The sequence below is a fragment of the Channa argus genome, chromosome 2 (genome assembly GCF_033026475.1).
Source record: "Channa argus isolate prfri chromosome 2, Channa argus male v1.0, whole genome shotgun sequence".
NCBI lineage: Eukaryota > Metazoa > Chordata > Actinopteri > Anabantiformes > Channidae > Channa > Channa argus.
The window spans coordinates 25,472,348-25,544,436 of record NC_090198.1 but is presented as its reverse complement, the minus strand read 5'-3'; the positions used below and the strand labels follow the sequence as shown (position 1 = coordinate 25,544,436).

Sequence of the window (72,089 nt, the reverse complement as noted above, 5' to 3'; positions counted from 1 at the left end):
CATGCTCCAAGGGCATTGATACAGTCTGAGGATCTGCGAGCAGCTAAAAGGGTTAAAATCTACTATGTAACTTCTTAAAATCTACTATCTATTATGTTTATTCATTTCTTTAGTGGTATTAATGCTTGACTCCATCTGTCTTATTTTACCAGTTTCTTGTGTGCGTTCGTCTCAAAATGTGTCAGGCTAACAAACCTCAACAAACCTCCCACCTGCTTCTACAGTACATAGAAACTACACACTGCTTGTGTTTCTGTGGCTTCAGCTCAAACCCCTCCTCTCTCACTGAACCCGCTGATGTCTCCGGTCTGTCTATCCAGATCGGTCTGGGTCACACGGAATCAGTGGGACACACAGAGAAACCCAGCATCACAATTCCATCTGTTTGCATCTCATATAGTTTTGGCTAAATACTTAATTTTGAGCATAACATCAGGTGATTAGGAGACAGGAGTAAAACACTGCTTTCTGAACAGATGCTACACTAGATATTTTTTTAAAATACTGGGTTTAATAGTTTTCACAACCTGGAAACTCACCCTTAGGATTTGGGCTTGTGTTTCTATGTCTGTTAGTTGGACAGCTGAAAACAGCAGTGTTGATAGTCATGGCTAAATAGGCTAATTGTCTCAGGTTAGAAACCCCAGATCCACAACACCACAACACCTGAATCAATTACTCATCACCTGAGGACTGTCTGCCCAACACATTTTATGGAAATATGTATGTGCAGTGTGCACAAATCAGATATTGTGCAGACTATGAGACATAGAAACATGACCTTCTCTGTAGAGTTAATTAATTTGTGGCTGCTTTGGATAGATATAAAAGGATTTTGAGAAATTATGAGGTTGACTGTAAGCTAATTTATTCTACTGATAATCCTTTGGCTGTTCGCACAGCATTCAGTGTTGCCAAGTTTCAGCAGAAGCTCTGAAACTTCAAAGTTAGGACAAAGCCCTGTTTCCTCACTTAAAGATGTTGGCACACGACAGACTGATGTGTTCACACTATTTTCATTTGTGTTATGCCTGTATTAGACTGTGGCAGCACAGCACCACAGTGGTTAGCGCTGCCACTGCACCGCTACAAGGTCTTCAGTTCATATCTACCTACCAGCTGTGCCCTTTCTGTCTGGAGTTTGTAAATTCATAGGTTCCTTCAGGTCTTTTGCTTTCATCCCATAGTCCAAAGTCATGCATGTTACAGTAATTGATGACTCTAAATTGCCCATAGGTGTGAATGGTTGTCTCTCTGTGTTGGCCCTGAGATAGACTGTCCAGGATGTACCCCTCCTCCTCCCCAATGACAGCTGGGACAGGCTCCAGCTCCCTACTGAACAGCATAAGTGGTTACAGATAACGAATAGATGGGTTAAACTTCTGCAACATGAGTCCATATTGCTAAAAAAAATGAATTAGACAGAATTGCATCACATTTCTGTTCTGGTGTTGGTGGCACATATATTTTAATGCTGCAGAAAAACAAGCAGCTCACCAAAGCAGAGCAGTATCCAATGAGACTTCAGGGAGGAGAATTGAGAAGCCAGGTTAGATGGCAGGAAGTGACCCTTTCAGATTAACTGTGGTTTTTAATTCTCTCTGACCAGTGCTGCTCTCTACACCAGCTACACAAAGTAATGGCTTGTGCTTTGCCTTTTTTATGCTGTAAACCAAATCATGTTCTAGATTTATTTAAAGTCTCTGTATTTTTTCATAGCACTTGATCTATAGTCTGAACAGAACGTTGCTGACAAAGAAGAAACACTTGTTATAAAGTAAATGTTCTGCACTTATATAGCACTTTTCTACCCATTGGCACTCAAAGCATTTTACACTGCTTCTTATTCACCCATTCGCACTCACAATCACAATCACACACACTCATACACTAGTGGGGGAGCTGCTATGTAGGTGGCCAACATTCACCAGGTGCAACTAAGTTGGGGTTCAGTGTCTTGCTCAAGGACACTTCGACATGTGACCGGAGGAGCCGGGGATTGAACCAACAACTGTGATAATGGTGGACAACCGCTCTACATTCCTGCACCACAGTTGCCCCATTAACAGAAAAAATGTTTTACAGTGATCTGTACAAAACTCTTCAACACCAATCTTTATGACACTTTATGACTGGGCTGGACATAGTAACTATGAACTTATTATCAACCTATTTCCTACTGTACATTTGTATCAAAACACATTTTAAGTGAGCAAACTATTGGACAGGTGACTGTTGTTTCCTATTACCCAGCTTTCTGTAAGATAAAAGCAAGTCATTTCAAATCAGAGAAAAGGGGGAAAAACAATAAAGGGCACTGTCATTGAAGAGCAGCTCATCCAAGGGAAACAACAGCAGCTGATGACAGACGTATTGTGGAAAAAAACCCTAAAACAACAATCTCCCCAGAGCGGAAGTGAAAGCAGCCCAATTCATCACTTAAAGAAAACTACAGTTCAAACACTGCACAGAGGCCACACCACAAGATGCAAACGCCTTATCATTGAGAATCAGAAAACCTTGTTGGAATTTACAAACAAGGCCAGAACTGAGCAACAGAACCTCTGGAACAAAGTTTTATAAACTGGTGAAATTTAAGATGAACCTCTACCTGCTCATGACCCAAACCATTCAAGCTCATTTGTGAAACATGATGGAGGTGCCTAAAGGATTCAGATACTCCTCTGTTTTGCTTGTGTTTTGGTGAAGAAATCTTAGATAAGATGGTTTAAAAGATTTAACCTGTATCACTAAAAACCCACACTAATGCCAAGTCTGCAGCTCCAAGAGCCCGGTTAAAAGAAAGACATCCTGTGACAGATCTCACAGGGCAGCCACATTTTTGGCAGCACCAATATTTACTGTGCTGTAGAGTCGGCCATCCTATGCTCAAGCGCCAACAGGAGGAGCAAAGGCAGATTATCTGCAAATCAATGAGTAGAGCTCTGTGGAGGAACGACCTGTTTATATAAGCTAATGGCTCCCGGAGCAGTGCCTGAGTACGTAATAGTTCCAACTAATGTTTTCTCACATTGCTCTTGTTTCTGCTTCTCTCTGTGACTGTCTCACCCGCTCCCTCCTCGTAGAATTACTTATCACAAGTGATATACTGTACAGTTACGCTTCCCTCCTCAAATCCGGTGTATTTCTCCTGAATTGGCTCCAATGCTATTCCACTTACCTAAAAAAAAGGCGTTTTTTTTGTTTCATGGTTTGGTCTTCAGGCATGGGAAGCTGGAAGCGTGTGTATATGTTTGTTTAGGCCTTATGCAGAATGAGCAGCCTCAAAGCCAAACAACTGGGAGCAGCTTCTGTAAATCTGGCTCTCACCCTTAAATATTCCATAAAGCGGAAGAACTGGATTGTTTAGATGATATTGTACATGAAGACCCACATGGATATGAGCTAATCTATCTTCATGAGAGCATTCTAGCTTTATATTTGATTTTTTTTTTGTCTGTGTGTGGGTGGTGTGGAAGGTTTTTTGGGGGGGATGTAAAAGAGAGTGTGCAGACCTGAATGAAGCATGAGAAGAACTTAACGAAATCTCGGACCACGCAGGAGGAATGTGTAACTATCTCAAACAACAGAGTCACTGCTCAATATTTTGTTTCTGATGAGAAGATCAAGTGTAATCTGTAGTCAATGGAGTCATTTGGAGGATTTGTGAAATACCACTGCAATAAACTGACAGAATTATCAATACATTATGTAATTAATAAAGCTCAGTGATGCTGACACGATCCCTCTGAAAAGTTGTGTTGTGGCAGCATTTTCGTTTCCTTTTCAAAGACACAGTTGTGCTGTTAGCCATGGTTATTTGCATCTTAACATCTTCACCGGTCTCGTGACACAGTTATCATATGATAACATTGTGCTTCACAGTCATACCCCAAACACATAATTTCTTAATTAGCTTACATCTGTGTTGCTAAGCAATTGTAGCTGCACCGGCAGATAGAAGAGCCAGAAAATAGTCATCTTTAAGCAGAGGACTCTCAGTCCCCTTGTCAGCCTCTCTAGAAGATCAACTTAGTGAAGCGGGCTGGAAATTTACATCTCAATGTGTATTGCAATATTGAGAGTGAAAATAGAAAGATAATGTATAACTTTGTAGTAATAATTGTCAAGAAGAGAGCAGTTAGCTGTATCCCTGAAGTCCAAATGGCCTATTTCCCTGTGGATTTCCACCCGGCGTAAAAACAGAACAAAACAATGGTTTCATCAGGTTTTTCCTTTCACATGGTTCATTGAGTAAAGAAAAGTGGTCAGTTTCAATTCTGGCCTTTCCCAGCAGTTCTACACCAGTGTCACCCTGATTCAACACTTAGTGAGCAGAGTAGTGATCAATCCCGCCATCTGAGAATGGAAACAGACAACCATAACAAGAGACACAAGAGCTATAGAGGTACTTGCAGCACTGTTACCACGGCAACAGGCCGTGACAGCGAAAGGGGGTGGGGGAGGCTGGAGGGGGCTCATTGAGATTGGCTGTTTTCAGTCCACCTTGATCTGGTGGAAGCTGAGCAGATCCAGTATGGAAAGATGGGAAAGTATGTAGATCTGATGACAGGAAGCCTGAGATTATTGTGTATTAAGTATTACGTCATACCTTCCATTTTATTTTAATTGTAGATCCAATTAAATCGCACATACAGTTGTACGTTCCTTGATTGCATTGTTGTCACAATTGGAGCATTCAGTCTGTAAAGCTTGATGTGTACTGAACCCCAGGGACTGGTGTGTTATACCTCCAGCCTCATAGATTCCATCCCATAAATTATTACTCACACAGTAACACAGTCCCAAACATGAGATAGCCTACTCAGGACATAAGTCCAGAAAACATGCATTATATATTATATTTAAGTGCACACATTAACACAAACAGATGAGACACACACACACACACACACACACACACACACACACTGGCCTGTTCCCCTTGAGTCTACTTTCACTGCGCTCTCTCACTGGATGCAGTCAACCCGCTGATGCTCTGGGAACCGAGAGGATACGGCAGTTATTACATCATTCACACCGTTAACCGCCCTCACGCTGAGAATATCACTCAAACATCATCAATCAAAGGCTGCTACACACTAAACATTTCAACATTATTCTGTGTGGTACACAAGTGTCAATGCCCACTGATTACAAGGTGCAACAATCCTCCTAATGACTGTGACTCCTCCGTATTTTGTGCTTCAAATTGTATTTTTTTGTTTTGGTTTTATCAGACATTAACAACATGCTTTTCCTCCAAGAATAAGGTCACAAAGCTATTAGTCAACTGTTGATTGTTTCATCAAATTAATTCTGATAATGTCAGTGCCATTGTTTTCATTGTGTTGGTGCAAATTATTTCCCTTCTAATTGATACAGCAAAGCAAACATGTAGCTTCGTGGAGTGTGCTGCAGACTACCAGTACTACAAGCAATGTGGTTTTTCCTGAGTGATTCAAATTGCAATAATGATTAGCAAGGCAGTGACATTTCCCAGTGCCTCGTGGCTAAATGAAAACAGAGAGCAACTAAGCATTGCAAAATGGTCCAATCTCTTTCAAATGTAAATTCAATTTGTCTACAAATAAAGGAATTGTTTTTCACAGCTCCAGCACTGTGTAAAAGCACTATGGCAGTGAATTTAATTTCTTAAACTGTGTCCCACGTACATTAAAAGTGTCCGGATTTTATATAATGCAAGTTTAATTAATCTTTGCCCAGTGCAGTAAACATATCAACTGGAGGTGGAGAGGTGGAAATTGCGTGTGTGTGCACGTGCGTGCATCTGTTTATCGTTCTCTCTCCAAACTAAATCCCTTTTATAGAAGCGTCCTCCCACGAGCCTCAGCAGGTTTAGCAGGTGTTAACCCTCTTTCTGGGAGGCTCCCTTCTGAGGCAACACACAGTCAAGCAGAGCATCGCTTCTCATTTTCCAGGCAGCTTGCAGTCTGCCAATCACATGCAGGTGAGATGATGGACAGGCAGATGAGTATCCCTCAGTCCCTAAGTAATAATATTTTCATCCGCTCTTTTGGAAAAAAACACACCAACTTCCAAGTAAGTTCACAAAGAGGCTGCACAACTTCGTTTGACATTCTGTTGCTTGGTTTTACAGATACACTTTTTTAATCTATTTAATTGTTTAATTGAGTATCTAGTGCACAGGAAGCAAAACAGATCAGTGCAGTGAGACTGAAAAACCCTGATCTCATGCTATCAGACCACAAACTAACAATACTCAGAGAAACCACTGCTTCCATGTACATGTTGATGGGTCACCTACAGTAATGCAATAAAGAAAGCATTAGCATGGCTGTGTTAGATGTGAACTATAGAAAAAGAAGTTCAGAGCAGAGCCAATGAAAGTCTTCCTGTGTCTGGGATAAAGTTTTTAATTTGCTTTTCTTGCCTTATATCGTCTGTCTCGGTCCAGTCAGACATTTATAGGTTTTTAAAGGTCGACAAAACACTGGAGCAAGCTTTTGTTTTCTTACAGCTACAGAAACATATGCAGTCCTCTCACAGACACACACACACACAGTACATAGAATACATTGATTTTGTGCATCACTGGACGATAATGACGAAGCAAGATGGAGATCTAATATCGAATTCCATCTAATCCAATTCTCTGTAGATACAGAGACTGGCATGTGCCTTTGTGCCTATTTTTAGCATTGTTCACACATTATTTTGCATTTAGACACGCTGAGAGGATCAGGCAGAGAGGTTCATGGCCCTACTTACATTCACTTAACACTGGAATTTTCATAGTTTGTGCTTTCATTAGAGAAATTAATTGCCTCCTTTTTTAATTAGCAGTTGTTTAAATGTCCTTCCCTTGCCCTCCTTCCCCACTTATCTTCAAATCAGATGATTGGGTTTTTCTTTTTTAAATTCTAATGAGCAGTTTGTTGCACTCTTGGGAATACATAAGTCTGAACGTTGTACTCATAATGGCACAGAACAAAGTGATTCGGTGGCGCAGTCGGTGCTGCTTGGATAACCCTCGACAACTCTGATGTTCCACGTACCATTAGTGGACAATTGGCTGTACTACTACCAGAGCAGCGGGTGCCACAGTGTACTGGCGGCATCCATAATGAAAATCTATAAATGTTATCAAACACAAATCTCTAGAAGTAACTGGATGGATGCAGTCCACAGGTTGGACTCTGTCGTTAAGGTTATTTGTCCTTCATTGGAAACTATATAATGAAACTGAAATTCACTGATATACAAAGTACATGGTTCTGTACAATATAACAGTAGGAGTACACTACTCATAAATAAGCATCCATGACCCAGAACAAAGTTTGAAAATACTGCAGTACAATATCCTGATGTTCTACAGAAAGCAGTTACATCTTAAGTTCTCACGTTCAGAGTTTAGCCCAGTGTACTGTACGTATGATGCCTTTTGTTGGCCTGCACCCAATTCTCAATTAGAAATGTTTGTCTTTGTGTTTTTGCCTTTACTTTACTCAGTTTGATATACACCAATTAGTCACACCAGTAACACAACTTGGCAGTTTTAATACAAAAACATTGTTTTTTAAATAGAAATATTATTAACTAACAAAATGCTTATGTACAGTATCATAATGGTTTAACCACCTGCCAGCACATAAAGTGGTTAAATTCAGCTCTACCTTTACCAATAGTGACCTTTGACTCTTAGTATTACATGCTTTGCCATAATTAAGTGTTCTGCTTAATCCTGTTGATAAGGGCTCAGAATGAATGCTCTCCTGTTGTCGTATTTTGGAGTCTGCCTCCTTCCTAGCACCTGTGAGTATAATTGAGTGAAAGTAATGTTCCACATTTTGATTCATATACGAGTCTGCTGGCTGCTGGAGGTTACAAATGTTTTTTTAGCTGGGAATGTGACTTGGCTAATCCAGAGTTGTTTAATGAGACTTCAGTTTTTTGTAGTATTTTTGAGGTAGGTAAACTTGTTAAAGTGGAATATGTGGAATGTTTCACTTCAAAAATTAAATTTAATTTGAAGGGCAACTTCATCAATTTTCAACTTGCTTTTGTGGCTTTAGTTTAGTGTGTAAATGTACATGAATGCTTTTAAACTTCCCTCTGATTTCCCTATATTAAGATATGTCACCGCTTCCATGGATCCATGTCCTCCGTGACATTATTAAGACCACCTGTGTTAATGTTGTGGCTGATGGGTGTATACCAAGCAGCAGCAGTTTACAAGCTGGAAGACGCTGAGCTCAGACACTGCATTTCTTTCGTTCTCTCTCCGCAGGAAGCCACAAATCAAGGGAGCAACAAAGATTTTTTGTCTTAGCTCAGCAATAAGGCAAAACGGATTGTAAGCCGATACCCTGGGGCTGAGTGCAGGAGTGATCAGATCACATAAACGCCGATAGTGAACGCTTTTTTTGTACAGTATACGTGGCTGCACAGACACGATCTCAGAGATGCTAAAACTATTTAAACAAATATCTAAGCCAAATCTGATTGTTACATACTGATCAGTTTGACTTACAGTAAGCAAGATAATTAGGACACACAACAGTGGGAGTCTTCCTCACCATTTTTACTTATTGAACTTATTCCTATCAGCTTCTCAGAAAACCAGAGCTATGTCAGCATGGTTTACACTGGGTTATCCACATAATGCCCAATTTGTCCATGTTACACAGCACATTGTTTTAGTATATTGTACACTAATAAGATACACAAACAACATATTTACACAAATAGGATATGTACTGTTAATTACTGAGCTTCAGCAGTACTAGAATGAGGATTTTGATGTGCCTGGTTTGATACAGACAAGATTCTTTTACCACGATTAAAGAACTTTATCAGAGGCTGGTCAGTGATGGAAATAACCAGAACTGGAATTCACTGAAAAATGACAAACCCTCAGCACACTTTGGCGTCACAATTACAAAGTATTTGAGGATTCACCTGAGATCATTTCTGTTGTTCCTCATGTTGGGCCAGTGTCATTTACTTATCACATCAGAAAGTTTTCTTGTACTGTAAGTGTTTTTTTGTGTTCTTTTGGGCCCTTTTGGTAAGTCTCCTGCTACTTGTGCACTTGTCCCTCAATTGCTCGTTATGTTACCTGTAACTAAACAGAATGATCCAGAGGCGCTTGTCACAATATATGAACTGCCCAAGTATTAGAGCCATGCTAATTACGCTGCATGTTATCAGTTTGTGTGATTACACGTTGTCTATGGGCTACTTTCAGGACCTAATTTTGTCTGATACTGCCCACACCTCAGCTGGAAACCTGACTAACAGTCTGCTAAAGTGCTGCTTATCTGCCATGTCTCACAAATCCACTTTTGGTTTGAAGTTCTATCTTCTTTTATTATATAACCATATCATTCGTTAATGCACCAAATTGTGTACAATTGTTTGGCCTTTTAGCACCTAACAGCTCGAAGGCGAGTTTGGCTTACATTAAAAAATTGTATGATAACTCTGTCGTGTTCTGTCTAATGCTTTTGTAAAGTCATATTGCTCTACAGCATGGTGGTGAAATGGTTTGCACGGCTGCCATACAGCTAGAAGGTCCCTGGTTCAAATCTCGGTCAGCTACACCCTTTCTGTGTTGGCCCCGACACAGACTGGCAACCTGTCCAGGTTGGATGTAACGCCTCTTACACAATGACACCTGAGACAAACACAAATGGATTGCTTAGCAGAGCCCAGGAGCCCCCTGAACTCCTTTGTATGAAGCCTAATATTTCTTGTTGGAAGTTCATAGGGGACTCTTAAATGGTCATAAATACATATCCAAACAACTAAAACGAAGAAAACATGTGTCTCTGTCAGTCTAAAGAGAAGCACATACAGGAGTCACAGCATGATTAGAAATGATGCTGTGGGAAACGGTCTTTTCTTTACAGCATATAAAAAACCATGTTAAAGAAAGATGCTGTGGCAGTCGCTCTTTAGAATCTTTATCAACATGCACATTTTGTCACTTTAAATCCTCCCAACAATTCGACATAGAGCTGAGTTCTCCACGCATTGGTTCACACACATTATACTGACTCTGTAGTAAGGGGCTTGCAGGATACATTCCAGATAATCTCACCTCTGGATAAAGTCTGGAGAATTTCAGGATTCCAGTGAATGTGTGAAAGAGGCTATATAAACCTGTTAGGAATTGTAAGGTCATTGGCACTTAGTCACCTGGGTGTTGTTGTTGTTGCTGGAGTCAAATGTATTGGTGGAGTGTAAATTACTGTGGAGCCACCTCAAGAAGGATGAAGGCTGCATTTGGTGTTTATGAAGATTCGGCAAGACACGGCTTCCTCAGCCACCAAGATAGAGAAAATAGATAGATAGAGAGATACATTTTTAAAAGGAACCCCTTCCCCTAAACACAAAACATCCTCAGTTCATTTGAGAGCTGTGTGTGACATATTTATCACTTCTTTCTATCTGCAACATTTGCTTAGAGTAAAACAAATTATGTTTAGCAATTTCTGTGGATTTGTAATGAGACTGTAAATATACTGTGACAGCTCTCTGACTCTGCTATGGCCTTTAGGCTTGTGTAAAATAATAAAAAAATATTTAGTTTGGTCTTCCCAGTACAATTGTGTGTCTTTCCCATCACTTGCCACAAATTGTGAGAATAACAAGAAAATCCTGTATCTAAATGTAACATTATTTCACTTTTGGATTTTAGGTTCCTGAAGCAGGCAAATAAAATATGGCTTTATGATGCAAATCTGTATTTTCTTTTTATCCCCTCCCCCATGCACAAACACCCTACATTATGGTGTTCTTCATGTACGCAGCATGATCTCTCATACACATACCAAAATATCTTGAATTGGCTTTGCCTTATGTCTTTGTGTTTTGAGATCCATTGCTCAAGGCCGCTCTCTCAGCCACAGAGGAAAAAAGACGCAGAGAAAGCGCAATAGAGATGAGAAAGAATCCCATCCAATCCCCATCCTCTGCGCAGAGCTCCGCTACGAACCGCACTTTGTTTGATGCGAAGGAAGCTAAGAGGCTTGGGCAGCAGATGTGAGATTTTGTGGAAAATAACTAGTAATGAATCTCTTCAACACTCATCTTGTAAGCTGTTCTCCCCTGACTGTGGCTGATGGATCCATTTGTCAAAAGACTGTTTTCTATTCTCCCTCTCATGTCTTCACTTCATAAGAACATTTAGAAAAATACTTCTCTGCTTTTTACTATTGCTGTCCAGGGTCCCACACATTTACACTTAATTTGTATTCTAAAATTAATTCAGCACACAATATCCATAGAGCTGTTAGTCATAATGGAACTTGGAGATGTTTTGGTTTTAGCATGAGAATATTTCTCTATATGTTGAACCAATTTAAAACCAATCTCCCCCACAGCAATTTACTCAGTCTGAGACGCATGTTCAGGGGATCATTACCGCCAAGAAAATCAACAATCGAGTCAGAGGCAACCGATAGTTTTATTAAGCTAATCTGCTCAGCATTGCTAGAGGCAGAAACATCCAGCATTTGTTTAGCCACAGAAAAAATGGGATGGAAGAAATCCATAAAACAATAAATACCTCTCATTACAGACAGTCCTCACCCTAGAAGAAAAATCAATTAGAATTTATGTCAGAAACACAACAAAATATTTGTGGTTTTGCAGACCAGAATCTACAAATTATAATTTTTCGGTGATGTTAATCAACAAACTGCATGTTTTCTCCTATGTGTGCATCCACAGTTTTGAACATTGAGCCCAATCACAACTCCAGGACTCAGACAAAAGCTAACATCACACTCACAGACAATAGACAGTCACACAGGTACTTCACTCCACGACAACAACTGTCCCTGTTCTCCAGGCAAGATACTCATTGATCTCAAACACACGCACACACATATACACACACACACACACGCACACAGTGTGAATATACACCTGTATTCTTGTGTCTGTCCTCCTTTGATTTTCTGAGTGTGCTGATTTTGCTTACGACAAGTGAAAGAAAGACACCTTTAAGATTGGAGTCCTGCAGACGTCAGTCGTGGGACCAATACATTATTTGTGTTGGCTGCTGGGGGACTGGGGTGCCATCCCGTGAGGTATGTGCTCAGCTTGCTGTGCTGGTATACAAATGGGTCACCTGCATACGTTTGGTTAAAAAGTTGTTCAAATTGTTCAAATTTAATGGAGAAGGGCAAATGTGAGGCAGCACTCCTCTACTGAACTACTTTACCAGCAGTACGGACCTACAGGGATGACTCTGACAGGATCATGGCATAAAGTCAAAAAGCTAAAAGACTTATTGACAGAAAGGCAAAGGATCCTCAAAACATGGTGCACAAACACAAAAATGTCAACATGGTGTCTCATCAACTTCATATTCTCTATGCTCCTCATGTGCTCAATGTCCATTGACACTCAAACTGTCAGTTTCTCTTCAGAAACACAGGTGCAATCACATGTGTCTGCACAGCTGGCAGAAATTGTGAGCAGCCAATTTTCTTTTATCTCATTTGGATCATCATCATCTCACTGAGTCGGAGAAAGTTAGGGGTTGTGACAGTCCAGTGTGAAAGTGCAGAAAATGAGCGCACAGCCTGTGTCCAGATTGTCTGTAGAAGTATTCTTTATATTTATATCTCTCTCTCTGCCTCTGGCGTGTCAATGTGCTGAACCTTTAAATCACAACAAAATATATATTACTTGGAAAAAAGTATAACAAAAGAAAACTATTAAGTAACAGAGAATGGTATGCTGGGAAATATGAGGCAGTTTACACAAAAAAGGGAAAAGTTAAACAAAACAAAACAAACAAAAACAAAAAAGCTGAAGCGATAATGGATAGTGGGAAGGAGAGAGGCTGACAGAATGAGAGTGGATAGGAAGAAATGGGCGAAGAGTGCCGCTTCTGTCTTACAGTTGCCATGGACACCGTAAAAAGCTGACTTACTGCTGGATGAACGTTTTTTGAATGGAAACACACACACACACACACACACAAAGCTCCAACCTCTTTAACTGTTCAAAGAAGACACGTACTTTGCATACAGTGCTGTAAATCACCTGTAACCACTGTCTCCTGTGTGGAGATAAAGTCTTCCGGGCTGCCTGCTACAGTAGGCTCTCATTATTATAACATCTCATAAGGAGCGAAAGCACAACACACCATTTGTAAGGCAGCAAAGCGAAACACTAAACGCACACAGAGCAGAGCTCATTAGAAGTTGTGTTTATCTTTGATGGGAGATGAATGCTGAGCTCTTTGTGCATGAAAATCACCAGTACAGCAAACCCATTTATCTGTCCTTTTTCACCCCATTAATTCATTTCCCTCTGCACCTCTGTGTGTCCATTAGCCTATGTTGGTGGTTAGCGTATATGAGTGTGATGGTTAATTTTGAAGACATTGTGACCCGATGAAGTTCCAAGTTGGACTGAATCGTTGTCCTATGAAGACACTGTGCAGGTGATGCTTATGTCTTTTTTGCTCATTTGAAATTACCGGCAAATGTGGAGGATGCTGAAGGTGTGAGGGTCTGTTCTGGACTGCCTCACTAAGTAACCCCCCTCTTTTTTCTAATAACCTCACGTGAAGAAGCACTTATATCATGCAAGGGGTTATTTCTTAGTGAATGTATAGATGTGGTTGGTGTAAATCTTTGTATGATGCGTGCCACAGAGCGCATGCTTAGTCTTACTGGCTGACACACACACAGACTATTACTTTTCCCTCTCATCATTAATGGTTTGTATCCTGAACAAGACAGAGTTTATGCCAAGACTGCCGATCCGATCACTGAAATGAACTCGGAGAAGGTGAAATTGACTGTGCGCTCTAGGTAAAGACCCACTACTCTCCGGTTGAGCAGCAGAGCGACGCGCAATCTTTGAAATGACGACACTGATTGTCCCCTGAGAAATATATGAAGATGTTGATTATAATTTAGCCCCAAGCTCCAGAAACTATTATGAACGATAAATGAACAATGAAGACGGGGAAATGCGTAAACGCCCTCCATCCCTCTGCGTGCACCCGCTGTTTCTGATTGGAAATTAGTTCAGTAACTGGCAGTGCAAAACATGGGTGTCATGCAGAAGAGTCCATAGTGGTGTGATCGTGGTTCCTGACAGGACCACGGCGAGAGAAGCTCAGTTTTTTAAGCTGGGGAGCTGCATTCATGAGTGCAGTTAATTTAAAATAAACTGCAACACGATATGAATGGCTTTTGTATGACTCTGCGCATGCTGCATCTTAGAATAAGAAACTGATTTGGTACCAAAAAAAAAAAAAAAAAAAATCAATCATCCTCCGATTGGCCACGTGCGCGCACGTAAAACCACACCAGCGTTTGCTACAGGTTGTCCAGCTCTCAGATCCGGCTCTGCCTCTTTATAGGAAAATGCTGCTCAACTTCTCTCTAGCCTGTTGCCGCTTGAAGGCGCAAAGACTTTAGGAGGGAACGGACCTCCTGCTGCAAAGATTCACCGGAGCGCAAGTCCGGCTCTGCAGCGCGCACGCTCTTCAGCACCGCGGACAGCGCACGGCGCCGCATTGGCGACGCGCGGATTCAACCGGTGGCTTAAACCCAGAGTGGGAGAGGGGGACGTTGACTGGATGTTAGGCTAAAGAAAAACTCTCTGTGCTCCACATGTGGGAAACGCTACTCGCTTCCTGGATCACTTGGACGAGTAGTTTTTCGAGTCCGCCGTGCGGGTAGGCGTGCCGCTGGGTGAGTGCTTGACTCCAAAAAGCTCCGCTGAGCAGCGCGGAGTAGGTGACTGTCAGGCGGGCGGAGTGGTGGTGTGCTGCTGCCTAAGAGACCCTCCATTTATAAGGATGCTGGGGGGAAATGCCTGGAGACAGAGATGACGAGATTTGTCAAAAGGCACTTGAACTCCTGTCAGATCTTTGTTCGAAGGGGGAAGTGCAGAATGAAAACTGCCTGGATTTTATCTACTATTTCCGAGACCTTGCCAGGCCACGCTACACGGATTCAGGTGAGGCATCGTTTGTACGCTCGATTTAACGCTTGCATTGAACTGGAGTGGGAACCGTTCTCCGGCCACGAGGGGACGACACCACCGTGAAAAGATCTAAATGTGTGGTTTTAGCCCTGGCACGTGCACAGATGCCGGCAGTGACATCGTGCAGCCACAGATTGAAACATTATAAAGCTGATCTGCTGACTATCCGCCTTTCTCTTCCCCGCATGAGTTTCCTACCTGTGCCAAGTTTACCTCAGATTTAAGTTTTCATCTTAGCCGAAGCCAGCGGATGCTACCTAAAAGCCGTAACTAATAAACAGTTGAAGCCTTTACTGTATAAATACTGCAAAAATGACGTAGCTTTGAGTTTTTTCTGAAAACAGGAGTGGACGTGAAGTTACACGTGAAGCGTTAATGTGACCACAGAGTCACGTTTTATCACTGCCAACACCTACTGAAGGGAAACCATCTACATGTGGATGGCGTGGTTACGTGTGAGTGTGTGTGTGTGTGTGTGTGTGTGTGTGTGGAGAGAAAAGGCGAGGAGGATCATTATAACTGCAGTCCTCCACAAACAGTTCACTCTGCTCCCATAGTTTGCATTAATATGATCATTATTATAAATCCTCACGTGAATGCCCACTTGCTTCCCGTCTCTGCATCCCTTTCTTCACTATTTCCTCTATTCCCTGATCTCCCAGCTCCTCTCATCTCTCAGCCATTCATCACACAGGCCAATCCTGCCTCGCTCTTTCTATTGCAGTGATAGTTTCAAAAGTGTGGAAATCAAAATCAACATCTATTGTATTAACCAAGCATGCAGTCTTTATGAATGCAAGCCTCAGAATACAACAATGCAAAAATAGGCCCATGAATAAAATATGCAATGAAAAATACATGATGTGATTAAGATTTAATGAGTTAAAAGTGCTATTTACAGCAGGTAGCCTACTGTATGTGTCAATATGATGGCAGCATCACTAATACAATAGCAAGTATAAGTACTGTACAAAAAATGATGGAGCAGGTCCAATACCATGCATGGTATTCAGTGTTTTTTTTTTTTTTAGCCTAAACCTCACAATTATTTAATAATTCTCAGAAATATTATGGATAAAACATCTACATGCAAACTGTAAACAAGTTTTTTTATTGTGAAGGTAAGTAAATCTGAACCTGAGCGGCACAGTGTTAATGTGAATCAGCACATTCCTCTGGTCTTCATATGCTGATCAAACTTACAATTAAAGGAATACTTAGACATTTTGGGAATTATGGTTCTAAGCTGTCTTAATCGGAGTTCAACACCACTCTCTGCTGTATCTGTACATTACACATGAGTAATATCCTCTGAACAACCCGACTGGCAGCAGTCAGGGCGCTGAAGACAACCAATTTGAACCACTTGTGTGTTATATATCATGTAGTGTACTATATTTTAGAATTAACTTTAGGGTGAATTGGTTGAACTGTGTGCAATTACTGTAAAAAAAAAATAAATAAAAAATACAGTTTTCACTCATGAACAAATGTGTTTCAGGCAAATAACATGTCCGGAGGTAGAAGTTCCACATATTGCCTTTTCAGCACTTGCTCGCCTCCTACACTATTGCACCTTTGAAGGTCCTGTGCTCTAAATTTGGCCCAGCCTCTTTGTTGTGATGCAGTCTCTGAATCCTTCCAAATGTCTACAGATTCTTGTCGGCCAAGCGGCATTCGGACAGCCTGCCAAGCTGGCTGAGAGTCCCACAGTTTCTCCACATTATTCTCCTAAATCACACATGCTCTGGTATTCGCAGAATCTCGGAGCGCAGAAAGGACGGTTTGTCTGAGTTCCTGAGCGAGATCCTATGACAGTGCTCACACACACAGATTTAGACCAGTATCAGGCAGCTCCAGAAACTGTGGATTTAGAGGATGGGCTACTTTATTTATGATATGTAATGAAACATGTGAAACTGGTGTTGCCAAAGCCTTTTTAAATTTATAGTGTTATTAAATCTTGTGTCACATAAAGTCTCATTTACTTCCAACTAATATGCATATCAATGGCGACTTTTACAGCATTCCTTAGTCACTATTTTGCTTTTATGTGTTACCTCTGAAATAGATGCATAGTAGTAAAGCTTGTCAGACATGATCTAGTGGAAGATGATTCCTGGTTGCATAAGATGAAGCATCAACAACAACGGCACAGAAATTGTAGCAACATTGCTTCCATCTCTGCATAGTGTGTAAGAAAACGTGCTGATATTAAACTCAACAATTCCATCATCTTAACTGCTTGTCCTGTTGAAGATGGCACTGCATCATTATAAACAAGACACTACCAGTAGAACTATTCAGTAGAGCATTATACACTTACTGGCCACTTTATTAGGTACACCTGTAAAATTTCATGCAATCCAATTAAGCAGCTCTGCCGTGAATTCTACTTTTACATTGTTGTAATTTCTACAACTCTCAGAAAGGTGATAATTAAGTGTTTATGACTGAGGTCAAAGTGGGTAGTGGAGTCATACTCTATTATAAGTAGAGGTGACGTTAATGTTTTGGCCACGTCATTCATTTACAGTTTTATTTCGTTAGTGGAGCAAAGAAATATAAGAGCAATAAATATGTTTATTAAATATGTTTTCAGACACTACCTGTTACCAAATGAACCATGCTCATGTCTTACATGTTTGCCACTAATAATTACAATCCAAATATATTTTTGGTTTTTCAAGCTTGTTTCACCTGATTGTTTATGCTAATCATAAAGTTAGCTACTAATCAATAGATACATGGCAAGCTTGTCAGCTCATACAAAAACCCATTAGCATTATTATCTATGCACAGTTTCTATCATTTCTACTTGAAATGATGCTCAATATGATTATTATAAACATTATCTATCTATATGAGCATGCTTTACATTTGATTTTTTTCTTTTTTTTTCTTAGGTAATAAGCCAACACATTGTGCTAAATAATGATAAGATCAGGAAAAACAGTCATTACTGTCTCTAAAATCTGAAATGGGATAATTCTACTCATTACCCTGATTTAAGTAATTGCAATAATTATACATTTCTTTTCTTTATCTTTTTAAAATCATAAAAATGTTCACGAAAACTAACGCAGATGGACAAAAACAAACAAACTTGGCTTTATTGCTACGAACAGCTAACAGCCATATGCATTGTCAGCACATAAACTGGGCACAAGTCTGCATTACTGCCCTCGCACAGAACGAGGCATAGCCAAAAATACATAATAGTCAGGAGGATACAGCAGGCTGATGCTATTTTAACACTGTGCAGAAACCTGGGTTTTTCAAAAAAGTAGATTCACCTAAAAAAATGAAAGAAAACATGATGCCAGGTGGATGTTCATTAGCACAGCACAATCAGTTTCTTCCAAATCTGAAAACCTTCATTGTCTGGTCTCCGCTTATTAACATTATGGCAAATCCTCAGATATTCAGTTATCTAGACTAATTCTTAAATTTTATATTGATGCTCATAGGTGTGGAAATCTAAAATAAACAGTAAGACAAGTAACATCTTTACAAAAGTTCAATATAGTGATTACATAATATAAACAAGTCACCAAACTTGAACATGTGAAAACAGTAATGTCCTGCTCATTCATTTACACCTGTAACACCTGAGGTGATACAGGTGTTTATGGCATCTGGTCACCTGGTCATAAACGATCACCTCTAACATGAACTGAGACAGATGATATGAACTCATTCATTTAGCAACACACTAAATGTGACATGGTCTATCTTAATATGGGCACTCACAAGCCCAAGGTTGCATTCAAATTTACATTCACAATGGACATCACCCGTTTTTTCATGTAGTATTCAATGGGAGAATGGCTCACGGCAGAGAAGCAGCAACCACCGAGTCCACAGGTCACAAGACACATCACCTGCTCTGTTTAATGACACGTCCAGCACTGATTTAAGGCCTGGTTGTAAGAAACAGACTCTTTCCTCATGATGAATGAAATTCACTGGTCAGCTATTAAAGAACGTTCAGCATAATTTTTGTACATCTAGTTATTATTGTAACATCATTATTGTCCACTAACTACGAAGCAACTGTCTGTTGTATTCACCCTTCGATGGATGTATGTGAAAGGTGCTGCGTAAGATTTAATTACGATGCAGTGGCAAGACACCACATCACTCCTGTGCAGACTTTGTTTTAACAAAGATAACAGTTAGTCACGTTGTGAACTGCATCGAGTTCTGCTGGTATCTTGTAATTGAGTGCTTACAGTAGTCATCGCTTAATTTTTTTTTTTAAATTAATTTAAACGCAATCATACATAGGAGCACAAAGGGTGGATAGGGGGCACAGCCATGTCTTTAGAAGATGTATTCCTTTAATAATTACATAATTACATAGAGATTGTCCTTAAAAGCTGATCACAGAAATGTTCACTTTCCTATTGTGATGTGACCTACCTTACATTCTAACCTCTACTGAGGGACAGTTTATTAGCCAATGTGGTTCATAAAAAAGACTGATCAAGCCTACTCAAGTCTTTACCTTTAAATAAAAAAACAGGCTACAACAGCCACAACACCACCACAGCAAACAGTAGAAACAGGCTTTCAGGCTTTCAACTATGTAAAACAACTGTGCAAAACAAAGGTTAGTTGAAACCATGATACTGAGCAATAGGAAAGCCTGCAGCTTTAAACTTGTAACGAACTTATTTATTATTATATTCAACAAACAAGTTACTGTGCAAAATAGATAAAATGTATGACTACAAGGCTTTGTCTGCTTTGGATTTTTATGGCTTTAATTAACTCCATGAGAAGTGCTCATGAACTGATTTCAAACTGATGAAAGAGAAATCACAGAAAATGACAACAATTATTTCCTTTTGGGATTTCAAAAAAACGAACAAGAACGGTCTATATGTGATTATTTTTACACACGTGTCTGGTCTCGAATAAAAAAAAAAAAAGAGTAGTCATACCAATCAACTCAAGTACAAGTAGCATGAACTTGTTGTACAGGAGCAATTCTGGCAAAGGAAAAGGTTATGACTCGAATGCCTTCCTACATATACTAGTAGTGGGTGTTAATAAAGTCAGGAGAAAAAGAAAAAGAAATAAGTCAAGAGTGAACAAAAAATCCTTTACTGATGAAACTCTTCATAAAACTCCTGCTAATATTGCATAGTTACGTTTTGGACCTCAGCACTGTTGTGTTGCAAGTGGTTGCAATGATTCTTTTGCTTTTGCTTTGATTTGAGAAAATTACCCACTTCCTGAGAACAGGGAGAATTCGGAAAAAACTCTCACCTCCCATTCCACAGTGAGTACATCCTGTCCTACTGTAAACAAACGCACTGTACGAATAATCACTGTGATGCTTTTAGACCATGAAGTCGTCCTTCAGAGACTGGGACCTAGTGAGACGCTCCTGTAAAATAACATGATGCACATATCTGATTCGCAATTTCTTTAATTATTTAACCCCCCTCCTTCTAAAATTGTTGCAAGCATTTCAATTAGTTTAAATAAATAAACAACTCAACACACTTATCCTCCTCTGTGATTAGCAAAGACTTAACTTAAATACATGTAGTAAAATTTAAATAGTCTTCTTTTTTTAAATATACTTTGTAGTGATAAAGGGATAATTATTCCTCTATTACAATAAACCAATAAACAATCGTTTTTTGTTTGGGCAAAGAAGCCTTTTAGGTGTCAGCTTTAATGTACTTACCATGACCACATATATTTAAAGGCATCCATGCTTCTGTTGCTAATCTGTGTGATGGTAAAGGTATAGCTTTGTAACACAGCAGAAATCAAACTAAATGTGTCCTGCTTGTCTGTCTTGTCTCTTCAGACATATCGGTGAGCCTGCTGTCACTGGTAGTGACTGCCTGTGGCCTGGCCCTGTTTGGCGTCTCCCTCTTTGTCTCCTGGAAGCTCTGCTGGATACCATGGAGGGAGCGTGGACTCTCCCCCACCACCAAAGAGGCCCATGGGCACCTCAACCCAACCATGAGTCCTCTGCCCTCACAGCTGGCACCCAGGCAGCCAGTTTACACAGCCGTGGACCCCCCGCCGCACAACCGCCGTGAGTCCATACAGTGCTCCATCACCAGAGAGCCAACTCCCATGGCGTCCGTTGTATCTGTGGAGGCTCCGGTGACTCCAGTGTCACCACCACCTGTGGTCATTGCCACACCCGAGGCAGCTATGAAGATCAGTCACACATCTCCAGATATCCCACTGGATGCCCAGACCAAAAGCCGGGAAAATGGAGTTCACACAAACCCTCGGATACAGCGACAAACCACTGAACCCCGACCGTCCGGTCGCTCAATGTCTGAAATTGGGTCTGTAAAGTTTTGATCAAGCTGTTATATTGACTTGTGCTCACTGGTCTTTACGTGACCCTCGGCAAAACAAGAACTACAATATTACACGATTCCTTGTTCAATATAAAAACAATTTTTCTACAGTAAAAGAAACAGTACATGGCATCTGCAGTATGATTGAGGTGTTAATCACTCTGCTACTGATATTATTGCTACTATTTTCTGCACACAACTTTGGCACTGGACATAAATTGTGAGATCCAGAATCGTCCAGTACGGATGCCATTCCTAGATTACTGGCCTGCTGTTTGTACATGTTTTTGTTTTAGCTTATTAGTGTTGTAAAGTCATGTTTGCTTTTGATTTTCTCCACAGACAGGGGACCATCCGCAGGCATATGAACCTGTCAAATCCAGACTTTAATGTGGCCCAGTTCCAAAGGCAGGACTCCCTCACTGGAATGGGGTTAGGCCTTGGCCGCCTCAAACCTGAGCTCTACAAACAGCGCTCCCTCGAGGGAGATGAAGGCAGTCGTAGAGGAGGAGGTTGTGGACGCCTTCACTTCATCCTCAAGTTTGACTGTGACCTGGAACAGCTAATAGTTAAGATCCACAAAGCAGAGGATCTTCCTGCCAAGGACTTCTCTGGTACCTCAGACCCTTACGTTAAGATCTACCTTCTACCTGATCGTAAGACCAAGCACCAGACCAAGGTGCATCGCAAGACGCTGAATCCTGTGTTTGATGAGGTCTTCTTGTTTCCTGTGGCATACTCAGAGCTTCCCACACGCAAACTGCACTTCAGTGTCTACGACTTTGACCGCTTTTCACGTCATGACATAATTGGCCAAGTAGTTGTAGACAACTTCCTGGATCTTGCAGATTTCCCCAGGGAGACAAAACTCTGCCGCGACATCCAGTATGTCTCCTCGGTGAGTTAGCACTTTTATTCAAAATGATATAAGGTTTACATCCATGTAGCTTGTCGTATTTATCTTGGAATTGTTACTACAAAGCACAGGAAGCATTTGAAAGATTTGCTCTAGCTTGGCAGATGCACTAGTGCACATTTACATCTTTTATTTCATCTCATTCTGTCTGTGTGACAGTGTAAAGCACAAAATCAAATGACTGCTTTTCAAACTACACAGAGCTTTTCATGTCTTTATAAATAAGGAAAGTACTAGCTGGCTGGCAGAGATGAATAGGTCTGACTTTGAAATAGAGATTTCTCTGGATGACTTTGCTCTTTCTTTCCCTGATATTTGAGTAGCGCTGAGTGGTTTGTAGCCACATGTTAAGCTTTCACATTTGCGGTTTTTAGTTGGACCCAAATGCAGGAGGCACTTTGAACAAAAGGGACCAGTTTATTGACACAGGCCTAAAGGTTAGAGGAGCCTGTTTAATGCCCAGACTGGCAAGATACAAATCTGGGTGGATCAAGTTAAAAAAATAGCAGTCAATGGCCACAGGTCAGACTGTGGATAAACTGGGCAGCTTCTGTGTGTGTGTGTGTGTGTGTGTGTGTGTGTGTGAGTGAATGAGTGTTCCTGTGTGGATGTGATCAGGGTGTTCCTGAAAAAGGAGGTTGTTGTAATTCTTACTTGATAAATAAAAGGTTTAACCACACACACTCACACACAGAGCAAGCCGGCGGGAAAAGAAACAGAGACACAAACTATAAAACTTTAAAACAAAGAGAGAAAGCTAAACAGCTAAGACACAGATCATTAAACATTCCACACATACTGTAGTATTTTCTGCAGTTTACATGTTTAAGGGCAAATACAAACATCCGTCTGTACAAACAATTATTTTTCAACCTTTGCTTTATTTAATTTTTAGTAAAACAACTTGTGATGCTTTATTTAATGAGCAATTTGATTATAAAAATGAAACTTGTTCAACAGAATGTTTTCCTTTGGTAATAATCACTACGTGCATGTACAGTACACAGTAGCTACCTACAGTTTGGTTGCTGCAGGTGGAGAAAAAACAAATTTCATTCATGTACTTCTACCTAATCGACATTCACTGTCCTCTGCTGGGACCACCCATCTTTAAACATATGCTAATTAAGTATGTAAATCCAGAGTGAGACTGCCTAAGGTCAACAGGATTTAAAGCCGCGTGCGTACTTATTGACAAACTGTCTGTACTTTATGAGGACTAATCGGAGCTTTGCACATGGAGTAATCGAGGACATTGTTGCAAAATGAGGACGTTCTGGCTGGATGAGCCACATGAGTTTTATACTAACAAAGCTCGTCACAAGTACAAAGTGTCTGTGTGAGAAAGTATGAAACGTATATAGCATGAGGATTGTTCAATATGTGCTCATCAGTGCCACTGCTGTGCTTTACCTGTGTCTTGCTGTCACTGTCCACACAAGTCAGAGCTTTCATCCTTGTCATCTATTGTGCAGCTGACAGGTGTATTGTGTCATGGACAATGCTGTACATGAAAACATTTATGGGCATATGCATCAGATGATTGCTTTATTGACAGGCATCTCAGTGTGTGAGCCCAAACAGCCGTAATGTGCCATTGATCCTGTCTTTCATGGAACGCTTAAACAACATTAATAAGACGTGCTATTGATTCAAACCAACAGTAAGTTTTACTTAATACTCAGGTCAGTGAAGAAAGATCAATGAGGCAGAGATGTGTAATGGAAAACATGGCTTAAATTTTCATAGCTCCAAACATCAGTCACATTTGTCATGATGGCATCTTACCTTCCAGTAGAAATAACAATACTGTTCAAAATGAATTCAGTGAGTAAACAACCAGTCAGTCAGTCAGTCAGTTCACTGTTCTGGTTAGTTTGGATCATTATTTCTTTGGTTTGCTCTTCCAGATAAGTTCTGAAATCTTATCAAATCCTCATATGGCTACAGCATAATAAATAATAAATAAATCAACAATAGATCAAACTTTCCTTCAGAGCCATGAAAACAATCCCCAAGTTGTAATCATCTTTGACTAGTGCTGAACTATAATAACTACCTGCCACAATAAAGCATTAAATCAGCTTGATAGTATGGAGAGCAGCATGGTGGAGCAACTATATAGTGTTTGTATTTATCTTATGTGCATCTAATGAGCAAAGCTGTCCCTCTGTTGATGTCCAGGTTTGTCTGTTGCAACTCACTTGTCTGCTACAAAGCCCTTGTAGTTTAGCGGGTTTTGTACCTAAGCGATCTGAATTTCTGTTCCTTACTGAGCCGTACTAATGTGATGTATATAAATTAGCTGGGAAATGTGTAATAATCTCTCTCAGCAGCCGAAATACATCTGAAAGACATATGTCAAACATGTTCTGAGCACAGTCTGGGCACAGTGTGATCATCTAGGGCAGCATCCAGAGTTAAATCATGACACGATGATTCAACGGTTATTGAAGGTTACACCGTAGAAAACGTCAGCACCAAATCTAAAGCAGCAATCGATCATTTTGAGATTTTTGAACACCAATCTTCTGTGGATCTGTCAAGCAATCGTTGGCAATCTTTGTATTAATGCTTGACTACACACCTTAGTAATAACGGAGGCTATTCTGGCCTGTGTCAAACTCACAATGTGAAGGGAACACACATGTAAATTATTTGGCACCTGCAATTCAACCACAGATAAAGGTAAAAGCAAAGATTGGTCCAAACTAGGAATCGCACACTGTACTAATTATTAATAATGCTCATTTGTATTTTCTTTGATTTGCTTGTTTAGGATTGTTGTGCTACTGCATATGGTAAAAGAATAGCAATTGTTTCCTGTTTTTAATCGATTGAAAATGTATAATTGTTTTTTAAATAGACAGGACTTCAGCATTGAGCTTAAATTTGAGGCAACATCTGTAAGTGTCCATTCTGTAGGTTACTGACTGCGGCAGATATCAGCCAACCAGCCAGCAGTTTAATGCACTAAGTCTTACATATGGTGTGCTGGAGACCATTAACAGCTTCCTACTCATGGCCTATTAAAAAAAAAAAAAAACTAGCGGCCAGAAGCTTTCTGCTCCTCTCTCTCACTCACACACGCTCACACTCTCTCACACACACACACACAGTGGGTGTACCTCAGCTGCTGCTGTACATTTGTGAAACCTGTGAAGACCAAAAGCAGAGAAAAATTCCAAGGATCGCTCCCATAACTGTATCCATGACCGCAATTAAATCTACATGTAGTTTCTTGGACATTTAAGATTTCAGCAGCTGCGTCCCACTTTCATGACACACACTAATTCAATTTTCAGTGCAATAAAGCATATTCAAAGGTGTTTGTGTGTGGCATGTTTTCCATTGAAAAGGATACTGTACGATAGGGTTGTAATGTTTAACAATGTCCAACTACTAGAAATTACTCTTTTATACTGTACAGCTACGTCATTTTCTACAAAAACTCAACGTCAATTTGCCAAATGTAAAGATTTATAAAGCATCACAGTTGACTTCTCCAATACATTTGAAAGGCTTAGCAAAACCAACTAAGAACACTTTCCCCATGTGAGGAAGTTAATTCCCATGCTCCCTTGTGATTATGTCTGATTGCATGATCCTGTGCTGTGTGCAGCTGGTACCATGGGGGCCTGCCTGGAGATTGACCAGCCAAGTGCATGCATATTTTAGTGTGTTTCTCTGCGGTCACAGTGGCCATGCCAGTAGAGTTTCTCAGAAGGCAATGCTTGTGTACAACATCTGCATTATCTTAAAAGCTTAAACCTTCATTACAATATAAACAATTTAAAAATTATTTAAAAGCAATTTGTTTGTTATTGGCAATGCAACCTGTGCATATGCTGCAATGCAGCCCGTGCAAACGCTAACCTAATATATGTCTTTAAATGAGGGGACTACGTAGCTGTAGGGCTATAAAGTAGCTGAGTTTAAGTGTGCATTTCAGCAAATAAGAGAGATGGGCAGCTAGTGAGGGAAAGGGATTATAATTAAAACCACAGACTTGTACTTACAGTGCACCAGATATGGCAGCATAGTGCTATTGACAACAGATTTGATATTTTTGTGAAAACTCGCAACTTTTGCTTGTGCTGCGAGGCACCGCTGACGCTTAATTATTGATGGTTAACGAATGTTAACCAGTTAGTGTAAAACGTTTTGTGACAGGTGGCGATAGGGAACAGAGATTCACAGTATCCGGGGTGCTCCATTCTCACACTGTTCCATTTTTCACACAACTCAGCTCATGACTCTCACAGACTCTGCAGAAATGCTTGTTCTCAGACATTTGCTCACATGCCCCACGACAGCATGCACTTAGAACGGTTGTAACCACTGCAGTAGAGCCCATTTGTCATAATCACTGTACAAATTAATTGACTCATTTGAAAGGAACCAAACGATTATCATCAAGTCATGATTTCCAATGGGATTGGCAATATGGGCAGATTTGGCTTGTCTTTCTCTGCAGAAGCAGCATATTGTAGATTACTGGAAGAATGTGTCTTATTTGTTTGCTTTTGAGCATGACAAAGACAACACAAACAAAAGCAAATTAATATAGTAAGCAAAGCAAATATAGCTTATTTCCTTTTATTTATCATTTTGATGGATGATTTTGGCTTTTAATGTGCTAGGATGCTTTGGAAATGAAATACACTGATTATCATAGGCTTCTGGGGTGACAAAATGCAATTTGCTGCATATGAGGGTTTGTGGAGCACATGAGACACAGTGAGAATCTTCCACCTGTATCCATGTAAGAGCATGGATGATGGAACTGCATTAGATGTGGAATGTGTTTTGTGGAGGGGTTTGTGGAGGGGCCAGTAAATCCATCATGCAAATTAAAATGCCTCATACAGCATCACAGCCTCCTTAAAAACTACAAAAACAATATTTGCTGGAGTAAAAGTGTGTGACAAAGAACAATAACTGTAATTGTTTTTCTCCAGGCCCATTTAAATAATTACATTTCAATTCAACAACTTCAGACTCTAATCCACAACATGTACAGGTATATAACTGCACTACAGCATGCATGCAGTATATATGCACAAAGGGTTTTTATTTTTGCCTTTTTTAACAACATATATTTGCACAATAATGCTCATTTAAACAGGATCAATTTCCTTACCCTCTGGAAAACTAAAAATTAAATGCCATAAGCCATTGATCTCTCCTCCTAGTATATGGCCAAGAGACCTCTCCTTTTCTGGAACACAGTTTCTTACATTTCTCTTCATTCAAAAAATGTGTGTTACTTCAAAAAATAATAAAAAGACCATTTTATAACTGTGAAATCTTGCTTGTGATGAAGATTTCTAGTTATATTTTGGGATCTTCCTAACAAGACATAAATATACTTTAATCTCCTCATGTATTTGCAAAAATTGATCATAATCTCAGTCACAGCTAATGAAGCAGCGCTCTGAAATCAATCTGATACCATAGATTCTTTATAGAATTTTTTCCAAAGCGACTTGGAAAGTGAGAGACTTGGACACGTGGACTCGAGGAGCTGGGGATTAAATCTGCTGATCCCCAGCTGCCTCATTCTTCTGTCACTGTTTTGTTCAGCTTTTTTATTAAACTGTATGACCTTCCCCTCAATATTGTCACACAGAAATGTAATAGTACCTTACATTTTATTCAAAATTCCAACCCAATCATCCTGCTTACCCGGAGATCAGCAAGAGATTCTCCTGTAGGAGTTGTTGTCTTCACCCCACACGTTTGTATGCTTTCCAGGTTCTCACTTCTTCAGCAGAGTTATTTTAAGAGCAAGTGAGCTTCTGCCTTCCTGCAGCAGAACAGAAGTGTCCATGCTGGGTGAAATTTCTTTGGCTTTCATTAGAGCACTGTGATTGAGGAGAGAAGCCCTCAAAAGAAACATGTTTCAGCTTTGTTTCATGCTTCAAATGTCAGATGGCCAAAGCATTGTCCTTCGCCTTCAGACATCTTACAGTCATTTTTATTATTTCAAGAGCATTTTAAGCTGCTCTTGAAAAAATGATTTATGCATGACCAAAGTCAGTACATTACATCAAACTTTAAACATACCGTACAGTAAATTTGTTTTGTGCTGCCTTTTTTAGGACAACGTGGACCTCGGGGATCTGATGTTTTCACTCTGTTACCTGCCTACAGCGGGCAGACTGACCATTACCATGATAAAGGCTCGCAATCTCAAGGCCATGGATATCACGGGTGCATCTGGTAATTAAGAAACTGATACCAGACAGACAGAGTCTCATTGGTATCCCCCTGAATAAAAATTAATTTCTCTCTCTGTTCTGTTTTTCTCACTTTCACAGATCCATACGTGAAGGTTTCACTAATGTGCGATGGCCGCAGACTGAAGAAGAGGAAGACATCGACAAAGAGGAACACTCTGAACCCAGTCTATAATGAAGCCATTGTCTTTGATGTCCCTCCAGAAAACATAGAGCAGATCAGCCTTTTGATTGCTGTGATGGACTATGACCGGTTAGGGCTTCATTTAAGTCATGCAGTGGTTGTCATCTCTTGCACGAGTCATTTTTTATTTATTTTTGCTACGGAACAAAAAAGGATAGAATAGTCTTTGTTTGTGTAACACAAACAGTTTGACAGCTCCATTTTTTTCCCTTTCACCTTAAGTCATAATGCATTATTGTCTGTCGAATGCAGGGTTGGTTGTGATCACATTTTTTTTCTCCTTCCCCTCCTGCACCTACAGTGTGGGCCATAATGAGGTCATTGGTGTTTGTCGCGTTGGCAACGATGCAGACAGCCTCGGTCGAGACCACTGGAGTGAAATGCTCACATATCCTCGAAAACCTGTCGCCCACTGGCATCCTCTCGTTGAGGTGAGGTGACTTTACTGGTGTGACAAGTGAGAACGACAGGGATCCTCACGTGTATCACGATGAGTTTAAACATTTAAGTTTTTGCTCAATTTGACACTTGCTGGTTCTGTTGCTTTAGCATAGACAGACTGAATCTGCCTAACAGTGAAACGTGTGCTGGATGGTTATTGCTATCTGCTACTATCTCAAACCTCTGAATCCTAATGTAATTTTATTTTAGCTTTTATGATGGAAGTTACAAATACATGGAAAATGTGCTTTTCCAGTTTAACATAAACATAGCTTCGGTGGTGGATATAATCCCGTAAGTACTGCTAAGGCGATTCCGTAAAAGAAATGAAATATAATTTATACAATATGTAATATGCCACCAGCATTTTTCATTACAACCCTTGAAAGCGTTTGACAATAGAGTAAAATGAGGAATATTAGAAGCAAATAAACAGATTCCTGACATTTAATGAATAAAAAGTGGATAAAAAATATAAGCTTGCGAACACAATCATTTATAGCAAAAAGACTGCATTGTTTCATCAAGGTGGAGATGACTGCTAGAAGAAAAACTGAAAATGTAAATGAATAAGAGATTAGGCTCATCACTGTCATTAAGGCACAGTGGGCTCATTAGTATTCACTGATATATTAGTGTGTTGGTACAAAGAGGCTGTGAGAAAGATTTTTGGTCAGCAGTAATGGAAATACGGCTGCTTTCTATGGAACTCTGTTAAAGAAAAACAGAAAAAATAACGTGTCTTTGGATAGAAGCCTTTTTCTTAAGCGTATGCAAAAACAATAAGAAATATCATATATCTGCCTGAATAATCTAGTGGGTTAGTGGGTGAGTATCTGAATATGATTGTGAAAACATAACCTGCTATGAAATGGATCAGATCTTCTGCCAAAGTTACCATGGCGATGCATGGTACCTAGTGTAAAATTGTGCTTTTCTTAAGAGTAATAAAACAGCTCAAGCCTGCAGTTATCTTGGTAATTTACTAGCATGACAGTTCCCTACACAGGACCGGCCCCTTGTCTTTGAGTGTGCCAGTTCACTCATTCTTCGTCTTTATCTCCTGCCTTTTTTTAGATAGTGCAGTGAGAAACTAGCAGTGGAGACAAAGTAGACAAAGCTCTGAAGCAATTCAGCTTGAGGCATTTTAGCGTATGTGGTTCCAGATGAAAGCTACTCAGCTCTCGGTGGGAAGTTCAAGTTTTTAACATGTTGTAAATTGAATAATAGCAATTCCTACGCAAATGCCAAATATATATCCTCAGAAATACTTCGATTAGCAGGGAATTGCAGAAATGAAAGAGTGAATGAGGTGTAGGGACAACGTAGCTGTAGACAAAGAACACAAATGATATTCTGACAGCAGGGGATGGGAAGTCACGCTGAGAGGTTGAGAAATAGCATCTCTGACCTGTGCACTCAGCCTGGAAGAGGGGCTTTATTGACTGTATTTGTGTGCACATCAAGGGGGTGTGCCCACAAAATGCAAGGAGACCGTGAGAGTCATAGAAATCTGGAAATTGAGCTTATTGTATTCCTTCTGGGACTATCGCAGTATGTAGTACTTTGAAATCTTTGGAGCCTCAAGAAATCCCATTTATTATTTACATTCTCCCAAGTATTTTAAAGTTGTTCAGTCTTGACAAGCACTTCATCGTCTTGCTTCTCTCCAAAACTACAAAGTGCTGCAGTCCTGACATGTCGACAGGCTTCAAATGCAGGTGTATTAACATGTTTGGTGCCAAATAAGCACTTTCACAGTCTTTTAAAGCTTTTATGCTTTTGCTTGCAGTTGGCACACAACATAGTCCCAGAATGGTGCAGTTTATCCCAGTAAAATTAAGTGAATGCATAAATAAACTCAGACTCTGAATTATTCAAAAATCAAATGGGAAGCAATCACTGTTTGTTTTGCTGGCCAATTTATAACCGTAGGTGGTTCGTACATTTGTTTGAATGTTCCAGGATGAAAAACTGAGATTTCTGAAACAACAACAAGAAAAAAAAATGGCTCTGGTTTTATTTGATATGTGCATCTGCTTGTATGAATGTGTGAGGGAACGTTTTTTGTTCATGCATGATGCAACTTATTGTTTTGGTTTTGTTCTTTTACAGTACCAGGGGACCACTGGTAGTAGCCAGGGAGGATCCTGTAACTCTCTGAAGACACCTCCCTCTCCATAGACTTGAGCCACAATTCACAAAAGGGCAACTATTAATCTGACAGAGACAGGGGAGCTGAAAAGTGCTGCAGACAAATGGTCTTAACGTTCCAATGTTCACAAACTACTAAGTAAAACAGAGACACAAACTGTACTGAGCTCTGCTCATATGGATCAGTTGCATGTTGAATGACCACAAAGATGGATGTTTTCTTTCTATAACATAAATAAGAAAAACAACAGGTGTATGCAGACATTTTAAGTCTGCAATTCCTGGCTTTATACAGTAGTTACTGTTTTTTTTTTTTTACATAGTCTTGTTACTTATTTTGATGAGCTGATAAGAGTCTGTATTTACAAATCTTACAACCAGTTGAACTGCCATACTGTTTTTTTTATTTTCGTCTGATGGTGAATTGGTGCATGAGGTTGTGGTTTAGTGGGTATCTCTTCCACGTTTGTTTGTTTGTTTCTGTTTGGGGAAAATGATGTGTTGTTCTGTCAAATGATGTGAAGTGATGGCTAATTTCTAGACAGTATCTGTAAGTTAAATATGTTAAATGTTATTAATAAATATGATTCCATTCCAAAACACACTTACGTGTGCAATACAATTTAAATATGCAGCCTTTTCTTTCTTTTCTTTGCCTTGAAGAAAAAAACACTGACACACAGTGGACAACTAGAAAATCTGTAAAACTATAAATTGTGAGAATTATCATATTAAAGTTATATTGAAAGCTACATTTATTTCTGGGCATGTCAATTCCATTACTTTTGGAAATTAGTATTTCAGCTGTACGGTCCATAAAAAGTAGCCAAAAGTAGGATTTGAGAAACAAGTGAGAAAGGGCTGTGTATGTAAGCAGATTATGAATGGATCAGAAATGAAGCTTTGCCAAGTTAGAAACTACTTAAGAGCAGTTTAGTAAAAAGAACTAAACACAAAAACAAAAACACAAGAACATTGTTACGAAATCCATTTGCAATGTTTGCCCTTGCAGTGAGCTATTGATTTAATTTTAGACTATACTGGATTGGAAGCACAAATGTGTTGCTCATAATTTGGCAAGTTGTAAGTGAGCAGTAAACTGCAGAGTTCAAAATGATTTTAGATACTGAGGGGTGTGTGCGTCGTGTGCGGTGGCTCCGTTCTGCATATTTAAAGAAAGTGAATGTACTGTAAGTTTGATATAATGTATTTGTATCCAGACATTTGTCTGTCTAACTGGATAAACAGGAATGTATTCGGAAGGAACTTAGTCATTCTGTTTTATCATTTTCCCTTTTATTGTTGAACTTGGAACTGACAGCTCCCATCATGCTCCTCACCAATTAGATTTGCTTAAATAGCTCACAGGTCGAGCTTTCCTCTCCTCAGCCTACAGTGATGGTGCTGTGTTGTGTGTATGTGAAGGCCAGTCCTGGTGGTGAGTGGCAGTTGAATTTTTTGTTTTTACGTAAACAGGCTACGTCCCAACACAGAAGAGTGTATGATGTGTTGAATTTAATTGTTTTTTGTAATATGTGTAAGAGTGGCTGGAGGACATTAAAGCAGGGACTTACTGAGATTTGAATTACCCAGTGAAATCACAATGACTGGTGCTAAGATCATGGGTGTTTTGTTTTTACATTTAGGGATATAAAGTTGGGGCCAAAAGGAATTTAGAACATTTTGAAACATCAAAGAGGAAAACAATTGTGTTTTTTTCATCAACATATTTAATCCACATTGAGCTAGTACAATTGTCAAAAATTAAAGTTATTATTTAATTAATGTATCAATGAAGATGCTAACCTTTGCATCAACATAGTTTTCATTATTTTACCATAACTATTTTTAAAACAAACTTGTCTGGTGATGAAAGAACCTTTGTACTGTACAACGCATTTTTTAAAGTTAGCTTAAAAGAAACCAAAATAATCAGTCTGTCTCACGTTTTTTCAACTGTGATAAAAAGAAAGTATTTTTAGGTTGTACTTTATTAGTATTTGGTTAATGTGCGAGCCAATGTTATTACATCACATCCATTGGTCTACAACTTCATTGTTGTAACATTGTACATTAAAAAAAATCTGTAATTGCTTAAATTGTTTTCTACTGTGTTCCCAGTCAAGTCGAGTCTTACAAACATAATGCTTTGCTGTCCCAAGTACTAATACCTAATCTAATTACATTTTAGGTAATATTCATGCAGAAATATTGGTATAAACATGTTCAAATACCAATGTATGTGACATGGTAAAGAAACAAGACTATGAAACCTCTGGTTCCTTGATACATCCAGTTTCTACCTTATCACTGAACTGTAGCAGGTGTCCCTCCCAAAGACATATTTCACCCACATTTCCACAAAGTCTGATTTTTATGGATAGTTTGATATTGTGGGGCTTAAAATTAATGATGCCTGCCTCCTCAGTCTAAGTGTCAAGTTCCTCCTGGTGACTCGATGACAGATAGGCCTCAGTTGGTGCCATGTGGTAACAGCCATGACCTTGTCCACCTACTCTACCCTGGATTATAGCTCATCCTGTGTACCTATAATAATGGAATATCATCTAAGAGAGAGTAGAGAGGGTGGGTGTGGGTTGTCATTGCAGAGACAGAGGTGTGTGGGTCGCTTGTTAAGGCCCTGTTAGTGGGCACTGTCTATGACACATTTCTTGTAGGTTGTGCTACTGCAGTCCAGCCTGGCGGACGGTAACAAGGAAGGAGAGAGTGCTCGTTTCACAAATCCTCTCACTTGGTGATATATCTGTCTGGCATACCCAGACACATGTAAGACTGTGAAAATGTCTAAAATCCATCTGGTTTCTCATGTACAATAACCATTAGAAATTATGTATTCTGAATTAAATGTGTGTGGTTGTTGCTATTTTGATTGTAAATCTTTAAAACCCACTTTTTCACCAGGGAATTTCTCAAGCTGTACTGGAATGACTCATTTCGCTCCACCTAATCTCTGCATGTTCATGAACTAAATTTCCATGTGTGCGTTCAGCAAATTAGGACCAGCCCATTCAAGCCAGCGGGAAGCAGCAACGGCGATCTCAACACACAAATGTGCAGAGACAATTGGACTGGAAGAGTCAGTCGTTTCACAGTTGTGCCAGTGATCATTAATTACGTGCAACTTTTCAAAGATTGACTTTTTACAGGCCTGTTACATTTTAACTACTTTCTAAACAAGTCTTTATAATGTGTCCACCTTGATTCCACAAAGCAGGAGGTAGCAGTGTTGTTCCTTCTCACTCTGATATGGTTCTTCTGTTATTTGGAGGTTGACTAAAAAATAAAAAGTATAACAAAGGCAAAGACAAATGGGATGGAGGCGTATGAGACAGTAGCATCATTTAACATGATGAGCATTGTATGGAGGGAAATGCTCTTTACATTAACATTTACTGGATTTCCAGTAGACTGTGAATTACCTACATAAACATGGAGAAAGAATCCATCTCTCCTCAGTGGAACAAGGCAAGCGATGAACTAAAATATGCAAAGATCAACATGCAGTTGGCTGATCTTTGGAGAAAACATTCAGCAAGCAGAATGAAGTATTAAATAAATTATTCCAGTGGTGAATCATCACTATTAATCACAGGCAGCTGTTTCTTGCATTGCAAATGATTTATGAAGTGTTTTAACTGGAATCTAACATTTCTAAGGTTGTTGAGATGCATTTTTATCTACAAGAGGAACCGCTAATCATTAGTAAGTGGATTACTGTAAAACAAGGCTGTTGAAGATGTAAGAAGTGTTTTGTTACAGGTCTGGGTCCAGACAAGACTAGCTAGAAAACTAATACTGCTGCAGATGTGCTCACATGGTGCTTAGTCCAACAGTATATGCCTTTTTACACTTAGTTATGAATGGGAAATTAACACACCGTAAAACCTCCCTCCCTCTGTGTCATCACCTAAATTTAAAAAAATACAGTGTAAAACTTTGAAGAGCAGATTCTCATCCAAGCTGTATCCCACTGCTCTGCAAGCTGCCCCAGGGCACAAGTCTCCTATGGCATAGAGTGTAAATATTTGTGAGCCGCAAATGTAACGTATCTCTACTGTTTTTTGTAAAGTTAATGCAAATTATGTCTATACCTCATTTCTTATCAATACTGGAAATATAGACGCATTAAACATAAAAGAATCAACGATGTAATAATTTATTGACAGAAAACTACTTCTTAAATAAAGATGGTGGCTTAACCCAACTTAAGGAACATATTAAAGTGGCCTCTTGAGTGTCTGTTATAACAGTATTTCTATTCAGAAGGCTGTCTGGTTACTTTGATCGTGCACACATGCAATATTTACACTGACTCAGTAAGAATCCATATGTCGTGTAGCATTCTTTGTGCAGCTCAATGAGGATTTTCTCTAAAGTCTCAGGTGACAATCTAATATGCATGTATGGAAACCTGGAGGTGTGTGAAACCTTCAGAACTGCACTTTCAGCGTGATTCCACTGCAGCACTGACTGAGGTACATATGGTATTACATGGAAGTGTTGACTGTGTTTAGTGTCTGGATTGCTTTCTCTTGACACGTGTTCTACATGCCATTTCTGGTTTACTACTCGAGTACCTAAACTTCCACAAGACAGCTTGGTGAAATCACTGCTCTTCAAATCTTAAACCGTGCTTGCTTGATACTGGTTAAATCCTCCTAGATTATTAGAACACTCCCTGAGATGAATGAGCCATGAATTGTAGGATCATCTTGAAAAAAAGTAGTTCAAACACTGCAATGATTTTATTCACCAGTCAATGGTCCACGATAAACCCTTGCCACTCAACAGTCTTATTAAAGACACGTCAGTGTACTTCTGTGGGTCTATTCTATCTATTTTGTAGTTGTGTTTGCATGCAATGCTACTATATACTGTGGAGTAAACCTTGTGTTCATTTTCTTTCTTTTAACCATCTCATCAATACTTGAAAACTCTAAGTAGAAAAACATCTCTGTTTGATCTCAGCTTCTGACCATAATTCTGTTACAGAGCTTACACAACTGCAATGCTATTAAGTAATTCACTTGGAAAGCTGCACAAAAACTACAGGGAAGAGAGGATAGAGGCCAAAAGGATAGATGTTGGAGAGTGTGGAGACTGGTGCAGAATGTGTCTCTTTTATTGTTAAGAAAAGCTGTATCCTGCATTGATGTTAGGATTTGATTGAGTGGAACGGGTACCAAAAGAACCCAGTGTCATACTGTGAATTTCCTTTCATCACTGGTGCAATAATCACTCCCATCAGCAGGGACAGGGTCTGCTCAGAGCAACCCTCTTAAACTGAACATGGATACATAACCCATCACCTTTAAAATGGTCAATTTTGCTTTCTGAAGTCAGTGTCGCTCAGCATGTCCACAATTCACTGGGCACACAGAAGACTGTGTGTATGCTCCAATTTTCTTTTGTTACATCAGTCAGATGAGTAATAAGAATATACAGAATCTTTCTGTACAAACAAATCTTGATTACAGCATCACGGTGATGACAGGCTTTATACTTTACCAAATAATAGTTCTGGGCTGAAAAAAAATTACATCAGTGTGACACAACCTGTAGTTGTTGTAGCATAGAGTATGAAATCAAGCAGCACTTGTGTTGAGAACTGGAAATAAACATTTCGAACCTTTACTTTCATATTTTGCTGGCATTTACAAAATCTGAAATAAACACACCTGAATATGCTGCCTGGGGTAGCTCTCTCTCTCAGCCTCTCTCTGGCATTCACTGCTGCACACTGGTACACAGAGATGATTCACTTTTTTTTGCTTTATTGGCATAAATTGCATAAATGCCTTTTGATTTGCCAAAGCACACAGAAGAACAAATAGATTAAGGAGGAATGACTGTGTAAATACTCTGCATAGTGAACTGTAAATGTTGATCAAGGAATAAAATGTGTGTGTGTGTGTGTGTGTGTGTGTGTGTGTGTGTGTGTGTGTGTGTGTGTGAGTGTGAGAGAGAGAGAGAGAGAGAGAGAGAGAGAGAGAGAGAGAGAGAGAGAGAGAGAGAGAGAGAGAGAGAGAGAGAGAGAGAGAGAGAGAGAGAGAGAGAGAGCATTGGAATGGCATGGTAAACAGACATCTGTCTAGTGGAGAAAAGCAAGCTGGTTTGAATATGAGAAAAGAGGGAAAATTAAAGCAGAAATCTCTGGGGGTTCAGTGTCTCGTGGACTACAGCAGGGATCAAAACACTGAACCTTCAGTTAGTGGACAACCTGATCCATCTCCAGAGACCAAGCTCCTCTCCACAAAGGTTCTAAAACAAATAATAAGAATCAGTTACCTGGACTGATAAGATCAAGATTATTCTCTACCAAAGTGATGTAAAGGTCAGTGTTGGGAAGAAGAAAGGATCATGCTCATGATCCAAACCATCTATCATCTGTAACCACTTAAAGGGTCATGGGGGGCTGAAACCTATGCCAGGTGTCACAGGACGAGAGGCGGGGTACCCCCTGGAAAGGTAGCTAGTCTATCTCAGGGCCAACACATACAGGCAACCATTCGCACTCACTTTCACACCTGAACCGGAGTACCTGAAGGAAAACCATGCAAACATGCAAACTCCACACAGAAAGCAGCCCGCTAACCAGTCCACCACTGTGCTGCCCTGATCCAAACCAAAGAAGCCCCTCTGAAAAGCACGGTGGAGGCAGTGCCATGTCTTGGCTTGCTTCTAGAAAAAGGCTCACTAATCTTTACTGATGACATAACCAATAAGGGCAGCAGTGGAATTAAATTAGGCGATTGTACATAAATATTTTATCTGCAAATCTTAGAGAAATGCAGCAAAAGTAATTGGGGGGATGTTTATCACGCAGCAACACAACACTGCCAATTGAACAAAAGACTTCAGAGGGAAAAGTGTAAAGTTTTAGATTGACCAAGTTGATCACCAGCCCTTAGCCTATTTAAACATGCTGCTGAAGAAGAAATGAAGTGAAGTGGACCCCCACCGAAAACAACAATAATAATGATGATGCAGGCATGGCAAATCGCTAAAAAAAAACAAATAAGTATAATAGAAAAACAAAGATCTTTTATTTGATAGGATCAGATGTACTTCAAAGGTTACCAAGTTATACTTTTATCATCCGTCAATAGAAAACAAAGCTTTTCATTACAGTGGCAAGTTAATGAGGCTTTTTAAAAAGTATCTATTAATATATTCATAACAATAACTCTCATAACTTAGATGGAAGGAGACAGATACTTTGTGTTTAAAATGAGTTGGTAAGTTTGTGAGTATAAACTAGAAATACTGCACATTTGTACTTTTTATTTTGCCATTAGCTCTGTCAATACTTACTTTGATGGTTGAACTCCTTTTGAATTAAGGATTGTTCGGCTTTACACTCTAAAAGCCAAGAGTCTGCTCTGGGAATTCAAAGGCTAAATACTAGTCCAGTGTAAATTATTTAAAAAATGTATAATAAAGACTTAGTGTAGTATTTCACATTAGTTAAACATGACTGGACTGATTAATACTGTAGCTGGGCAGGTGAATAAATAATAAAGATCCATAAATTGAATATAACATATTTTAGATAAAGTGTGAGAAAAATATACTGACATAATATGGCAAATTTCCATACACGTGCATTAAATAAGTAATAACATTCAAATAACTTCCAATGCATTGCACATTTCTCAAATTATAATCCATATATTTAAATCTTCTTGGCAGCGCAGTTAGTATAATGTTGCATAAATGAAATTAAATGTTGTATTTTATAGTAAGCCTCTTGTATGGGCTGAGATTTTTGCAAGATTGTAAGTAATCTTGTCTTGATCAGTAACGCCCCTGTTGGTCAGACAGTATATAACATACGGTAGGGCAGTGTCTGACCCAGAGGAAAATATAAAAGATGTGGCAATAAATAGATAATTAAGAAGCTTAACCAATAAAAGCAATAACTAATAACTCTTAATAATAAATGGCTGAAGAGATTAATAATATTACTGATTAAATCGCGTTTTAAATTAGAAGAAAACCTTCAACTATCAAATATTTATCTATATTTTCATAAGTGAAAATTTGTAAATATATATATTACAGAATTATCTTCCTGGGATATTAACCTTTCGTTGAACTCACTGTGCATTTTTCCAGCTTACTTTAAATGCTGTCATATTCCGAACCAACAATACTATGTCTTTATATGAACTAATAATAATAACAAATAGCTCTGTCTCTGCGGATGAATGTTCTCATCAAGTGACAGAATAAAAAGCCTTTCTTTCATCACATAGACATGATTAAGCGCACACCTTTGTTTCACAGGCTTGTCCTGCTAATGCAGTATTGTTTAAACAGAGCAGCAGTAAAACATGGGAGTTTACTCCGTGTCAATCTATCCTAAGACTGCTTGTTCTTTCTTGTTTGTTATGCAAGTTATAACAATGAATTTAATATCAAGCCAGTGAATGAAATATCACCAACAGCCAAGCTGCTAAGTCCGCTGCTGCTTTTTCTAGCTTTATTGTGCATTGCTTCACATTATGAAGCGTGTTCTCTGTCATCAGCATCAATCAAAATCTACTTAGCGTGGTCCGGTGCCCTGATGTGACCTCTGGGGCTCCACTGAAACTATTGGTTTTAAGCTAAACATATAGTTTTGTCACTTTTTCCACTTTGATTTTCATACAAACTCATCAAATTTGATTCAGAAACGTCAGTGCTGTGGAGTAAAATATATACAAACAAACAGCCAGTGAAATTTAAGGAAACAAAGAGAAACTATTCTAAATATGGGGCTTGGCCTTGAGTGTATAGCAGCGCTGACAATGGGTAAGGCTCTGGCCACAAAATGAGAGGAGAGTTTAAACCCAAAAGCCACATACTGGAGGTTATTTACTTGGAAGTCCCTCAGATGTCAGGACAGCCGCTGTTGCTTTGCTGCACAAGGATCTCAGTGCGACATGGAAGGGGAGTAGTCTGTGACGCTGTGTCTGACATGTCTCACTCTCTATCCTTCCACAAGATACAGTAAGTCTCTGCCGTCTTCACATTAGTGAATGAGGATCTGCTGGTGCTGCTTTATTGTACAACACAGTGTGTTGCCATGGCGTCAGATGCCAGCCACATGTTGGAGGCTGCCTTGGAGCAAATGGACGACATTATTGCTGGTAAGAGTTTCTGTTTCTTTATCAGAGCTTCAACTGGCTGCCCAGTTTGTAATTGCAGGCTTCCATAAAACCAGACCTGCCCACACGATTTCTCCAGGGGATTCACATACATATACATATACAGTGTGATACAGTGATATTCACAGAGTTATCTAAATTGTGATGGATAAATGACCAAAAAGCTAGAAAGAGTTTGCAAAGTTGTTCTGCAGAGACTAGAGTAGTTTTGATTAGATGAGTTCTTGTCTTTCATTTTCTTACTCACTCATTTGTACACTTTTGTTGCCTTTTATACAGCTTACAGAACAAAACGCAAGCTTTCAAGTGTCTTCCCATCTGTACTTTCTAGCAGAGGTGATACATTTTAGAAAACACGGCTGTGGCTGTGACAAAGGGTCAGAAGATAAAGTTGTAATAACAGAGGAGGCAGTCCACCAATTTGGTACTTTACTGAGACACTGCACTACATATGTGATAACTGCTGCTAACTATTCATTGTCAGCGGTGTTAAGTAATTAAGTACATTTAATTAAATACACTTATTTAACGTATTTCCACTTTTATTGAATACTGTTATTTGCTAATTCAGCTTATTTTCAATATATAGTTATAAGTTACTTCTCTGAATCTAATTAATAAATTATTATTTACCTCTTTTCAAAAATTCTCAAGTTGAAATTATAATTAAAATATTTAACATATAGGATTATCAGAATACCATATCACATCACTGGAATACGCTCAGCTATTACATCTGCAACAATAAAGTTACAAACACATTCCCGATCCCCAGCTGCACAGTGCCGATCCCAAGCCTGGTAAAAATTGGGGAGGGTTGTGTCAGGAAGGGAATCGGGTGTAAAAACTGCTGCAAATTTAACATGCAGACAAATGACCCACTGTGGTGAATCTGAACTCACAGGATGAGGCGAAAGGCCAAAAAAAGAAATTAAAAATCAAAATGAGCACTTCTACTTTTGGTACAAGTATTTTTGAGGCAATACTTGTACTCGTACCATCAATTATACACTGTGTATTGCTATTTTATTTATTTATTTTATTTCTTCCACCTTTGCACACAGTCAGTGAAAGTTCACACAACTGACAGATGCTTTATGTTTACACATGTTCACCTAATGTCCTGGCTGCGTCACTGTATCCTATAGCGAACATGAAAGTAGTTTGGAACTTATTACATGATAATTACAGTAACCTACAAGATGGACCTCTAATTTGTGGATCTCAGAAACCACAGTACTATGCTTTTTGATTCTATTTACATCTAGTAAACCACACTGGAGCACAATATTGCCCCCTAGAGGTCATTTCAGTAACTTGCTATAATATCGCCTTCCTGTCTCCTTAAATCAACTGCAATAATTGAGAATCTGAATTCTAAAATAATCAAAATATCACAGTTGTTTTTCTCATGAGCAGTACTGAAAAATGTTTTTTCTCTCCTGAAGGCAAAATTGGTGATGGGCTGCTCAGTGCCCTTCTGCAGTTAGGTGGCCAAGGTCACCCATGCTCACAGTGCTCCCCAAAGTTGCTCCTTCCCCCACCCATGGACCCCGCCTTCAAGGCTCTTCAGCTGACTGAGGCCCTCAGGGCAGTTCTGGAAGACCAGGGGAGTGAGGAAGAACAGGCCTCTCTCAGGAAACAAGTCTCCACTGAGACAGCTCATGTTATATTGAAATGGCTGGAGAGAGAGGAGGTGAGTCCTGGGTCAGTTACATCTGAAGCCCTTTCTCACACAAAGATGGATTACCGATAATAACAGCTTTACACCACACCCAGAATGCAAATGGAAATGTGAAAATGTAAGAAAAAAATTGGCTGTCATTGTTACATATATAGTATATGGTATTTGTTACCATATATATATATATATATATATATATATATATATATATATATATATATATATATATATACTTTATACATTATACTTTAGAATCAGAGGGTTTTACTGGTTGCGTTGTATGCAGGTCTTTGATCCTGGTTATCAACATCTGGAGCTTTTTTACTGTCTGCTAAAAAGTTGAAGCTGCATCTACAGCAAACTGCACCGGTAATGAGATCCAGATCTCCTGTTTTGAAGTATAAGCAGTTGCACCCCATTTTCACTGACCTGTTACTCATTACTTGTTACTTCATTTTCAGACCCCTGCATTACTCCCGTCCTCCCTTTTGTTTATCTGATCCAGGTTAGGCACCACTTGTATCTGTCCTCCTTTAATATATTTCTACTTAAATTTAATATTGTCAACTTTACAATTACTTTCCCCCATTGCCTTCTCCCTCCCGTCTGCACCACATCTGACGAGCATGTGCTGCAGAAAGTTTCCTCTCCCCTGTGCCCCTTTAGGAAACCCTGCAAAATTAGCTTGACGGAGAGGTTACTCAGACAGAGTATAAGGACAGGGCTGGAGAGAGACAGAGAGGGGCACAGGAGAAAGGAAGGGAGGACAGAAAAAGACTGTGAGGGGCAGGCAGCAGACATGCAGAGATGTGGTAAATACTGAAGCAGTTAACAGTGTACTTAAGAGAGAAAACATGTGAAAATTAGGGAGTTAGAAAGAATTTTTTTAAAAAAGAGAAGGAAGAAAGGGAGTACGTCCAGCTGGCATAGTTTGAGTTATTCGTCTGAGCTCTAAAAGTCTAAGGCAGAGCAGACTCCAAACCACAAGCAACAAGGTCCTCTCTGCATGCTTTACATCTGCAATACGGAGGGTCTGTGAACGGAGGGGAATTTGATTTTAAGGAGACACATAGTACAGCACAGTTAAGAACCAGTTTTTGTCCTGCTGTGGATTTTGGTCTTTGCTCATTCTCCTTGATGCTTTGTAGCACTGGCTAAGTTGAGTTCGTATTTCACATTAAAAGTTAGACTTGCAGTACAATGGGCCTGCAGCATGGAGTATGATATTGATTTCTACAAACATTTTGCCTGGCTCAGAAAGGTAAGATCTTTTACTCTTCATATCACTCTTCATCACACTGCACCCCGATTGTACGACAGATCAGGTTTGTTTATTTTGCTCCTGGACAGGGTGTTGCTTTCCCTGCATGCACACAATTGCCATAGTATAACATGTATGGGGAAGACGTGCTTTGTTTGTGTGGCGAAGAGGTGTGCTGCACAATACGTAACACACATTCAAGCCCCTTGAAGACTGGGGATGTTGGTGTACGAAAAGAGTCAACTGAGGTATTTAAGCAATGTTGTTGTTATTCTGACCAGTGCACTCTGTCTTTAAATGGTTCACTGCTGGTGACACTTGTGTTAATGGTTAAGTCTACCAAACTGGTCATGAAGTGTTTGAGGAGAATGATAAATGGATGCACATGTTAGCTGAGATCATTTCCTACCTCTTAAACCTGTAGGGAGCACATAACATCTTACCCCTGGTGGGCGTCAATAGGTATTAATTCCTACTGAGCAAGTCTTTGTGAGCTTGGATTGTGTAAGAATGGTATACTCACTATGACTTAATAATCTGGAAAGGAACAAATGTTGACTCAGGAATTTTCCTCCACACTTGATTCTGTTTTTTTTTATACCTGATACTTTATACACGGTACATGGCTAATATTTAGTACAGTATATTGTTTGGCAATAGACTGTATTAAACCATAAAATATTAAGAAACCACTGTAAATAAACTAGTAACACTTAAAAAAAAACTAATGCAATTTCTTCTTCATCTCAGGTTAACAACACACATGCAGCCTCAGAAAAGTCTTTAAAGTTGAATGAATGCCTCTTTAGCAACACATTCAGAGTTTTCACAAACATCACTCAGTGCTGCTCATTAGACCTAAACCTCATCTGATTAATCACATTATTATAGCCTAGGTCTTGATGAAAGAAAGTATGGATTTACTGTACATCTGAGAAGTTAAGTGGTTTAGATTAGAAAAAAGATCATTTGAAATAATTAAGCACACAGGAAGATGTAAATGAAGTGTAACAAGAATACTGACCTAAGAAAAATAAGAAGGGCCTTGTGTATGAGAAAAAATGAAACAAATGCTATTGACTGCTGAAAGTTAAGTAGCACTTTAATTATGCCATTACTATTAAAACACTAGAGAGCAGGCTCAGCATGACGGACACTGGTTCCATGAATGCGATTGAAAACCTGCATTTCTGGGAAATTTGAGCCTATTATGTGACACGTTACTGACCTTTCACTGATGGCTCTGACCTATCCCCGACTTCACGTGCAGGTCTGTGCTTGGAAAACATTTTTCTCCCATTAATCAGTCAGAATGAAAAGTTGTGCACAACTTTTAATGGTGGATTAGAACCTTTAAACCTCTTACAGGCTTTTCGACATAAAATCCACCGATCCAAAAGAAGCTGAGAGCTGAGTACTGTATGTGTGCAATATTCTGCGTGCAAGTTTATGACTGTGGCTGCAATCTCATTCAAAAAACATATTTAACCCACTGAACAACTGTTCTGTATTAACAGTGTACTTACTGACCTTCATTTTGAAGGTAAACCTCCATTCAAACAGCAACAGTGAGTCCTACCAGGAGCGATTATCACGTCTGGAGGGAGACAAAGAGTCACTAATTCTGCAGGTGAGACCAGTCACTCCTCTTGATGTGTTTTCTTTGGTTGGGCTGCATCTTGTTAAACCGTAAACACTTTTATCTCTGGCTATCTTTCTTTGGAAAATATTTAACTGACCTTTAAAAAATACTTAAGCTAAAGCATTTATTCTATAAAGGTGAATCAAGAGCTTCGCTTAAAGAAAAGGACAAATTACAGCACCCTGTTAATGTGAACTGATTCTGCAATGGGCCCTTGCCACATGCTGTAACAGTGATAGAGGAGAGAGATAAGTAAAGGAAGGTGACAGGGCAAAGGTAGGTCACAGTATTGTATTGTATTGTAAATGTTGCGAAACAGGGAGTTTCTTATGCACTGGATGGTGAAGCAACGGTTATAAAGTGGGTTTGACCCTGTTACAACACTCGACTGTCTTGTTCCGTGTAATGTGTTTTTCTGTGCCTATATGTGTGTAGGAGTGTATAGCTCTCAGTACTGCTGAACAAGTGATTATCTCAGACAGGTTGAGGCTAGCACCAGCATTTACTGTATCACGTAGGTGTGTGTGACAGCAGGTGACCTGTTTGTTTCTTCAGGCCTCAGATGAAATCTGCTTCAGTTGGCTGCCTTTTAGCATGTGATTAGCTTTGATTTGCCCTTAATAGTTTCGCTACAGATTTGGATTTAAATGCTGACATTGCTGTGTTGCAAGCTCTTAGTGAGGCACAAAGAATGATTCATTTCATCTCAGAGGGAATGTTTGCACTGTTTAATCTGGCACAAATATACAAATTTCAACAAAACGAGCATGATGAATTATGTGACTTGCGCTGGCATTAAGAGCACTTTGCACTGTGAGAAACTGTGGTAGTGGAATTCAATCTGTGAATTATATGATACATTGTGAAACCAAAAGATGATTAAACTGTTTTATTGGCCAGGTTTTGTGTTGAAATTCTCATCTGTCCACTGTTTTTTTTTTTTTGGTCTACACACAGGTGAGTGTGCTGACAGACCAGGTGGAGGCTCAGGGGTTGAAGATCAGCGATCTAGAGAGTTCTCTGGTAGAGCATCAGCACAAACTTAACTCCACAGAGGAGATGTTACAGCAGGTACACCCCTCTGCTGACCTCACTTCACGCTGACTCGAGTCAAAATATCTTACACTGCACTTTCCAAACGTTTTATGTGTTACTGGATCAAAGTCAGGAAACTCTGACTTTCACCAAAAGATGTTCAGGGCTTTTAAATCAATTTTGTTTATTTAGTTAATGACATGTGACCGGGGGACCAAATGTCCATTTATCTTTTCAAAATGACCCTCCTGCAGATCCAGTTTTGTCTCATAAATTGTAAGGTTTAACTCGCTATGAGTTTTGCTTCCTAGGGAGAAATTCCTTCCTAGGATTCCAGTGTATTGAGCTGCAGATTACCTTGACAACCAAAATATTTAGGACGCTCAGACTCATTCCAGGACAGTGTCTGGCCCTACATAACCATGGTTTATGTAGGGCCAGACTGGTCGGTCTAGGCAGGTGATTACAACACCGTTGGCCACACCTCCAACCTGTAACCACAAGAACTGAGTCACTGCACACACATACGCACGCACACACACACACACACACACACACACACAGAAAGAAAGAGAGAGAGCGAGAGAGGACAACAGGGGGAAAGAGAGGGGGAAAATAAGGACAGAAAGACCAAATGAAAAAGGTGGAGAAATGGGAGGGAGAAAACATAGGGGTGGTGTTCCTTTAAGAACTAGAAGAGTATGTCTGAAAAACTTTCAGCTGCTTGCTTTTGACTTCAAATCCACATCGGAGACTTTGCTCATCAGTAGGAAGGACACTGAATCGAATGGATGTATGAGCCTCTAAGCCACTGAAGCTACAAATTGTTCTATCCGAGAGGAAAAATGCACTTAAGCTTCATTTGCTGCAGGCAGAATCTGGAGTAAGATGAATCAGGTATTACACAGAATAAATGTAACTCGTTCTTGTAATGTTGCTCTTGTGAATTCCCCCTTTGAAAGAAGACTTTCATGCCAGCAAAGTGTCTTTTAAATGTGTTGAGTTGTCAACTTAACACATACCGTCTATGTAAAATGCTGTACAGCGTGTGTGTGCAGTGTATCTAGGGGCAGCCTGGGCTGGATTCTTGGAGACATGGTCATTATGAGGCTTTGGACCTGAGCCGTAAATCTCTTCCAAGTGACAAAGTTCTAATATTTTCCGTGTGCACACTAAGAGAAGCCCAGATACTTTCCAAAGTCAGAGTTTTAGATGGATGTATCCATATGCACTGTTTTCTTTGCCTCAGATGCCTGATTTCTAGACGTTAAGTGATTTAGCACCTGCTTGACATCAACCAATTTAGTAACACATCTGTCTGCATTAACTCTCAAGGCTGACATCCACTGAGGACAGATAAGTCACCGAGTGGTGCTGCAAAACTGCCTTGTGGTCTCTCTCAGGACCAGGTTAGAGTGGCAGCAGTTCACACCAAAAGGAAAATGCACCTGTCATAGCTATATTAATGTTCTTTCTCTGGATTGTTTGCATGCTTCTGCTACCTCTCTCTCACTCTCTCTTCCCCCCTCTGCTGTGTACTTTGAGTACCGTACAGTGAGCAGTGAAATAGGCATTATAAATAGTGGCCATGGGTTGTGTATATTTAGCCACTCAAACAGCGTTTGAAACCAGTGGGTTTATCTGAGGGGACTGTCATTACAGAACTGGTCGCTTGCTGTGCCTCATACTTAATGCTGCCTTGGCTCAGTAAGTGAGCGCTGTGTATGATTGAAGGGCTAATGTATTTACATATGCTTAGATTGCCTTTGATGTCTTTTGTTTGTGTTACTCCACGCTTATGCTGTGTGTTCCTAATGACAGGAGCTTCTGCATAGGACGTCACTGGAGAGCCAGAAACTGAGTCTTATGGGGGAGGTTTCCTACCTGAAACTGAAGCTGGCAGACATGGAGGGAAGACAGGCCCATGGGGCTGAGAGGCAGCACAAAGCAGAGGTACTGTAAGGCTTTCTGAAAGTCTTTGTGGTCAGAAAGTGTTTTTATAGTACGTAGGTATGCCTGCAGTGTTTCTCAGAACTGATTTAAATATGTATCCATCAAAACAAGGTTGCCTTGTTGGGCAATTCCAGTTAGACTTGATTTACTTGTTGTTTTCCTAAATTTGAGGAAAATTAAACTCAGTATAATTTCTCATTTAAACTTCAGCATTCCTCTTTAACAAATATGTTTCACCAAGGACTGTTGGCAAGGAGCAATCTGTTTAGCTAAAATCCTCAGGAACACTTATGTTTTCCTTCAGTCTTTGGAAATTTAAACCTTCCCCTGCCAGCGTTGACGAGGGTACACAGACAAATCTACTGTGTTCTGATGGATCTAACCTTGAAGTCAAGCTGCTGATTTTATGGAAGACCATAAACACTTTCTGGACGGATGGAGGGGAACATTCACCCAAATCCTGGCTGAGTTGTTCTTGGTCAAAGTGTACAGGGAAAAGAAAAAAAAAAAAAAACCTCTCCACAGGTTTACATTTTTTGATTTTTTGTCCATTTAAATGGAATCATGTATTTGCTTAAGACTGATGTGTTACCAGCAGACATGCTGGGCATTCAATGACTGTATGCGTTAGTGAAACGGAAAGCAGAGAACGCAGCACTATTACTATACAGGATACTGTAATGTTACCGTCAAAACATTGCTGGTCAAAGAGCCTTTGTGTTAGGTGAGGTCAGGCATAGCAGAGCTTGCATGATGGATGTCAAATATGAGGGAGTGTGTGGAGTGTGTGCTTCAGTCCAGAGAATTTTGTTGGTGGTAGTAAACTTTGAGTGAGCCATTCGGAAAAAATTATAATAATAATAATAGAGTAGCTTGATTTGCATTACTGAGCAGAAAGAAATGGCATAGATGTGTCTTTGTGGATTATATCTTTCCAGTACTGCTCATGTGATCAAACCCAACAGCTGAACTTAAAGACAATTGGACAAACAATCTGCTTTCAAAACTTTACTAGCCTCCCACGTGCAACCTCTACTACAAAAACATGTCCACACATATGCATGTTTACGCGCACACACACACACACACAAACACACACACACACACACGCACAGTATGCAAACCTCTTTGCTGTGGAGTCAATAAGCTCATAGTTAAATTTAGCCATAGAGGCACAGCATATCATCTGTCACATCCGCTGCTCTGGACCCCAAGTGAGACTTCCTCTGTCCACAGTCCGAGCATAACTGGGCTGCTGTTTACAATCTTTTTGAAGGAACATGGGCACGGATCACATCTAAAAGATGGTGAACCTATTCACCCCTCTTTTCTTTTTTCAGTGCAAGCCATCCTTTAGCTAAACTGGATTTGGATGAATTCAGGTGTATGTGGCAGCATTAGGTTGACATAGTGGTGGTGAAAGCTAGAAATATGTTCACATTCATGAACAAACACAAAACATCGTGCTTATCTAGTCCAGATTAGACTGACAGGCCCAGTGTGTCTGTATATGGGACCAAACAAGAATGTGCATTTGGAATACAGGTTCACTATCAGTTTTTGTATTCAGACTCTCCAGCAACTCTATATTTTAACAAAATAGGATGACAATGTATCAGGTAGAAGGAAAACAATTGATTTGAAATGTCACTTGTGTAACAATGTACAGGCCTACAGTCTATTATTTCTCTACAGGGTTTCCTGTTCCCTTCCTAAATTATTCTCTAAATGTTCTCTTCCCCACTGAATCTGTCAGACTGTAGTGAATTTCATTAGTGAGCTGCAGGAGCAGATGTGTAGATTTCAGAAGGAGATCAATAGCAAGATCCAGGAGAAAAAGGCCTTGGAGAGTCCGGTTGACAGCACTTCTCCAGTGGCCTGCCCTGCAGATTCCTGTGAGGGCCAGGGTTCGAACCCTGGGCCACCCTGTGATGGAACCTCAGGGGTAATGTGCACACAAGAAGAGGCTCCAGATGGGCGTGATGGGAGCACACACATCATGGAAGAGGGAAGCTCAGAAGCAGAGCAGAACCTATGTGGAGGAGAAAGTGTAGGCACAGCCCTGCCTGCATGACTTGTAATGTCACAAATAGCATGGGTTGTCTCACTATGTGTGTGTACGTGTAATCCCGCAGTTCACAATCAAATAAAACATGCACCCTTAAAGTAATGCACCATGTCACTGTGCAAACGTTATTAATCCATTGGGAAGAACGGAAAAGTAAATCATACTTATATATTATGCATCAGTGTTTGACACAACTAATAGATGTATTTCCTTATAAGAACAATGTGCAGCTATATTAACACCACCACAGTGTTTACACCAATTACTGTTGTAAGTTTTTTTTTTCCACATATTCTGTTTTAGGGTTTACTTAAAGAGCTCAGGATCCTCAAAGACAAAGTGGAACACCTGGAAGATCAGAAGATACAATATGAGAAGAAACTCAAAGCAACGAAGGTAAAAATAAGTTTTCACTGTGTCTAGACTTTGCACTACACCATCAGTGCCCAGATTCCACTGCTAACTGTCCGCTCAAGTTTCCTAAATGATGTCCAATCTGATGTTCCAACCAGTTGAGTCATTCTGGTTCACATGTGTTCTCCCATTCACGGACACCTATGTTTTCTTAAGAAAAGAGAAGGTAAAAGATTTTTACCTTCTTTTTGAACTACTGTGGAAATACATTTAATAAAAGCTTAGTCTTCTTAACATACCACTTGTATACACTAGCCTGACCACATGGCATTCCTTGTTTCGTGAATTATTTTACTTAGAGAGAATAAGTACTCATTCCCCACCTGCCCCTTCTTTTTGGGCATTCTTATTCCTTCCTTCAAGATTGGGTCCCCTACCAGAGGCCTAAAAGCTTGAGGGTCCTGCGCAGTATCTTAAGGACTGCCCACTTCTGGACAGAGATCTCAAATGTTGTTCCTGGAATCTGCTGTAATAACTTTGGGCGTCACAGACCCCAGTGTTCCTATTACAACGGGTACCTGTTCTTTCAGCCCTTGGATTTATCATGCTTCTCGTGTTCCTTATTCCTGATGTTGCTATCGGTTGAGATTGCTACATCTACCACTCCCACCTTGTCCTTCTGTTTGTCCACAATTAGTACATCGGGTTGGTTTGCCATTACCAGTTACTCGGTCTGTATCTGGAAGTCCCACAGGATCTTAGCTCTGTCATTCAGGGGCATCTTTGCACAGCCTGCACCTGGAGTCCTGCCTGGTAGACCTCTGTTCATCTTGTACATTAAAGCGTGCTCCTGTGCTGCTAGGATTAGTGCCTCTGTGCTCTGCTTAAGTCCAGCTTTGTCCAGCCACTGGTAGGATTTTTCAATATCAGCCACTTCTTCTATCTGACGGTGGTGCATACCATGCATGGGTTTATCCCTCCATGAGGATTCCTGCTCTTCTTTCCCTTGCTCCTCTGATTTCTGCTGCCTAAAGTATTCACTAAGGACGTCACCACATGGGGCCATCTTCTTGATGTATTCATGGACTTGGTTGTTTCATCCTGGATAGTGGCTTTGATGCTCATTAATCCTCAGCATCCTTCCTTCTGCTTAGTGTACAGTCTCAGGATGCTGGATTTGGGGGGAAACCCTCCCTCCACATGACCTACCTTATGCATAGGTGTTAATCGCCGTACTTTGTTCAGGACTTGCTGTACTCTTTGAAGCTACTTTGTACTACTACATACGGTATACACACAAAAAAAAGAAAAAAATATAAACATATATAGTGTGTGTACCTTGGTTTATGTTACCTTCTTAAACGAGAGGAAAGTGATACTGTTTATGAGCGGAAAAATGTGTTTTCAATCCACTTTCTTCTACACAGCTTACAGGGAAAAAAACCTACCGCCATCTGCTTTCTCCTACAACTTCAAAACAAACTCCAGATAGTGGCCTAATAATTGGTCCTCAAAAAGGGAGAGGAGAAGCATCTGTGTTTGTTGTGGGTGTTTTATATATACACAGTATATAATGATGGAAAAACATCGATATCTGTTTTTAAGTTAGGGCATCTGCTAGGTCTGTAAATTAGGATCCATGTATATATCTTGATTTTGTGATTGTCAAAAAGCTTTTAGCTTTGTGTGTTTAAACAGATGTGTGTTTACACATAGTACATGTCCTTTCTGCTAAGATTGCTTATTGTTTGCTACCCACAGGCAGAGATCAGCAGCCTTCAGCAGCTTCTGCTCAGTAAGAACGCTGAGATCGAGGACCTGCACGCTCAGCTGCTGGCCAGACCTTCTCTATCCACTGAGAGCTCGGAGAGAGGTAAGCAGAGCAATGAGACTCCAGTCCTCGACCTCCCTGTCAACAACAGCCTCTCGCTGTCAGAGAGGAACCCAGCTTCATAGGTGACACAGTTAATGACTCCTTTGCAGTCATTAACTTGCTGTAACAGCTGTGGGTCTCTCTCCAACAGAGGAGATGTACAGGAAGAGGCTAAACATCGAATGTAAGCCTGAACAGAACTTAATAACTATTACTTTAGACCCATGGGGCATGTCTTCCTTTGATTTTTCTGTTTATTCCTTTCCCCAGACATGCCTCTTGATTTCATTATCTTGCATTTCCTTCGGCTGTAAAGTGCAGTTCCGACAATCTGCAATTACTTTCCAAATTTATATAGAGCACAGACTCCTTTCCGTTTGTCTGCTTCCCTGTATTTACAAATTCCTTAAGGCATAATGTCCTGTTTACTCCTAATAGATACTGTAAATACATCCCTGCTGTACTTGCTTTTTATAATCACTGTCACTCACCAGCAACGCTGCCAATATGCCTGCAGTTATTACAAAGGAAGCGTCTATAGATTGTGGACCTAGATATTGTGAAAGCTGACATGCTAAGCACTATTTGATTGAAACAGTGGCAAAACTCGACAACATGCCAACACGTGTTTTTGCGGTTCCTGTTTTTGTAAAAATACTGCTGAATGTGTTTATAAAATATCATTTAAATGACATGAGCAGCTGCCTAAACAGATTAATAATAAGGATGGGCTTTCTCTTTATAGATCAAGAACTACAGAGGCTTAGAAGTGGAATGAAATCACTGGTAGCTGCGAATGATGAGAAGGTAAGCTACCAGGAATCTGGAAATCTATCCTTATTCTTTGCGGTGAGCCCAGCTGTATATGATTAAACATACAGAATTCATGTTATGGCTTTACTATAGAGTTAAGTGTCTTCATTGCCTGTATATAGAGGTGCTGTCACGACTGCTGTCAGAAGGTAACTGTTTTTAGATGTTGTCTTTTCTCAGAGGCACCGCCTTCCATCCTTTTATAGTACAGAGGGGCTTTTGTATTCTGCCTTCCAGAGAGCCTTGGACTTTAAAAAACTTACAGAAGCAGCCCTACATGTGGCACACTGATGTAGACATGCACGTACACACACCCCAAGGCGAGCCATTTCAGGCAAAGCCACATTTAAGTAGGCCTCGATCTGCCAAGCCTAATTTTGGAGTGAGCTGCATTAAGAGAACCATGACAAAACCAGGCATGGGCTCCACTTCAAAAAACACACCCTCCACGTGCTGCTTACCACAAGTAAGACTTCTAGCCAGGCCTATGTCAGTCCCCTCCCTATACACGATTCTAATGTAAAGGCCATATGGTGCAAGAGGGACGTTTGTGTGGTAAATCAGTTAGTAACACAGTGAAGCAGATGGTCCATATGTGTTTTTCCAAACATGACATGTCAAAACTAATTGGGTTTAGTTGACCCCGAACCTCCCTCCACCCTGTTTTCTGCAGGACCGACGTATAGAAGAGCTCACTCTGCTCCTGAATCAATGCAGGCAATTCAGAGAGGTCACTCACACCACCAGGCAAGGTAATCAGCTTGTTCCCTGAAGTATCTGTATTGTCGTAGCAATAACATTCGATCAAAATAACAGTCACCACATTCCTTTCTTTGTCTTTGTTACTGTAGCTCCACCTGCTGTTCATTCATTGTCAAATGGCAGGACACCATCAAGTAGCAGTGAGGAAGAGGAGCAGGGGCTACTGAAGACTACTGACTCTGCCAGTACAAAATCTGAGGATATGAAGTCTGAGGTAGGTAGAAACAAATCCAGGTAGTTTGTTTCTGCTATAAAAGTAACGTTGGTTATCACTTTAGTTTCTCTAATTTTAAGTTTGCCTACCACAGGTTTCCACAAACAGCTCTTCCTCCCATCAGACATCACTTGTTTCAGTCCAGAACGACAGTGAGTCCAGGTGATGAAGCAGTTATTCATCAGTGGATTACTCCTATAACCATGAGTTAGATTATACTGAGATTATTGTGTTTTTATCATTTTAGGACAGAACCACAGACTCTATTAAGTAGCATGAATGACTTAACAAATGGACCTTCACAAAAGGTATTTATAATAATCATACTAGTCTATTAAGCCAATTATTTTTCACTCACTTTTAATATCAAGAATTAATTCTGAATACTTCCCTTGTTAATTTTTCTACAATACATGCAAGCTGCTGTTCTGTGTCAATAATTCACAGTTTACAAATTTTCCCTATTACGTATGATTTGTTGACCAGCAGACTGCTTGTGTCTTTTATTTACATCTGTGTTGGTAATCCAGAGTTGTCCGAGTGACACCAGAAGTCAGACGCTGCCTGTGAGCTCCTCTTTGTCAGAGCAAAATGGGATCAGAGAGAGCAGCAGTGAAATCCAGAGACAAAAGTCTCCAAATGGGAGTGAAGATGGAGACTACAGCCAAAGTATGTAAATCCAGACAGATTAACACAGGCTAAACAGGATGTGATGTGATTAATTGTGTGCAGTAAAAATTCCAGATATAAGGTTGGACTTTCTTTTGCTGTGAAACAGCCACGAGACCAGGAATTCCCATGTGCAGAGGCAGCATTCACATTTAGTGCACATCTAGGGCTTTGATCACAACTAATTGCAGAGGCTCCTGACATAGAAGATGAATCAAGCGATAGACACACCCTCTCTTGGCTCTGATTGACCACATTCATTCCAGCTCCACCCTTCCTCAGCTCCACTGACCAGTTTTAACTTGAGCCCCACCCTGATTTTGCTGTGCTAAGTTCTGCAGTGGGGCGGAGGCTGCACCCTGTATCAAAAAGATCACACCGTTGTTAAAGCCTTTCTTTTTTATGGGACAATTACCAATGAACTATTTGCTGAAATTAATGCTGAAATTATAAGGTGTCCTCTTTTTTTTGTTTCTCTGTAATATTTGCTTGATAGATTCTTTTCAAATAAATCCTTAGTGGGAGGTTTATTTGACCAGATCCAGTCTCTGTTTGTTAAAATGCATTTAAAATACTGCATATTCTAACTACCCCACTACATAACTCTAAAAAGTACTAAGTACATACTTTGTAGTATTACGCTGACTGTGCTTTTCTTTTAAAGGAAAGCTGGAGAAAGGTGATGACAGCACTTCAAGCGATAACTCTCCTGTTAATTCTGAGGCTAATGCACAACCTGGCCAGCGAGCTGTGGGCTCACCAGAGTACATGAAGAATAACAGGAGCTTCAAGAGACTTTGGGGAAAGTTAGTGTGGCAAAATGCATTATTACAATAACAATATCTACAAACAAAGATGCTCGTTTAGTAGGCCAAAAAAAGGGATCAACAATTAAGTAAATCGTGCACTGAGAATTTAAGATGTTTCCTGCATATTTATCTATGTTACTTTTATCTATACAGACTTCGAAGAACCCAGTCTGGAGGACTCCAACCAGCAGATCCAGATGCTGGTCAGTTTCAACGAGGGGGGCTACGTGCTACAGCTGGACCCAGACTAACCAGGACCCCTGAATCTTATGACTCCACAAGGTAAAGATAACCGTGCCTCCACCTGAGCTTACAGTACATTTGTCATATTTTAATGGTTTAATGTCTGATTTTTTTCTTTTCTTTTTTTTTTTTTTTTTTTTTTTTAGTATGACACATTTTGTTTAAAATGCATGATGTTCCTCATGTATTTAACTGTACTGTATTTAAAAAAAAAACTACTTGCAAAAAAAGAGTCCACCAATTAGTTACATCTGTTTTGTTTTTCCTGTCAGAGATATGAATATTCCGTTCAGCCAGTGGACTAAGGAGCGGGTGTGTGGCTGGCTAGAGGAATATGGACTGGGCCAGTACGTGAATCTCTCCAGACAGTGGGTTGAAAATGGACAGACACTGCTGGCTGCCACACCTCAGGACTTTGAGAAGGTCAGAGAATGACACAGGATAGTTAATTCCACTTTAAACTATAAAATACAAAAAAAAAAAGGCATAATATATGTTAGAATTATTGATATATTATAAGGAGATAAAATAAGATAAACTTAAATGGTTTATCAAACTAAACTGTGTAGTGTTTGAGTGAACCCCAGTCTTTAGTTTTATAGTGACAAAGTCCTTTCTGACCTCAGGATATGGGTATGAAGAATCCACTGCACAGGAAGAAGTTGCAGCTGGCTCTGAAGGCATTCACCACTAAAGTTATAGAGAAATCATCAGAGCTGGACCACATCTGGGTCACCCGTAAGACTCATGCTGTCTGTTCTAATTTTAATCAGATTTTGAAATAGAGTGACACACTTTTTAGACCACACAGCAAGAAAAGAAATGTACCGTGCAAAATGTAATTTCTTTTGTTTGCAGCCAACTAATATACAATCAGCACTAAAAGGGGCTTTAGAAGATGTAAGTTAATTCATATTTTCATGTTTGCAGGCTGGTTGGATGACATTGGTTTGCCTCAGTATAAAGACCAGTTCCATGAAGCTCGAGTAGACGGTCGAATGATACAATACCTCACAGTGGTAAGATGTAATTCAGCTTTTTCCTTAACAAGACTTTGTATACATTTCACAAACTGATGTCCTATTTGCTGTTCACTCAGAATGACCTCTTGACTCTGAAGGTCACTAGCCAGCTTCATCACCTTAGTATTAAATGTGCCATCCATGTTCTTCACGCCAACAAGTTCAACCCCAACTGTCTTCGACGTAGGCCTGGAGATGAGGTAAGCCAACATGGAAAGGAGTGGGTTGAAGATGATGTAGTGGATGTACTGTGTGCTGCACTTCTCTCTTTTATACTATGGTGGATTTTGTAAAATTAATACTCCAATGTGAGAGAGTTAAAGATTGTTTGTGTGGTGACAGGTGTCATTATACAATTTGTCCACAAGATGGTGACAGACAGAAAGACAGATGTTAAAGGCTTTTAACAAAACCTTTTAAACATTTGCTTCCCGAGTCCTGCTGTTGTTTAATATTCTGCCACTTCTTGTGTACTTAGAAGCAGCCCTCTCCATCAGATGTGGTGCAGTGGTCTAACCATCGTGTCATGGAGTGGCTAAGAGCAGTGGACCTAGCCGAGTATGCTCCTAATCTACGAGGGAGTGGCGTTCACGGTGGGCTGATTGTAAGTACTGTGGAGTTTGAGCTTCTCTGCAAGTCTTTCAGGTGATAATATGCTTACATTACATGCCTGGAGATCTAAATTTGATGCCACCATGTACTGTCAACACGCTTTTGCATAGATCCTGGAGCCTCGCTTCAGCTCCGAGACTTTGGCGCTGCTGTTAAATATTCCTCCTCAGAAGACTTTGCTTCGTCGTCACCTCGCCACTGCCTTCTCCACCCTGGTGGGGTCTCAGGCCATGCAGGAGAAGCGAGAGTATGGAAATGCTACGGGCCACGTTCCCCTCACTACCACTGCTAAAGTGAAGGTAAAATGAACTGAAAGTCCAAATGTTCCTTGCAAGTTGCAGCATCAATGACTTGAAAATGATAAAAACAAATTTAATCTTTTTAATTTTTTCAGCCAAAGAAGCTGGGCTTCACTCAATTCAGTCATCTCAGAAAAAGAAAACCTGATGAATCTGCGGACTATATCTGCCCAATAGACAGTGGGGCGCTGACAGTGAATGGGGTTTCTCGACTGCCCTCTGCAGGTACCAAGGGCCTCAGCCCCAACTTGGACAGACAGGCTGAGAAACAGGAGCAGCCTGGGATCAAAGTTCAGACCAACAGCCCCAAACAATAATTCAAAAACTCCAGCAGTCACAGTACCCCACCCTCTCACTCACTATGAGACTCTCGTGAATCAGATGTAATTCTAATGCAGAAAAACAACCACGATGCATCCATTGATGAGTAGCAGAATGTGCTGCCAAGATGTTGTGTTTGGCAGGTTATGCTAATGTAATTTCAACCAGATTATGTTTAAATTGTGTTTATCTACAGTGACACAGAATGATGACATTGTGTGAAATCGTTTAAGAAAGCTGCTCTGTGCATTCCTTATACAGTGGTATTCCAAAGCTTTATACTTCTGCTTTACTGTATATCTAAAACCCTGTAGGTTTACTTCCTATTATCTCCTACAGTAGAGAGGTTGTACAGTATAATAACTACATGTAGTGTTTCTTTACATGTAGATGTTACATGTCTCAATATTCTATATCAGGAGTGACAAACAAAATCAAAACTTCAATCATTTTGATTCTCGACAGTACACTGGTGGTACTCTTTTGCACCTTTAAATAAGGTTTCTTGATAGACCTTAGGATTCTTCTACCCAAATGTTGCCATGTTTCATGTGGTTATTGTGAATATGCAGTATTGATATAATAAAAATCAAATTAATGCTTAGTTATTTACTGCCTCCTGTTTCCCCAATGCTTAGAACTGTCTGAACAGTTTGATTACATTTACACTGAGTGAGTGTATATCACTTCTTTAACTTTAGAGCTCAGATGAGTAGTCGATCCAATACCGCCCACTACTGGTCAAATGGAGAGGAGAGGTTCTAAAACTCTCTCAAAGGCCAAATGAAACACAGCAGACAAAATAGCCTTTATGAGAGCTAAATTTGCCCATGGCTCTCATGCACCTACAGCATTAATTTCTAATTGTTATACACTTACAATAAAAGGATTTTGTCCCCTGGGAGGCTGGCGTGTTTGGTAGTGTGGCAGGCAGGAGAGAAGTCAGCTGCTCTAAACACACAGCACTGATGATACAAAAAACAATTATTAATGCAAATGTTTTACTGGGAACTTCATGCATTAGTTTCCTGCATCCTGTTCAATTATTACAATAGACAGATTAATAAATACATTAGTGTTGCTGGTTAGGTGTGAAACACTCTTCAGGTGATGTAAGTTAAATGCAATTTAGTTTGTTTAAGAAAATGAAGCTTAGTAAGACAATAATCCTCATCTACAACCAGTAGATGTCACTGTTGACTGCAGATACGTCGTGGACCACAAAGGCTACCTGCGCTGTATCCTCACACATGATTCAGTGGAGTGTGACACTCAGTATTAATAAAGAAAATGCTTTTTTGGCTTTCACACATTGTCTTAATGTTTAAGTTTCCTTCTTTGTACTACACATGTTTCTTAGTCAGGGTACAATTGTTATTTGTTGGAACTGTCCCTTAACAAGATGTGACCTGTTGGACTGTATTATTGGACTGTATATGTAATTACTCTTTAAGATGGAAACAATGTTATGGACAGGGCAGGATTGGAAACAAACTTAAATGATCTAAGATGCGTTTTATCCTCCAAAATAGCCATAATACAAATGATCAATCTAAAAAAAGAAACTAGCATAGCATGGGCCCATAGCATTTAAAAAAAAAGTAAAAAGCTTTAACATAGCTATAAAATGTATACATAGGGTAAAAGCTTTCATCTCTCTGTTTTGTGTGTGTGTGTGGGTTTTGCCTGGGTTTTTATGTGTATGTATACATGTGTTGAGAGGATGGCATTGCTTATAATTGTGCATCTCAACTAATTTCAGTAATGTGATCCAGCAGCCACTAGCTGACAGTTTAATGGCTATTATTTGTGTCACCCTTTTTCATAACACCTTAGCAGGCGATTGCTGTGTGCAGGAGACTGTGGTGTGACTGACATCCCAGCTCGCTATATGATATCTATTGTTTTAATTAAGTGAAAGTGATTGTGACATTTATTGGTTTCAAAGTTACATGTTAATGGCAGGATAAGAAAAAAAGTGGAAGTAAATTTATATGATTTACATTACAAATATAATTTGTAAACCCTTTGCTAATGATTATACATTATTCTCCCACTTTGACTGTCATTTCATCTGAATACATCACAAATAAAAACACTGTGCTGCTGATGCAATGTAAACCTGCTCTTGCCTGAGCCCACTCTCTTTTCTCTCCTCACTGTCTCATCTTTGTGTGTGTGTGTGTGTGTGTGCGTTTCATTAATTTTATTTATTCTGTATCACTTCTCTGGTGAATTTTTCCATTAAAATTATAGAGGCAGACTTTAATTCTGTTACCAAAGCTCCCTTTTAGTGTGATGCCAGTAGCCAGCGTGTTAGTGCTTCAAGCCATCACCCTGTCTGTTTGATCTATGGACTCACTCAGATGTTTTTAGTGGAGCGTAATCATGTTTTTATATGATGTCACTGGTCGTTCCTGTCATTAACTTGCCACCAGCTTGCCAGTTTGGGGAACATATTCGATGTTAGGGTGGTGCATGTGTTGCATACTCCCCATCCAGCCACTAAGGCTGTATCTGTCTCCAGCACACCAGTTTGTTCTGACAGGCCTGCCACAATGATGACTGCATCACCCAGATGCGGCAGAGCAGCTTGCGAGCCAACCCTGACACAACGTCAAAAGGAGCAGCCAGCCGTCTGCAAGAGCCTGCTTCTGCCCCATCAAACCTCAGAACCTATCTCATCTCATACAGTCAGTCACCATCATCCAGGCTGTTTTTCTCTGTTTGCATGTACCAGCCTTATCTGACTTATATGTTGTTTTTAATATTAACTTATCCCCAAGTTCTTTGGCTATAAATCCCTTTGAATTATCTGCAGATGATCTGACGTCACTGCACAAAAACTGTGACAGTGGCGGTCAACAACAAGCCGGATGGGTGATTTGGAGAGCTGAAGGAGAAGGGCATGGTTAAGATCAGCTGCCCTAGTGCCAAGGGGCCTCTTTACTGGTAGCCGAGGAGACTCCCTCCCTGCCAATGCCTAGTTTCTGCCGTTTTATTGCCTGAAAATGTGACCAGTTCACTGAGAAACAAAGGGGCAATGTCAGTCATGATTTATGACAATTATAGAGTTACCAAGTTACAAAAGACTGAGCATTATGACACAAATCTGGTCAACCTTGGGCATATGTTAATAGAACAAAAATGTTATGTAAAATCTACATCTAGCTTCAATGCATGCTACACGTAGCATTAGTTATTATTCAAGAACTGGAATGGGAAACAGCATTTGCAAAACCTAAAGACATTCGTCAGTAAGAATAGGAAATCTTAAAATGATTAAGATGTGATCTACAATAAACAGAAGTGGTGTGTACTTTACTGAACAGTGACTGATGATTATGATGGTGATCACATGTTGGATCTGAGGATGAGATGATGGAAATAGCAACTTAACAATGCATTTAACAGTGATGATAAACTGCAGTTACATGATACATATGAATAGGATATAATCAATTTGATAGTTGTGTATGATGATGGATTACAACATTTTAATAATTGAAGGGAAGAAAAACATGAGTGTCCAGTTTTTAGTTCAGATTCAGACTCAGTCTCCTCAGTTGTAAAGTTTAATGGCCACTGGAAATAAAAAATCTCCTGTGGAGCTCTGTGGAGCACTTGGCAGTGGATGTGGCCCTCAGCACACTGTGCACTGCAGTCGGTTGTAGGGTTCGTCAAAAACTCAAAGGAGTTTGGACAACATCTCTCACCCATAATACGTAAAGGGTCAAACTTCATGCTCAGAAAAAAGCCGCCCCTTTGATTAATTCGTACAGGCTGTTATTGCCCGCCACACTCATGATGGCACTGGCCCCTACATCTGCAGCATGGCGTTTACATCACAGGCTTTATTCATCGTCAGGCTGAATCCATTTGAACCACTGTGATGCTAATAAACAGGACTTTATAAAGATTTGCCCAATGTTTAAGCAGCAAGAAATCTGACTAACTGAATACACTAACTTACACTAACAGGAAATTCTCCACATTGTGGTCTGACACACAAACACACACACACACACACACACACACACACACACACACACACACACACACACACACACACACACACACACACACACAGGTAAAAGGGGCAAAATGATAAATTCTATCACAACCCAGGAAAAGCAGTCACAAAATAAAAGCATACGTGACTGATAAAAAGAGAGTTGCTACTGTGCTCCTCAATGTTTAAATGATTGTTCCGGCTGCCAAAACTATCATAAAAGTGCTGAAAGTCCAGAATTCCAATGTCAGAGTGGTGGGAGCAGTCTCCTGACCTCAGGCCATCATCATGGCTGATCAAGACTGACACGCATCACTAGAGGCTTTCATGTCCGATGAAAACACCTGTCTGACTCCCTGGTTGAAAGTGGATAGTGGAATGCATTAGCAAATAACATTTCATATGTGCCATAGTGTCCCAGAAGATTTGGTGACAAAGAAAAAAAAATATTTGGGAGATTATTTGGATTTTAAAGTATGTTTAGGTGTGATCAGCATTTAGAAGACGCGCGCAGGGACTGAAGGTTTTTTGTGGGTTTGTTAATTGTTACTGTTTCGAGGCACAAAACGAAGGACACAAAGTTGATCAGTAAAGGTCTGTAAAGAGGATGAACAAAGAATGCAAAACAGGCTTGACACGTTGCTGAGGAAAAGTGTTTGTGGCATTTGGGTGTTTGGATGAATTGACATAGTTCCACTGCATTTTCACAAAATTTACCAAAAAATAATTCAAAGAGGCTCCAAGACAATTTAATGCCATCTTGGCAACTCACAGACTTGTAACATTATGATGCCACTACTGAAATTGCATTAGAAACAGTTTTAATGCAAACAGATGATACCATAAATCTTATTCTGCCTGAACACAGTCAGAGATGCCAGAACCACCCAGAGAGCAATGACTTCTGGGTAAGTCAGTAAGCAGTGATGAACAAGCTCAAGGGAGCTGCTAGCTGGGTTTGGTCCTTTCATACTGAGCATGCGGTCATGAGTATGTTATTTTCCCGAATCCAAGAATGCAAAAAGACCCATTTCCAACTACAACTTTAACACAAAGGGAGTTGCAGATCAGCAGACAGCCATTTGTTTGAATGATCATAACTGGAAAGAACTGGCAAATTGCTATTTTGTGCCTTCAGGTTCAAGAAGAAATCATCTACTGAGCTTTTTTAATTAACAATAAATGCAACAGATGTGTTAAATCCCATTTCTTATGCATCATTTTTACAAAATTCTTAAACATACAGAAAAGGGGCTGTTAGATGAAACGAGAGTGCCTCATTTGGACAATATTGTATATAGAAATGTGCGAGAAAAAACAAACCCCAACAGCCATGCTTGATGAAATTACAGACAAAAAATGGTCTCTGATAAATTGACACTTAATTACTGCTTGATTAGCATAATTATGCATGTTAATAGCATCTCAAATGAATTGCAGTTGTCAGGAGGGAGGAAGCATCTGTAGTGGTGGCAGCCTGATACATATTTTCTCCTATCCAACAGCGTTGTCTAACTCTTCCCCTTAAGTGTTCACCATTAATCACTACACACTCCTTTTCCTTTGGAGTGAAATTTGGCATTTTGGGATAATTGGGCTATTATGGTGTGCTTGTCACATCTGTAATAGTAAGCTAACGAGCCCCCTTGTGTGCTAGTATGCAGAGATGATGGCAGAGCATTGGCACTGAGTGGCATGGCAGGTAAAGATACGGCCCAGTCATACTAAGATATATGATCATATTATTTTAGCAGTCGCATTTTATTGAACACACAGTATAATGGCTTTTAAAATACCAAAACCTGTAAAAAGATGACATTGTATTTTGACTTTCCGGCATATTTTTGCTGGTCGTTATTCAATTTGAAAAAAATAAAAATAAAAACACTAAAATAATTTATACCACATACACAAATAAATGAAAGCTACAGCAGACATTTCTACTGGCTGTGAGTGGGGGAAACAGAAAGTCTTCTTTTTCTTAGAACACCAAACGGCGCAAGCCACATGTGACACCTCAGCCATGTCCTTCAAAAGATAAAAACCAGTTTGTTCCTGTATTTATAACTGCACAGGGAGACGTTCACACTGAAACATTCTACAGAATACACCAAAACCGAAAAGTGCTAAAACTTTAAAACTACTCGAATCAGAGTTGCTAACTGTACCATTGTCTACGAGCATCGACTTGGAGCAGAGTGACAGACTTTTCCTGTGTAAATAACCGTTACTGAGTAAACTCAATCCTGCACGAATGAATGTAGTGATGGATTACACTGATATCTCTCTCTGTGGCGTGCCTCACAGACTGTAGCAATGATACAACTGCTTTCAGGGTAAATATTTCCTTCAACTGCTGCTTCATCTGGGTCTTAATTATTGGCACATATGGAGAAGAGTGGATGGAGAAATGTGCGAGAAGGGGAAGTATCAAGGTTGTATGTGACAGCCAGGAGCACTTATGGATTGAGGGAAAGGGCACAGTCTGGGATGAGCTTCATTTGGAATTCTTCTCATGAGCATATTGCATTTCTAATAATCTCTAATCACTTTTTATTTAAAACTGTGTCACAGACGTCTGCTGTAAGGAAACTGCAAAAATTTAAATGTGAAAAATGCCAAAAAAAACCCTATTTAAATTGCTATACTTTAAGATACAATTTGTCTCCTGTAAATCAATATAACTATCAAAAAAATATTTGAACTTAAAAGAGGCCACGCTTTAGGTAGGTGTAATTTATGTGTACAATCGGCTTAGTCATTGGCCTGTGTGGCAGGGAAAGCTGTATTGGATATTAACTCACTGACGCCTGGTGGTCTGTCATTCCCACAGACAGCCTCTTAATGCCCTAATAGCTCATTTACATTATTGATGAGCCAGCCCTGTGTCACCTCAAACACTGACTATTTAAAGGAAATAATTTTATGCAAACTACATATTGATGCACTAATGATCAATTGGCCCTTGTTTTGTGTGTTAATAATATGCAACTGTTGCAGTGTGCTCTACATCTTCAATTAGAGAGTTACACTCAGGTCTGGCTGACTCAAACAAGTGGAGTGAATGCATCATTTGTTCTGCAGACCGGTGGCAGAACTGAAGAAGCCTTCAGGGTGAGAGGTGTATAGCAATGTCTCATAACTCCACAACTTCTGTCCAGCTGATGATCTATTTTGAATTAAGAAGACAGGTATGAGGTATCTCCACTTTCTCATTTCTATGAAAATATGGAGAACAGAACAGGGGAAGGCTAAAACTAGAGTCTTGGTAATTCCATGCAATCAACCATCCCCACCCGGTTGAAGACATCCACCTAACAAAGTATATTTCATCAGCACCCTCCATATATTTTAGAGTAAGTGATTTTATTACAGCTCAATCCATCAGATTTCAAATTGCAGCTGCCAAGAGAACAGTGTGTGGAATGGTTCTTATCTCTGACTCTGTTTTACTCCTAAATTTAGCCTCAATCCCCGTGTGAGAACAGTGTATTAGCTATATTTATTACTGTAACGTAATAAAACACAAACTGTACAGGTTGTAGAAATTACAAAATAATACATAATGAAAATATTAAATGGTGAGGTTTTCCTTTTATTGGTTTAGGGATTGTGTGTGAACATGTCATTTTCTTCAAAATCAGAACCAGGTCAAATTACATTATGCTGAGTGATTTATAGCTAAAGACGTGTTTTAAGCACATGGTGCTGACCTTTTTTGGTAATAAAGGTCAAAAAAGATAAACTTAAGGATCGGATTTTTTAACTGCCTCAACTGCTCTTGAGGGACATCACTTTTCTCCAAAATGCAATAATCAATTTTGTGATCAATTACATTTGTTGTTCACACAGTGATGCAAATGGGGTCTGCCACGGCCGTTATTGTGTCCCTGACAAATTGGGGACATTGTTTGCATGCAGGCAGAATGGCTGTCTCCCTTAGAATAGCACACAGCACAGAGTGACACAGAGGATTTGTCTTTCTGATTGATTGGTGTCATGCTTAAATGCTCATCAATCTGTTGATTTCTAAGAACCATCCCTGAAAGAATCAGCCCCTCATGGAGCTGCTGTTTGGAGCAACAAGGTGGTGTTGTTAACTTCAACAGCAGCTTCTTTTCAGGAGGGTCTCAGGCAGAAAGCTTGATTATTATTCCCCATATGGACTGCGAGGAGACACTGGGGACACGCTTGTCCGTGGATCAAAATTTATATCTATGACCTCCAAGGTATATTGATGTCAACACTTCTCGTTCAATCAAAGATAGACGAGAAAATATAAATAATTCAAAGCTCTAAATACACCAAATGGAATATTTTGTGTAAAAAGCCCAAGTATGTATCTTCAGTTCATCTTTCACTCCTTATACTGTATATACAAAGAAACACACACACACACACACACACACACACACACACACACACACACACACACACACACAGAGCTGAGATTGTTCAACTTGTGGTTAATTAACATCCCTGCTAGAGGTCAGCCCCAAATGGCCCTTTGGTCCTTTCCTTTACTGACAAGGCATCCATGGTAGAACCTGCCTCTCTAAATTAAGAAACCCATAAAACAGCTCCACTTTCAGGATCTCAATCACAGGGTGAGAACCCATCAACACCCCTTAAGGCCCAGTGTAGCCCACTGAGCTTCATTTTAAAATGAATTACCACCATGACCACCAAGCACACACTGGTCCTGGTCAGATTGATGGCTATGTATAAAATGTCATTCCTCACTTTTGGCCCTTCCACATATATCAGTCAGGAGACCCATCATGTGTCAAGGCAAATACTGGTGTTAAGTAGGCTGACTGAAAGCATTGGGATAATAATATAATATTGCATAAGGGTTTAAAGAAGAGGTCTCTGGGTCTTAGAGGCAGGTATCATAGGCACAGATTTAGATTTGTAGTAGATAATATATGAACTTGAGACACCATGAGGTGGTGGTATTAAAACTGTAGAAATATCCATTGAACAAGCCCGCACCTTTATTTATTGACATATTTAAACTGCATACATGCAATACGCCTCTTATTCAGCCATCCACACACGCACAGCTGCCATGCAGTAGTCTAACAATCAGGACCAAATGAGAAGTGGTGGCATCGGCCCTTTAAGATGTGATCTTAACGTGGGTACAAGCTGAAAGCAAAGGGAAATGACAATGTCTCTCACACAAAGTCAAAGAAAGTTCCCTCTTCAAAAGTATAGCCACCTCTCTAGTGCCTGTCTGCCAATCAAAGAGGTGTCACAACTGAAGACCAGTGTTACAGGAAGGAATCCACTGCTAACGTTAATCTTAGTTAATAACATTTGACTACTAGCTTGTATTTGTATAGTCATGTCTTGTTAGATTTGGGCAGGACAAAGTTAATATCGAGAAATCCTCCTGCTAAAGATAGTGAGAAGAATAACATTTACAACCACAGTAAAGACATACGGCTCTGTCCAAAAGTGGCAAAAAGAGTGGAAGAGTTATTAGATTTTTCTGACTTTCATGGGAAACCATTGTGGTTTTGAAGCTTCTAATATTTCATTTATATTCGATTCCCCCTCATATCGGAGACAACATTCCACAGCTGGGGGTAGGTTAAGGGAACTGGACCACAAAAATAATAAATAAATAAAACTTACAACAAGATAAAACCAGCAGCTTAGACAGAAACATTTCAGAAAACCTGAAAGACAAAGACAAGGAAAACCAGAAAAGAATTTCTGTGGTGAATGAATGTGTGTTTATTAAAACAACAGCTATGCCCCCCACCTCACTTTGAATGGCATCCATAATGCCTGATGTGCACAGCAATGGTGTAGATGTTCTGATACTAACATCAGCCAGTTTGCCTGCTTGGCCGATGGCCGAGGAGAAAAAGGACTCCATATAAATAGGAAATTAGCAGGGAGCATCGTCAAAAGTAATTAACTCCCCTCCGTACCACTGTCCATTAGGCCTGACATGATGACACAGGAGGAAAAAAACATCCATGTCAACTCTGGCAGCCGCCTGCACTGATCAGATAAACATTTTTTTGTTTTGTTTTGACGCCTGATTACAAAATGATTAGCCAGCGTGCCTGTCTCCTTCTTACCCTTCACCTCCCCTGTGGCTTGATTGGCAGATGCAGTGATATGCTGTAGGGTTGGTGTAAGCTGTCTACCACCCGTTCTGTCTCTCTCACACTCACAGACACACACACACACACACTTGCTCTTTGTTAGTTAATATGACTTTGGAGCTCTCACAGAGCTGTTTGCAATAACATGCATCATGTTCCAGTAAAACCAGTAAAATGCATAGCCTGTGTTTTTCTCAAGTGTTATTATTCATTCCCTTGTGATATTAAAAGAAAATTCATTATGATTGATTGTGTGGAAAAGTCATTTTACTGAGTGAATCTATTTATAGTTTGCTGTTACAGCTAAAGTGGATGTCAGTTATTTGTCTACAGCATATAGTTTGTATAGGCTGTGAGTGGCGATGGAGCTACTCACGATGATGATTCTGTACTTGCTTTTTTTGGATCTACATGTAAATGAATCCAATTAGTCTTCCCTCTAAGATCTCTACATTAAAATCTCTCTTTTTCTAGCTGACAAATGCCTCCAGATGATGTCACTTGCAGGAACCTTCAATTCAGATTATGTCATCTCATTGCTCGTACTATGGAGGCTGTAATCATGGTCAATCCACTTTTCCAACCACACTTGGGACCCTAAAGTCAAACTCAGGTCTGTTGTGTGACAGTCAAGTTATTGCTACCTTATTGCAATCGGTTACTTAATGTAGTGCTTCAGTCATTCAAAAATTATGTTTCATTGGAATTTAAATGTAATTGGAGTTCAGTTGCAAAGGAACATAATCTTTATAGACAGGGTTGTAAAACCACAGTAGTGCTAGGATAAGAATCAGAATCCACGGTATTCAGTGCAGCTGTGCTCTGATATGCTCCACCATGCCCCGTCCAGCACTTCAGGTGGTTGTTGTTATGAAATTATCATAAATCAGAACTCTCGCGTTCTAACTGAAACAGAGAAAATGGATCTTCTCCCACTGGTTAGGAGGGTGAACCTTGCTCAAAAAACATTTAGAGGTGAATAACTCTGCACTGCTGGGAGTGCTGCTTAATCAGTGTGGGTCACAGGATTCTCCAGCACCTGTCCACATTAAGATAAGCTTTGGAGCATATTTCAAGTAAAACAAATCTTCAAAAGTTACAAGGTCATATTACTTAATGTTATGTTTTGTATTTTCTGAATACTTTCAGAAATGTTCATAGGGCGTGTGTTTTCCCACTGGGTGTTTACCAGGTTAACTGTACTGTCAAGTCCCTGGTTGATCATTTACCAACAACCCATTTGTGACACAAGCATTACAAAGCTTTAGATAAAACAGATAAGGTCATGGTAGAACAGTGTCATCGGGTACACTTGTGTATACTACAATAACACGCTCTGCAGTTGCCCTCAATGCATTTATCAGCTGATAGGTGTCGTATTAAAACAATTAGTGCGGTTCTTATTATTTTCTGTCCTTTTGATGAGGTGAAGCAGATTTAAAACAATGTTTGAATTTGATCATCACTGATGAAATGGTGGATGATGACCATGTGATTGCTTGTTTAGATAAGAATGAACAGAGACCAGGATGCCCTTGTGTTTGTTTCAGTAGCAGTAGGAATGTTCATTGACCAACCATGAGGCCGTAGGAGCTCATATTTTGATAAGGATGTGATAAAAGCATGATAAGGACAGTATCTTAAATCTATGGCTGTATTGATTTACTGCTGGTGTGTGTACAAATGGCAAATGGCATTGCCTCCTTCCTCCCTAAACCCTTCGTTGGATAGACTCAAAGGAGGCTCAGTGTCATTATACATATGATAAAAATATGATTTCTAGTCTGTGCAATGGTATTATTTATAAAATATGTTTCTGGTGTTTATGTGCACCACATCTATGCAGGCAATATAATTTTTTACACATATAGAAAACAGGAAACTCATTCTGCTGCACCTGTAGCTTTTATCTGCACAAGAGCCACAATACAAAGTAATGCAAACAGTTTTCTCGAGAAGAAAAAGGAAACCTGACTTCCTGAAGACACAAGTTCATTCTTTGGCAGTTCCATATAATAAAAAATGCTTGTAAATATTCACTCTAATGATTTAAGTGGATAATTTTGTGGTTTAAATAAAAAAAATGTGTTTGCTTGTTTTCCCTTATTGTTTTTTCCACAGTCCACAGTGTGATGCATACAAGCTTATATCAAATACCAATTTTTTTTTTTAAGGCCAGAAGGCACTAAGCTTATGGTCGACTGTCTGAGAGCGTTAGTAAGCCAAGTCTTTGCGGTGTGCCCTGGACCATCACCGCTAATCAGAACCCCCATTGGCTGCATTTTGGCTGATTCGACATATTGAATTGACGTCTATCGTGATCTGGCTCATCGACAGTGTTGCCAGATACACAATAATTAGCATATTTATAACAAAGTTTTAGGGCCTATATGATAAATGATAAATACTTTTGATAAAGGTCAAATATATGATTTATGAGTTTTGGCATTTCCATGGACCCAAAATTGATTTATACTCACACATAACCAGAAACTGATGCCTGCTCATCAGCTCATACCTCGCTGGCTCCTCCTCACTGCCAATCACACCAGCAACGCTCAGCTCATGTTTGTTTGTGCAGCCGCACTGGCATTGGAACAAACCTTAAAAAAATAACTGCATATGAGTTTGTCCTCAGAGGAAAAAAAGTACTAGAAGAAAAGAGTCCAGCAGCACAGAGACGGGTAAGAAAACAAAGCAACCCCACAGGAGCGTTATCGCCCTGCCTGGGAGTTACACCCTACGTTTAAGGGATGACTTCAGCATGTTGCTGGGAATGAGGCTAAAGCCTTTTGGCGCTGCTGTGGCATTAAATTGGTGTCAGACATTACAGTTCTACAAAAACCATGCCAAATGCTATGTCCTAGTGTGTGATTTTTTTAAATGTTGTTTTAGTACATACGATAGTTTGGCTCAAAATATAATCATTTTAAACCGACAGTACGATATTTCTACATTTCTCATCTGGCAACACTGCTGGCCAATGACAGAGACAGAGAACTGGCTGTTCAGATTAGCAAATCAGTGCACAGAGCAGAGACCACAGTATTAAAAACACCAGTACAACTTGTACTGTTGTAATTCATTATGAGATATCAATCAATCTATCAATAGTAGCTATAAACTACAGGAAAGTCAACATGACACAACCCAACTGTTGGTCTCCACCCGTGCTAGTTCTTTGACATTCGGCTTGGCGAGTCACATCCCACGCTATGCATTTCATTGCAAAATTGATAAGTGTCTCTTAATATAAAAGAAAAATTGCTGTTAAACTATAAAGTCGGGATAATGACTGCCTGTCCGTGCACTGCTATAAATGTCTATCTTCATTTCCCCCAATTAGAGTAATAAAAGGCAACTTTTTAACTTTGGACCTAATTTACAGAAACTGTATCCTCTTGGAGTACTGCCAAGACTATTGACAGGTAGGTATTATGGTGCCATAAAAGTAAGTGACTGCTGTAAAATCATTATACTTATAAATAAAATGAGCATTTTAAAGTGGTCCATTCAAAGATAACTGGACCTAAATAAATCCACAACTCTGTTTTTGTTTCCGTTTCTAAACAATTTAAAGTTAAATAACTAAATAATTAAATAAGCAAATACAAAAATATATCTGCAGTCAAATGTTACGTTGTTTACAACATTCAGGGGAAATGGAGGAGATGAGTCACAAGCTTGACAAAGCTAAACTCAATAACTGACAATGTGATGTGGTGTATTAATAAAGCCTAACAAGTGTCTTTCTTGCCCATAAACAACAGGAGGGACCTTGGTGTTCTGCCCCTAAACATCCTGTGATAACTGTTACACAATTAAACAGATGTTCATGCTCTTTAGACCCTAAACTGC

The 72,089-nt window shown here is 39.8% G+C and overlaps 2 protein-coding genes across 14 annotated transcripts; both read left to right on the top strand.

The window, feature by feature from the left end:
* Nucleotides 1-14,261: 14,261 nt before the first annotated feature.
* Nucleotides 14,262-36,814, top strand: syt9a (synaptotagmin IXa). 2 transcript variants are annotated; one of them, XM_067487282.1, is made up of 7 exons: nt 14,263-14,982; nt 20,840-21,335; nt 21,693-22,248; nt 28,371-28,491; nt 28,590-28,761; nt 28,994-29,123; nt 31,249-36,801. In XM_067487282.1, exons 1-7 carry the CDS (start codon nt 14,835-14,837, stop codon nt 31,315-31,317), a joined length of 1,692 nt encoding a protein of 563 aa, XP_067343383.1. In that variant the 5' UTR covers nt 14,263-14,834; the 3' UTR covers nt 31,318-36,801. The 2 variants fall into 2 exon arrangements, with proteins under 2 accessions (XP_067343392.1, XP_067343383.1); XM_067487291.1 differs by having other exon boundaries at nt 14,262-14,982; nt 28,994-36,814.
* A 3,508-nt stretch (nt 36,815-40,322) lies between these two features.
* ppfibp2a (PPFIA binding protein 2a) lies at nt 40,323-58,702 on the top strand. Of its 12 annotated transcripts, none has more exons than XM_067487179.1 (24): nt 40,323-40,442; nt 41,909-42,156; nt 44,949-45,035; nt 46,005-46,118; nt 47,904-48,035; nt 49,792-50,085; nt 50,407-50,499; nt 52,219-52,330; nt 52,482-52,514; nt 53,076-53,179; nt 53,817-53,895; nt 53,995-54,119; nt 54,214-54,281; nt 54,367-54,427; nt 54,650-54,788; nt 55,453-55,594; nt 55,751-55,879; nt 56,113-56,263; nt 56,467-56,578; nt 56,771-56,859; nt 56,940-57,062; nt 57,344-57,466; nt 57,585-57,773; nt 57,869-58,702. In XM_067487179.1, the coding sequence occupies exons 1-24, from the start codon at nt 40,379-40,381 to the stop codon at nt 58,088-58,090; spliced, it is 3,033 nt and encodes a 1,010-aa protein (XP_067343280.1). In that variant the 5' UTR covers nt 40,323-40,378; the 3' UTR covers nt 58,091-58,702. The 12 variants fall into 12 exon arrangements, with proteins under 12 accessions (XP_067343280.1, XP_067343270.1, XP_067343294.1 ...); XM_067487169.1 differs by having other exon boundaries at nt 40,325-40,442; nt 57,341-57,466; XM_067487193.1 differs by having other exon boundaries at nt 40,326-40,442; nt 53,076-53,137; nt 57,341-57,466.
* The last annotated feature ends 13,387 nt before the right edge of the window (nt 58,703-72,089 follow it).

Excerpts from the sequence above, each read along its gene's own strand:
- ppfibp2a (XM_067487169.1), top strand. The coding sequence starts at position 40,379 with ATGGCGTCAGATGCCAGCCACATGTTGGAGGCTGCCTTGGAGCAAATG. Across the intron at positions 45,036-46,004 it reads AAGAGTCACTAATTCTGCAG|GTGAGTGTGCTGACAGACCA; the intron begins GTGAGACCAGTC and ends GTCTACACACAG. Across the intron at positions 52,515-53,075 it reads GAAGAGGCTAAACATCGAAT|ATCAAGAACTACAGAGGCTT; the intron begins GTAAGCCTGAAC and ends TTCTCTTTATAG.
- syt9a (XM_067487282.1), top strand. The coding sequence starts at position 14,835 with ATGCCTGGAGACAGAGATGACGAGATTTGTCAAAAGGCACTTGAACTC. Across the intron at positions 14,983-20,839 it reads GCCACGCTACACGGATTCAG|ACATATCGGTGAGCCTGCTG; the intron begins GTGAGGCATCGT and ends TTGTCTCTTCAG. Across the intron at positions 29,124-31,248 it reads ACTGGCATCCTCTCGTTGAG|TACCAGGGGACCACTGGTAG; the intron begins GTGAGGTGACTT and ends GTTCTTTTACAG.